The sequence below is a fragment of the Capra hircus genome, chromosome 3 (assembly GCF_001704415.2).
Source record: "Capra hircus breed San Clemente chromosome 3, ASM170441v1, whole genome shotgun sequence".
NCBI classification, from domain to species: Eukaryota; Metazoa; Chordata; class Mammalia; order Artiodactyla; family Bovidae; genus Capra; species Capra hircus.
Window position 1 is genome coordinate 14,731,007 of NC_030810.1, and position 71,435 is coordinate 14,802,441.

Sequence of the window (71,435 nt, forward strand, 5' to 3'; positions counted from 1 at the left end):
TGAGCGCCAAAGAATTGAACTGTGGTGTTGGAGAAGACTCTTGAGAGTCCCTTGGACTGCAAGGAGATCCAGCCAGTCCATCCTAAAGGAGATCAGTCCTGGGTGTTCATTGGAAAGACTGATGTTGGAGCTGAGACTCCAATACTTTGGTCACCTGATGCGAAGAGCTGAAGAGCTTCTCGTTTGAAAAGACCCTGATGCTGGGAAAGATTGAGGGCAGGAGGAGAAAGGGATGACAGAGGATGAGATGGTTGGATGGCATCACCAACTCAACGGACATGAGTTGGGTGAACTCCAGGAGTTGGTGATAGACAGGGAGTATTGTCGTTCATGGGGTCACAAAGAGTCAGACACGACTGAGCGACTGAACTGAACCGAACTGATGACTGACTAATATTCCACTGTACATATGTACCACGCCTTCTGTATCCATTCCTCTGTTGATGGACATTTCCGTTGTTTGATGTTCTGGCTATTGTAAGCAATAAATGTTGGAGAGGGTGTGGAGAAAAGGGAACCCTCCTTGTTGACAGGAATGGAAACTGGTACACCTATGATAGAGAGCAGTATGGAAGTTCCTTAAAAAACTTGGAAAAGAGCTACCATATGATCCAGCAATTGGTACTCCTGGGTATATACCCTGAGACAACCAGAATCAAAAAGACACATGCACCCCAGTACTCACTGCAGTACTAATTAAAATAGCTGGAACATGGAAGCAACCCATTTTCTTTTTATTTGGTCGCTCTGCTGCATTTAGTGCAGATACACTGCCTTTTTGAAGTATTTTCTTCCCTTGGCTCTCTTGAGCCAGGTACTTCTGATTTTCTGGTACCCCTCTGGTTGCCCCTTCTCATTTTCCTCTTCTGGATTCTTTTCTAAACCAACACCTCCTGCCCAGACTTGTCTTCTGAGCTCCAGTTCTATATGTCTACCCATATTCAAGAATCCAACAGATAAATCAAACTGAACGTGTGAGTGTAGGAGTCAGCACTTTCCCCAACAAACTTACTCTTCCTCCAGTGTCTGCAGTCTCTATAAGGAAATACCACCTACCCAACTGCTCAAGCCAGAAAGCTAATAGTCTTGGCTACTCACCCTCTCTTACACATATACAATCAATCACTAGTTCCTGTAATTCTGCGTCTTGGATCACTCACTCTCAAATCTGTCCGTTTCTTTTTATCTACTGCTGCCAAGCAAGATGTAGGCCCAGCCATCATCATCCCTTGCCTGGACTTTTGTATCAGCCCCCTGCCTCTATCCAGCAGCCTCCTTGTATTCACTTTAGCTCTCCATGCCATTTGCTTGTTTAGGCACAAACAGGACGGTGCATTCCCTCAGTTTAAAGTGTGTCAATGATCCCCTACATCCTTGGAATTTACTACAAGTTGCTTAAGATAGCTCATAAGACTTTGCATAATCTGGATTGTGCTGTCTCTTTCACCTCAACCTCATATCATTTTCCTTTCTTTTCTGGAGCCCATCACAATGATCTCCTCTCAATCCCTTGAACATGCCAAGACTTTCTCACTTTTGGACCTTCACACTTTTCCTCTGCTTAAACAGCTCTTCTCCATTCTCTGTCTGGCTCTCACTCATCCTTCAAGCCTCAGATTAATAACACTTCCTCAGGGCAGTTGACCCTAGGCCCCAGATTACGTCAGCTCACTCTGTTGTGTGTTTTCTTAACCTTTTGAACTTCTGCTTGGCAACAATTTGCTTGTGATTCTTCTAATCAGTTAGTAGAGTATCTGTTTCATGTCCGCTTTCCCCACAAGAGTATTAGCTCTGTTACAACAGACCCTGTTTATTTTATTCACCATCGTAGATAAGCATGTAGTTAGATACTCACTGAGTATTTCTGGACTGGCTGACAGTTGGGGGGCCCAAGTATCACTGGTCTTGGGCACAGACTGGACTTGCCTGAGGCTATAACCCCCACCCTTTCCTCTCTTAAGGGAAGTTATAAGGACCAGAGGAAGTACTGGGTGACTTCATGCACTGTCTAGTACAATATGAAAGAGTATTCATCACAATTATACTTACTAGAGTGAAAAATTTTTTAAAAGCAAATAGCTCTTAAATGTCCAGCATTATGGGAATGGCTTCATACATTAACCAGTGGTTTAAAATGACTGCCTAATATATCTAAGCCTTGTTTTTCAAATAGAACCTCACATAGGACCCCAAAGTAAGATGTATTAAAATTTGGCTATTCTGGTGAACATGGGAGGGGGCAGAGCTTCATCTTTTCGGCCTCCCCAGTTTTCCCTTTCTCTCCCTTCCCCCACTTTTCATCCTTTCTCCTACAGGTCCTGAAGGTGTTCCAGTTCCTGGCTCCATTCTCTCTTTTCAAGTCAGGACATCATTTTCTGTTTGGGTTTCCATGAGACACTCCCAAATACTTTGTTGTGTCGTTGTTATGCTGACTCAAGTTGGTTTTCTGTTACTTGTAATTTTCAAAAACAAAAACATCTTAAATAATACTGTTGCAGCTTGAAATTCTTTTATGTAATGGAAAGAGAACTGCGTTTGGAGTCAGAAAACTGGTTTTAAATCCATGTCCTGACTTCAGGCAAATAATCATTTTCAACTCAGTTTTCTCCTCTGCAAATGGAGCTGAACTTTTGCAAGTATTAAAAAAACAATATTAATATATTAAAAGGGTCAGTATTAAGCAGGCTTTCAACAAATGCGTAACAATTAAGAGTAAAGTCTTGTTAGAAGTCCCTCCTACCCACTATAACTTGAAGGAGCATATTTAGTGCAGCCAAAGTTAGCAAGGCTGCCATCTTGTGGCAATTTACTGACACACTGAACAGTGTCACTTGACACATTTACAGTAAAACATTCATGGTCACATTTCTCTCTTTTAAAAAAAAAAAAAAATTCTGTGGCAGCACCACGCGGCTTGTGGGATCTTAGTTCCCTGACCAGGGATGGAACCTACAACCTCTGCATTGGAAGCGCAGAGTCACAATTGCTGGACCACTAGGAAAGTCCCATATCTCTTTTTCTGACTGATTCTCCTGCTTCCTTCTTTCTCTTATAAGGCTCCATGTGATTGTATTTGGCCTACCCGAATAACCCAGGATCAACTCGCCATCTCAAGATCCTTAATTTAATCACATCTTCAAAATCCCCTTTGCCATGTAAGGTAGCATATTCACAGGTTCCAAAGATTTGAACGTGGACATCTTTGGATGTCCATTATCCCACATATTACAGAGCATTTTTCTTCAGTAATATAAAATTGGTAGCTTAAAACTGGCCACGATAGGAGTATTTACAATACAGAAATTGGCAAATGCTACAAATCAGGTATTTCCCCAGTGGAGCACATACTGCTAAAGTCTTACTGCATACCTCTGGTCCTGATGGTTTGTTGAGGTGAAGAGCCATTAGAATTATGATATAATCCAGAGGACACCTAGGGTACCTCCTAGTTATGCCATGTTTAGTGCCAAAAATTGTGGGAATTTTATATAGGCAGGAGCACCAAGGTCTTCCTTCAATCCCTTAAGAAAAAAGTTTTGGGTGACCTACAGAAAATCAGTTATGGCTCCATCTAGAGGCTATATGATTAAGTTAAAGTTAATGCAGTATATGTGGAAGTGATATCTGCCATTTCTGGATCAGGACTTTTCCTTCATGCCCTATCTCTTTTTCCATCACTATGATCCTGATGAACGTAGGTGTTGGTTGAAAACAAAGAGAATATGGAATGTGTAGTGGATATGTGAAGTCAAAATTATCAACTAAGGCCTTGTGATCAGTTCCAGAAAGATTGTGTCATGTCAGCTCAATAGGTATGTGTGTGTGCAAGCTAAGTGGCTTCTGTCTTATCTGACTCTTTGTGACCCTATGAACTGTAGCCTGGAAGGCTCCTCTGTCCATGGGATCCTTTAGGCAAGAATACTGGAGTGGGTTGCCATGCCCTCCTCCAGGGGATCTTCCCGACCCAAGGATCAAACCCACATCTCTCATGTCTCCTGCATTGGCAGGCAGATTCTTTACCACTTGTGTCCCTTGGGAAACTCTCAGTAGCTACATAATGCATCTAATTTTCTTATCCCCATCTTCCAACAGATATAGGGTGTGGCATGTTGTGGTGGTTGCTCTTTGAAGTTCAGTTCATAGGCTGATAAACATTGATGAAAAACACTGTGGAAATGGAGGAAGATGAATATTATTCCAAAATTCTGGACTTGGAGCTGGATGAAGTAATTGATGAGACTTGGATTGATTCCTTTGTGGGGCGGGGGGTAGTAGGAGGATATGTATAGTGATGACAATTTGGTTATAAAAGGGAGGGTTGTTTTAGTTAGGAGTTTTTGTTTGTTTCATTTATTAAAGGGTTAATATAGAAAGAAGAGGGTATATTGCTCTTGGGCCATCCAGGGCTTATTATCATGACATCTATCACTTAACAGGCACTCAGCATCGGCCTGCCCTTCATATATCTGGGCAATACTATCCCAAACAAAGAGAGTGCACCTTTTATCATCAAAGCTGACAGAGCTCACTGTCCTTGTATAGCTGACCCAGCCAACTCCATTCTCTTTAGTTTGAGTTCCCTGAGACAAGTGATTTGGGGAAAGGAGAAAAGCCATTAAAAGTTCATTAATGAGTGGGTTCCTACTGTGGACAGCTGGAGCTCAGTCCCTCTGCTGCTGCCGCTGCTGCTAAGTCGCTTCAGTCGTGTCCAACTGGGGACCCTTAAAAACACTGTGAAACACACACCTGAAAATGTCCCTCCAAGGGACAAGGAAGCTGCAATATTTGTTGATTGTTGTTCTGGCTTTGAGACAAAAAGCAGAGTAGGCACTGTGGAGTTGTTTAGGAAATTCTAGCTTTCCAGTCTCAGACGCTGCAACTTCCCTTTTCTCTTGACTTACACATGACGTGATGGCTTGGGCTACAGCAGCGAACTTGCAACTTTAAAAGTAAGTCAAACTGAATCACAGAGATATCAGCTCGGACACTAGCGAGCCAGTAAAAGTGCCCACCGACATTATTCTTGTGAGCAAAACATACTTAAAAAAAAAAAATGTTACCCTAGTCAATTTTTCTCTTATCCGCAGTCAAAAGCGTTCATATTCCTGGCTTATCTAGTCTTGCAGCCAAGGGCACACAGGCCCAGACTTTGGATCAAAAGTTAGTGATATAAAGGAAATTTACTGGTGGTCCACTGTTTAGGACTTGGCACTCTCATGGCCTGAGCTCATTCCCTGATTGGAGAACTAAGATTCCACAAGCTGCAGGGTGAGGTTAAAAAAAAAAGTGATATAAAGAAGCAGATGCTTGGGACTTTCCTGGTGGTTCAGTGGTTAAGAATCTACCTGCCACGAATTCAATCCCTGGTCTGAGAAGATCCCACAAGCCTCAGAGCAACTAAGCCAGTGAGCCACAACTACTGAGCCCACATGCTCTAAAACCCGTGCTCCGCAACAAGAGAAGCCACCGCTATGAGAAGCCTGCACACTGCAACTAGAGAAAAGCGTGTGTGCAACAATGAAGACCCAGTGCAGCCAAATATAAAATAATAAAAATTTTAAAAAGCAGATGCTCTTTGATGATGGGCCAGTAGTGGCAGTGCTTCCAATGGCACCATCCAGAATGTTGACCCTTCAGATCTTATTTTTCCTCCTAGTTACCTTCACCAGGGACAGAGACAATGGACTTTCAGAATCAAATAATAATTATTACTACTCATTGAATATTTAGTGAGCCAAATGTTTTTATAAATTTTTTCTAATTGTCATATCAATGATTCAAGATGAATTTTAACATACATGTTAAAATTTTTTGGCTGCAGCATGTGGGATCTTAGATGAATTTTAACATACATATATATTTTTTAAAGTTTTTGGCTACAGCATGTGGGATCTTAGATTCCTGACCAGAGACCAAACCTACTTCCCCTGAAGTAGAAGCACAAAGTCTTAATCACTGGGCCAAAAGGGAAGTTCCTGGATTTTAATATCTTTTCCTGAGGTTAACTACCTTGACCAAGATTACACATTAAGTAGCAGTGTTGTGGTTCAGGTTCAGATGAGAGCGGTGCCAAAGTCAGATCTTAACCACTGTACTGTCATATCGCCAATATCTCTTGCCAACTTGTAATGTTTGGACTTGAGAGATTAACTCAGGGACTCTATCCTAGGAGGAGAAGAAAGATGGGCTCACATAGATTGTTGTCTGTCAGCCCCTTCTGGCAGGAGGATGCAGGATCTGCCCAAACACAGACAGGCTCAGGGCCAGGCAGCACAGATGCAGACACTCCTCTGAGCCAGGCTGGGAAACACTCCAGATGAACCAGCAGGCTCTGTGTCTGAAACTCTGAGTGATAAGGAAGAATCTTGTGTGGCACCCTCTGAGACAAAGCAATCCTGCAGGTTTAGAATTTTGCTGAAATCCAGGCGAAATAAGGGGCATATGTGAGAATCAACCAACTCTCTGCTGACAATTCTTGCTTGAGAAATAACTGCGCTCCTTTCTCCCTTTCTCTTCCCAGGCTAGATTTTGAAGCTCTGAGGCTGAAATCCCCCAAATCCAGTCTTCCACTCACCTCCTATTTACCCATCTCCAAGTCTCAGAGCCACCTTGACCCCTCTCACCCTTTTCGTTTAGTCACACTCTCCATAAATATCTACTGAGTATAAATTTTGCGCCAGAGAAGCAAGGACTCTAACCTCAAGGTACTTACAAGATACTAAAAGATAATAGCACAAATAATTATTTAATTAAGACTGTTCTATCTGCCAAGAAGGAAAAGTAACATTCAATGGGAGTGGACCCCTGAGGAGGGGTCCTGTTCCAACAGGGAAGGTTCCTGTTCCAATCATCCTCTTTCTTCCTGTCTGCCTCCTCTTCACCGACCCCTTTGTACAAATGCTGTCTCCTGCACTGTCTTCTTTGCTGTATCCCCATGCTAAAGCCTTGACTCAGACCTCACTACATCTTTATAGCTGTTTTCTAACAGGTCTCCCTTCCTTTTTTTTCACTCACTCATGCCCATGCTCTACACCATAGAGGTGTATTTCTAAAATGCAATCTAACCTGCTCTCTCTCGCTTTCACATTAGGGTTTCACATCTCCTGCCTGGTACAACTTACTCAACCTCTTTTTTCAGACTTATCTCCTATCCCTCTCCTCCAGGAAACTCTCACCTCATCCAGGCACAGATTCCCATCTCCCCTACTGTTTATTCATGCTTGCCCTGCAATGAATTCATCTCAGCCCAGGGAAAGATTATTCTGAATTCAAGGGGCTCACTGAATATGGACTTGATGAGAGTCCAGCATGGATGAGGTACTGAGTACTGGGCAATGAACAAGATCAGTGAGGAGGAAAAGCTGGAACCAGTAGTTAGCGCATCTGCTGATAATATCCCCCATTGGTGATACTGGTTTCCACAATACATTGTGAAAGGTCCATGAGGGCAGTGACAGGGTCTGACTTGTCTGCTGCTGTACTCCTAGTTGTGCGTGGTACAAAGTAGTGTGGAGCTTAGCACAGAACTCAATAATTTTTTTCAGTGTATAAATAAATGAAAAAAATAAAAGTCACAGATTTTTAAAAATTCTTAAACTGTCTTGCACTGGAGTCACAAGTGCCTATGTTCAGACTCCTTAAAAGATTAGAAGTTCCTGAAGGGCAGGCATGGTGATATACTCATGTGTACACTCTTTACAAAGAATCACTTTACCAAATGGTTTTACATGGGTTATTGGTTCTGTTTCTCATTACAACCACATGAATTACTATCCCCAATTTATATTTGGGGAAGATTTGTTCCTTATTTTCTTCCTTCTCCTTTCTGTTTCCTCCTTTCTCTCCCCTTCCTTTAGGATGCATGTATAGTTTAAGCATTTCCTGTCTCTAATCCAGAAAGAGACTTAGAAGAGCTAAATGTAGAGCTGATTACAATGAGGGCCAGGCAGGCTACTTGCCCTGGGCTACTCACACAGGCTTGTTTCCCTGTTGACTCACATGGTAAACAATCTGCCTGCAACGTGGGAAACCTGGGTTCCAATCCTGGGTCAGGAAGATCCCCTGGAGGAGGACGTGGCAACACACTCCAGTATTCTTGCCTGGAGAATCCCATGGACAGAGGAGCCTGGCAGGCTAGAGTCCAGAGGGTCTCAAAGAGTCTGAAGCAACTTAGCATGCATACATGCGTGTGCCCGTGCACGCACATGCACACACACACAAAGCACTCAAATATAATCTTTTGATGTTCAGTTCAGTTCAGTCACTCAGTCATGTTCGACTCTGCGACCCCATGTACTGCAGCATGCCAGGCCTCCCTGTCCATCACCAACTCCCAGAGTTTACTCAAACTCATATCCATTGAGTCCATGATGCCATCCAACCGTCTCATTCTCTGTTGTCCCCTTCTCCTCCTGCTTTCAATCATTCCCAGCACCAGGGTCTTTTCAAATGAGTCAGTTCTTCGAATCAGGTGGCCAAAGTATTGGAGTTTCAGTTTCAGCATCAGTCCTTCCGATAAATATTCAGGACTGATTTCCTTGAGGATGGACTGGTTGGATCTCCTTGCAGTCCAAGGGACTCGCAAGAGTCTCCTCCAACACCACAGTTCAAAAGCATCAGTTCTTCAGTGCTCAGCTTTCTTTATGGTCCAACTCTGACATCCATACCTGACTACTGGAAAAACCAAAGCTTTGGCTAGATGGACCTTTGTTGGCAAAGTAATGTCTCTACTTTTTAATATGCTGTCTAGGTTGGTCATAACTTTTCTTCCAAGGAGCAAGCGTCTTTTAATTTCACAGCTGCAATCATTGTCTGCGGTGATTTTGGAGCCCCCCAAATAAAGTCTGTCACTGTTTCCACTGTTTCCCCATCTATTTGCCATGAAGTGATGGGACCAGATTTCATGATCTTGGCTCTTTCAATGTTGAGCTTCAAGCCAGCTTTTTCACTCTCCTCTTTCACTTTCATCAAGAGGCTCTTTAGTTCTTCTTCATTTTCTGTCATAAGGGTGGTGTCATCTGCATATCTGAGGTTATTGATATTTCTTCTGGCAGTCTTGATTCAAGCTTGTGTTTATTCCAGCCCAGCATTTCTCATGATGTACTCTGCATATAAGTTAAGCAGGGTGACGATAGATAGCTTTGATATACTCCTTTCCGGATTTGGAAGCAGTCTGTTGTTCCATGTCCAGTTCTAACTGTTGCTTCCTGATCTGCATACAGATTTCTTAGGAGTCAGGTCAGGAGTTCTGGTATTCCCATCTCTTTAAGAATTGTCCACAGTTTGTGGTGATCCATACAGTCAAAGGCTTTGTCATAGTCAATAAAGCAGAAATAGATGTTTTTCTGGAACTCTCTTGCTTTTTCGATGATCCAGCAGATGTTGGCAGTTTATCTCTGGTTCCTCTACCTTTTCTAAATCCAGCTTGAACATCTACAAATTCGCAGTTCACGGACTGTTGAAGCCTGGCTTGGGAGAATTTTGAGCATTACTTTGCTAGCCTGTGAGATGAGTGCCGTTGTGTGGTAGTTTGAGCATTCTTTGGCATTGTCTTTCTTTGGGATTGGAATGAAAACTGACCTTTTCTAGTCCTGTGGCCACTGCTGTTTTCCAACTTTTGATGTTATGTCTGAATAAAGTTTATGTGTGAGACACTGTTCTTGTTAAATGTCAGTATTTAAAATATACTCCAATTTTTGTTCCATATTTTGTCATGTGATTTTTTTCTTTTAAATATTCCGAGAGTCATAAAATTGAGAAGAGGCCCAGGTTTAGAGAACTTAGATAACCTGACCAAATTCTGACCCCTGGTAAAGCACCTAAGCCATGACTGGAACCCCTGGTGTCTTCCCACCAGGGCCATCACTGCCTCCAAATTGCAGCAGGTGATTCCAGTATGGTCTATCACAGGAGTTAAGCTCTGGGGTTTAGTCACATAAATGTGTTTCCTCTAAAATTCTGACACTTTGTGAACTTGGCAAATAATTCAGTATCCTCGCTTGAAAACTGGAGGCAATAATGGTACCTACCGCGGAGAGTTCCTATTAGAAGTTAAGTGAAAATGAGCTTGAAGCTTTCAGCAGAGGCCTGGCATGTACTCAGCGCGCAGTAAATGGCAGTCGTTATTATAAGAATTGTATTTATTGAAAGAGTGACTCTGGCATATAACGCTTGCATTGAACTTGACGCTTGGAGCTGTCAGAGGCGTTCAACTGAAGGGGTGGCAACTTGCCAATTTTTTTCTGGAAATAAAATCTTTGTGGGAGGATAATCACTGGTTGGAAAGCGTGAGACTTTGAGAGAACAAAGCTCAGATCCCCGGGCCCAAGGAGCACGGAAGCGAAGTCTTCCTTGCGCTTAGCGGCCACCGTGCTGAACCTCCCCCGGACTGAGTGGCAGCCGGCTGGGAACGCCCAGCCCGGGGCAAAAATGCCTCAGAAGCCAGGTTTTAGCAAGGTGAAGAAGGATCTCTTCTAATTCTGCTCATCTTTTTTTCCCCTCTCGATCCTCTTATTCTCGGGGACCACACCCTGAGTGCGGGGAAGGACTCCTAAACCGCGGGGCGGAGGCTTCCGCGCGGCCCCAGACCTGACCATCTATGGTCACAGAGCGCACCGAACTAACAGGAAGTGAGTTGCGCTTCCACCTTCCCAGCCCCGGCCAGAGCAAGCAGGGTGGCGGCGGCGGGCACGCCCAGAAACCCTGGGCTATGCCTGAGCGCCCCCTCCGACCCCTCCCCACACGCAGCCTCCGCAGGTCCTCCCGAAACACTGCCCAGACCAATGGCCTCCCTACATCACAAACGGCGAAACCGAGGTATCCACGCCCAGAGGCAGGCGGAGCTTAGCTTGGTCTACTATCGTTGGAGGGCGTGGCCTAGCCTTAGACACGCCCCCGTCGCTCCCGCCTCGGGGGCGGGGCTCTTTTACCAAGCTAGAGGGGAATTCTTTCTCCCGGGCGTGGCGGATAAGGGGCGGAGTCACCAGCCGGGCGGCCCGACTTCCTCCCGGGTCCCTCCACTGGGCTGGCGTTTTAGCCGGCCCTTCATTTCCGGTGGGGGTGCCGCGCCCAGTGAGGGCCCGGAAGTGGGTCGCGCGAAGGTTGCTGGGCGGTTCTTGCCGGAAGTGGAGAGAGGCTGATCGCAGTCCGGAGGTGAGACAGAAGTCTGAGGTGAGTGTGCACGGTGGGGAGTGACTGGGGTCCACTCCTCGGCCCACTGGCCTTTGGCGTTATTAATGGCCTTTCTGACCTAGGTGCGTGCGGTGAGCCCTCCTGAGGGGGCCGGCGCGGTGGGGCCCTTACGCCGACCCCGGATCCTGGGCGCGGTCTCTTGAGGTGGGGCCGGGGTGACCAACTGAGCCGGACTCTCCTGTGGAGGCCCTCCCTCCGCTGGACCTAGCGGTTCTGGAGATCATTGTCAATAGAAGCCTGATTCCTAAGGAGCTCTGACTGAAAGATGCCTCCGAGACCTTAGAGTCTTCACTATTCCTGGTCTCGCCCCCATTGCTTGGATGGGTAAACTGATTCCAGAAGAGACGAGGCTTGTCTCAGGTCTTACTGCGAAACAATCGGAATCTAGACCTCAGTTCCTTAGTTTACCAGCCCCAGATCCTTCCCCCGTTTATTTCCCAGGAACCTTTCTGTACCTTGGGGTGGTCTTCCGGTAGGTGTTGCAGGTTTAAAGGCTACCCGCTGCGTGGAACTTTTATTTAAAAATACAGCATGTTTGGAATGCCTGGGGTTTTTTTTGTTTGTTTTTTAAGAGTGGAGCAGGTCTTTGTGTTTGCAATCTGAGAGCCTCCCCTTTCTCTTAGTCTGTAGTTCTTATCTTGAAAACCCAAGTTAACTTTATTGAAGGTGTCTCATACTTCCGGTCATAAAATCTGTTGGCTCAGGTTTGGTCTGGCTCCACTGCAAAGCCTCGGTAGCCATAGGTGCTTTATTGTTTGAGCCTCATTTTTACTCATCTTTTAAGTGAAAATCTCTGCTCACCTCACAAGATTAAGTTCAGTGTAACAAATTATGTTTATTCTTTGTTAGGGACTCTGCCATATCCAGGGGTTGCAGAAACAAAATAAGGTAGACCCTGCCTTCATGGATCTGACATTGGTCACAGGGAATTTAACAAATATTATAAATGTGATGCATGTTAGGAAAGAACAGGGTACTATGGCAGTATGTAACAAGGGGCTCAGGAAAATCACTTCTGCAGAAGCAGGGTTTAAGATGAGTGTTAAACAACGAAGAGCTCGATGAAGACAGGATGAGAAACTTAAAGCAGAGGTTAGTATCAGAACTGTGTCAGCTGAAGCTCTTTATAGGGATCCCTGTTCAAGTGAAAAACGGGGATGGGGAGCCCAACACATTAACCATTCACTAGTCATTTATTGAATATGTGTGAGGCACATATGAAATGAGGCACTTGGCCCTGGTGACCAAGAAGAATACAGTAGTTTTCTTGGAGTGGAGGAGGAAGCAGACAAGTAAATCGTGGGTAGCTTACAGTGTTGAGGTGCCCTGTGTGAGCGCAGGGTTCTGAGACGAAGACTACCTGAGCCAGGTTTTGGGGGGAAGTGGGAGAGTAAGTCTTGGAGGATTTATTTAGCCATATGGTGAATCTGAAAAAGGAATTTCCAGCCAGAGAGTCCAATGCAAGAAATGGAGACTGGATGTTGAAAGACCATGACTGGAATTCCAGTAAAGCTCAGAGAAGTGGAGGAAGTGGGCAGTGGTGGGATCAAATATGAAGGCCCTTGTAAACCCTGCTAAAGAATTTGGAGCTTACCCTGAAAGCTATGGGGAGGCTTTGAGCGCTGTTACGTAGGAAAATGATATGGTCAGATTGATGTTTTATTAATAATTTGTCTGTTGGGGGGAGGGGAAGGACTTTAGTGGGGAAGTAGACGGGTGTTCGGAAGGTTGAACAATGGCTTGAACTAAGACAGTGAGAATGGAAAGAAGAGGAGGGATCAAATTTGAGCAATATGAAAAAGATGGAATCCATAGATTTGGAGGCTGATTATTTATGGAAATGAAAAAATAGAAAGAACCTAGGACAATTGTCTGATTTTCTGGTTTAGGGAAGTGGCAGTACTATTTACCAAGATAGGTACTCTATGAAGAAGGTTAATTGGAGAGGTGACATGGAAAGAAAATAAATTTTGGACGTATTTAGTTTGAGGTGTTTGCAGTACATCTAGGCAAAAATGTCTAATAAGGTATCCTGGCTAGAAGAAACAGCACAAACAAAGATGTGGAGGCAGGGGGTTTATATTATTCAGTGAAGTACTGGGGCCTCGGGTTTGTAGGGGAAGATAAGACCAGAAAGAAAAGGTAGGTGCTGCCAGGTTGTCAGGGGCTTTTGATGCCTTGTTTGAATGCATTTGGATTTATTCTATGGTTGCCATTTTGCTTATTGTTTGAGTTACTGCTATTCAGTATAAAGAAATTTCAGTTGAATTTTCTTCCCCCTTCCCCAGAAATACTTCATCAGTCAGATGTTTTGGAGGAGTTTAAATAAAATGGTAGTAGTGAAAGTACTTTGTCAGGTACAACCTGTCATACAAATCAAAAGTGGTAGTATTGCTAAGCTTCAGTGTGTGTATTTTTGATTTGTAGAGGTTAGCTGTTTAGTTTGTAAAATGTTTCCAGCCTGAAGGATTGAAGCCTTTTTTTCAATCCCTTTTCTTCCTTATACATACCTTTGTTTAGTTGCAGTTATTTTTCAACTAGGAACTGAGCCTTTAAAAAGTGACTTCCTTCTTTCAGTTTTCTGTGAGGCGTGGTGAATCAAAGATGCATTTTACTTAAGCAAATGCAGTGTCATTGGAAGTTGAACCTTCTGGTTTGAAATTTAATCCTGAGATTTGAAATCTGAGGCTCCTCAAGCCATATCTTAGGCAGTCCTACTGATTATTTCTTTGCCTTACCCTCATCAGTTTCTTCATTTTCTATTAAGCTGGCTTTCATAACGATACTTAAGCTTTTCAACCAAACCAGACTGCTTTTTTGAAAAGAACCGTTTTCATCTTGTTACCCCTTCACTGGCTTCATTTTCCCAGAAAATCAAGTCTATACTCTTTTGTCCAATTTACAGAATTCTCCAGAGTCAGACCCTTAATTTAGTTTTCATTGGGTGGTACAGATTGACATTCTGATTTAGAGAGTTCCAAACTATTAGCATTTTATTTGTACCTTTTGCACTTACCTTTTGCTCATGATTACATTAGAACAGAGTTTCTCAACCTCAGCATAATTCACATTTTGGGCCAAATAATTCTTCATTTTGCAGGGTTGTGCTGTGCATTGTAGGATTTCAGCAGTATCCCTGGCCTCTACCTATAAGATGCTAGGGGCATTCCTTTATCTGTGATAACCAAAAATGTCTTCAGATATTGCCAGATGTCTCCTGGATGGAGAATAGTGTATGAGAAAATATCTCAGCTCTGATTGTGTGGTGTCTTATCTTCAATTCAGTTCTCCGAGAGCAGGCTCCATTGCCGTGATTAACACAGTGTATGGCACATGATAAGCGCAGGGTACTTTGCAAGAAATGGATCATGGGTTTCATTGAAGCGTCAAGAATTATTTATTCAAGGAATTTCTGGGTGGGCTTTGAAGGAGTGGCTGTTTTGTGGTTTCTTCCTCTCAGAGAATGTGATCTTAATGAAGAAAGCCATTGTTTAGGCACTCACTAGAAATGAGATTTGTATTAGTTGACAGCAAAAGTCAGCCGATTTATATTTCTCCTATATTGGAGGTATATAAATTTCCTGTTTTCTTTGCCTGCACTTAGGCAGCTTTCTTTGGCAAACAGGGATTCTCATTTTATTTGTTTATTTTTGGTTGTGCTGGATCTTCATTGCTGCGCACAGGCTTTCTCTAGTTGCGTCGACTGGGGGTTACCCTTGGTTGCAGTCCATGGGCTTCTCATTGAAGTGGCTTCTCTTGTTGCGGAGCATGGACTCTACGTGCATGGGCTTCAGCAGTTGCAGTACTCAGACTCAGTGGTTGTGGGCTCTAGATCTCAGACTCAGTAGTTGTGTTGAATGGCCTTAGTTGCTTTGAGGCATGTGGAATCTTCTGGACCACGGATGGAGCCAGTGTCCCCTGTATTGGCAGGTGGATTCTTATCCTGTGTATTATCTTCTTGATTCTTATCCACCAGGAAAGTCCCTATCATTTAGTTTAAATTACACGCAGTTTATGATGTTACTCAACATTTATTTTGACTGATAAAATTGTTATATAGTTGACCCTCGTACAACATGGATTTTCAAGAGTTCACTTACACCGATGGATATGGAGGGCTGGCTGTAAAGTTATTTGTGGAGTTCCTGCTGCACTGAGGGCCTGTGCTCATACCTCCAAGTAGTTCAAGGGTCGACTGTAGTTTCATGACCGTAAAGTTTATGCAGCTCTAGCATTCACCATGAAACTATTTGTTCTTGATATACCATCACGTAAACATAATAAAAACTATCAAAGCTCTAAAAGTACTCCTCAGCTACAGTGCAGCTTTGTTCGCCTTGTATTACCAGACCTGTTGTGTCACATTTTTCCATTCCCCTGCAAAACATAGTTGAAATATTTAGTGGAAAGAGTGAGCTTTGTTGTTGTTGTTGTCTTTTTCCCTCCAGGGGTCAGTAAAATTCCTGTACTTAAGTTAATTATAGAGGTACAGTCACAGATCTTTTCATATCTGTAGCTGTAGCTGAATCATGGCTAGGGACAAATGACATCCTTGAATCTATCTTTATGCATGAGAATGGGAAATGTTGTTCTGTTTAAAGCAACTACCAATTGAAATCAACCAATGTGGTTTTTCCTTATATAATGTAAAAGATGCCTACTGAATGCTTTTATGCTGTTAGTCTTCATAAAATGAATGAATGTTCATTGAATATAAGAGAGAAGGTAACCCATGACCACACAAAGTTATCTCTTTGCCCCAAAGCTTTGAAACAGCTAGTTCTTAAATCTGACTTCAGCTTGTGCAGTTACTAACTTGACTCACTCCTGGAGCTTTAGATAAGAGGACATGTTTATTGAGGGAATGGGTGACAAGTGCTGATATTAGGCAGAATTCTTTCCCTCCCTAGAAGACAGACCTTTCTTTCTGGGGTGGCAGTGACTTGGGCACTAAATGTCATTGGTTTCATCAGAGAAACCAAATGCTTGGGGAAGAACAGTGGCTCCTGATTTGGGTTAGATTTAGATAGCATCTTTACTGGGGCAAAGTGCTGTCTGTTCTTTGGTTTCTGAGTTACAAGCCAACTTGTAAGTAACCTGTTAGCATGTGTAGGTTTTGCTCTGTAACATGTTAGAGCCTTGTGATGAGAATTTCTACATTGTTAGGAATAGAACTAAACTAATGCCTTATGGTTTAGTGTAGCTTAGAAAAGATATCCAAGTGGAACTGCTTTGTTGTCTTTTGTTTAAAAGAAATTATATAACTGTGTTTTGGTTTTCTTTTTAAGCTTGGAAAACAGAAGGGGAAATTGTGCAAAAATCCATCACTCTAACTTGGCAAATATTGTAAATTTTGTGTTCTTTTCAAGTCTTTTTCCGCAGTGCATGTGGCTATTTCCCTGTAATTAGAAGTCTAAGCTAACACTGCAGTGAACATCTTCATGCCTATCACTTTTCCCACGTTAGTATTACTTCCTTAGGATAACATCCTGGGAACAGAATTCCAAAGTAAAGGCCAGCAGAAGCATTTTGAAGCAGATCGGCTGGGCTACAATAATATACAGGATGACTTGTATAGTTGCTTTATTTTCAATTCTACTGAAGGGTATGACCTACAGGAACAACTACCAGACAAAGCAGAAAACATTTTGACCATAGCAGCTTTTTGTAAGTAGAAATTCATTCCACTGCCTTAATTGCCTAGTGAAAAGAGGCAAGAACTGCAGGAGTAACCTGGTTCCATTTACTTCTGAATGACAGGTAGAAGGAATTGGGTTGTTTGAATTGTTAGAATGAGGAGAATATGGAGCAGCTTTGGCAGGAGTCACTGACCATTTCTGGTTTCACTTAGTTTAAAACCACAAAAGAAGTTGCTGGAGAATCAAGCTCCTCATTTCTTTTTGTTCCGCATAATATCCCTCCAAAAGCCTATGCATTCTCATTACTTAATGATGTTTCCTTGCTGATGACTTGTAAACATTGATCTCCAGCCTTGATCCTTCCCCAAGCTTATTTCTAACTATTTATTGGATATTCCTACTTGGAAACTTCATCTTCTGTTCAAACTGTGTATCCAAGATTGACCTCATGTTCTTGCCTTAGCTAGAACATGCCAGAAACGTGTTCTTGCCTATAGCATCATCATTCTCTTACTCCCTTGGATTTGCCACTCTGGAGTCATCTTTGACTTCCTTCTCTGAATGCTACTATACTCAACAGTACCAGACAGTTAATACTTGTTCTGTGTTTAATGCTCACTTGTTTCGTGTGACCTCAGCAGGCAGAACCAAGATCAGTGGGTGGAAGTTGCAGGGAGACTGGTTTTGCCTCCATATAAGGAAGAACTTTTAAATACTTTGAGCTGTGCGAATGGAGTAGGCTGCCTCCAGAAGTCTTGAGTTCTCTACACTGAGGACGTTTGAACAGAGGCTACCTGACTAATTGCTGAGGATGTTGAAAGATTTGTTCTTGCTTATGCTTTCTAGACTCTGATTATGCTTTCTAGACTCCTTCCCGATCCTGAAAGCCAGTGATTCAGTGAAAGATAGCTTTGTCACTCCTGCTAGACTCCCTCAGAGCAGAAAAACTATTTTACTGTTAATTCAGGTGCTGGTCACTTAGTGGCCTAAAAGTGATTTTTTTTTCCTTTGCAATATCAAAAATGTTTTTTGCAGTAGCGCTTTTATTTTACAGCTAGTTGAACAGCTTTCAACCTAACCTAAATCCTGATATCGTCCTTCTTTCCCCCCAAAACCGATTCTTTCAGTACTTATAAAAATTTTGCTTTCATCATATTACTCCTTCATTCAACATCCTTGAAAGGCTTCACATTTATCACAGCACAAAATTCAAATGCTGCCTGGCTCTTAGTGCCTCCATAACCGAGCCCGCCTTGCGTATCCCCGTAGTACTGTGTAGACTGTCTGCTCACGCTCTGTACTGAGCCTCCTTGGTCTCTATTTGCTTTTCATTGCTCTAGAATGTCTTCTCTTTTTTCTTTTACTTTTTCTGCCCCAATTCTCTCCTGAAACCCCTGAGACTAACTCTAGTCCTCATTGATTTCTTCTGAACTCCAAGCATATAGTCATTTATACTCTGTAATTTAGGACCATACAACATCTTACAAAGAAAAAGCTCCAGTGTATTGGCTGATACTTTAACTTTTCCCAATCCAAATGAAATTAGTTAATCTCTTAACAGAACTTTAAAAAATATAGTCTTCAGTATTTATTCCATTGGCATTTGTGTTGTCCTTCTCAATAAGAATGAAAGCTTCTAGATGGCAGAGACCGTGGGTCTGCCATTTCTTCAGTAGCCATGACAGTGCTGCACACTTTCCTGGTATGAGCATCTATGTGCCAGGTTTTCTAGATGCTGGACATTAGTTGGGGGAGGCCGTTAGGGGAGCAGAGGCAGGGAGAATGAAGAAATCTCCCATGTTTCTGGAGCCTGTGTTCCAGCACGTGGTAGGCAGTGAGGACGTTTCACATTTGAACCGCATTGTAAGGCTCCCAAAGAGACTGTGCTTGGTTGCTCAGTTGTGTCTGACTCCTTGCGACTGTAACCCGCCTTGCTCCTCTGTCCATGGGGATTCTCCAGGCAAGAATACTGGAGGGGGTTGCCATGCCCTCCCCCCGGGGGTCTTCCTAACTCAGGGATCAAACCCAGGTCTCCTGCATTGCAGGTGGGTTCTTTACAGTTTGAGCCACCAGGGAATCCCATAAATACTGAAGTGGATAGCCTTTCACTTCTCCAGGGGATCTTCCCCACCTACGAATCGAACTGGGATTTCCTACATTGCAGGCGGATTCTTTACTACCAGCTGAGCTACTCATCTATAAAACCAATTCCTTTGATCCTTACATCTCTGTGTGCTAGGTGCACGCATGCTAAGTCACTTCAGTCGTGTCTGACTCTGTGTGACCATACGGACTGAAGCCTGCCAGGTTCCTCTGTCCATGGGATTCTCCAGGCAAGGATACTGGAGTGGGTTTCCATTTTTCAACCCAGGGGTTGAATGCGTATCTCTTGGGTCTCCTGCATAGGCAGGCTTGTTCTTTACCACTGGCGCCGCCTGGGAAGCCCCAGGTGTGCTAGGTGATGGTCCATTAAATGACTGTCCTGAAGTTACGCAGCCAATACGTGACAGAGTTGGGACTCAAACCTTGGCCTCGAGAATCCTAGTTTTATTAAGACTTGAGTAATTAAGACTGCCTTGCCTTCTGAGGCTTTTATGATGAACGCTTTAATAGTTGGGAATCTGTATATTCATTTATAGACACTTACATACAGTTCTTGGCTACTGGCAACCAAAAATGGCAGGGAACAAGATTAGGCACAGCTATAGTTCTCTGCTTTGGCAATTCTGTATTGGGAAAAATCTTATTGTAAATATTTACCTTCCAAATATGTGTCATCTCTACTGAAGGTGAAAAAAAATATTGGCCTCCATGGAGGAAATTGAGAGCAGAGAAATTGAAGGCTGCTAATAATGTGACTCAGGATACCATAAAGAGACCTTGAAGCCACAGCGGGGGTTGGATGCTGTGATGAACCCGTTAGTCCCTTAAGCGCGTAAAAGCCATGTGGAGTGGTGGGAAGAGCCTGAGAATTTGTGTTCTCCTCACTTTAACTTCTGTCAGTTTCTTTCCTCTAAAGATGGGGATCAGTATCTTTGTAACATACATCATAGAATTACTAGACAAAAGAAGCAGTAGTTTGATGATGTAAAGCACAACTATAAGGGAGTTTTGTTTTGTTTTTTTCTTTATAAATTTTTTGTTTGTTTTGTTGGCTACACCTTGGGGCGTGTGGGATCTTAGTTCCCTGACCGAGGATTGAACTTGTGCCCCTTGCATTGGGATTGTGGAATCCTAACCACTGGACTGTCAGGGAAGTCAGGGAATTTTGTTTTTAATTGATATTATATCTAATAAGGTTATCTGCCTTAAGGTATTTGGTTTGACAATCTCCATATCAGTGTACTTTGTGCCCAAGAAGGCCGTGTTTATTTGAAAGACAGTGTTTGTTAGATCCTACAATTAGGGGGAAATTTTTTTTTAAGAAAGGGGGAGAAACACCCCACACTTCTCCTCAGACTTGACACAGAGAGGAGACAGCCAGACTTGTGTTGAGGGGAGAGAGGGTAAAGGCCCTTATTATTATCATTTTTTTCAAGGGCCTATATTAACCTATTGTGTTTATAGTGCCTACCACAGTTATAGTACTGGAATTACAAAGGCAAGACATGGTCTCTTCTGTAGGGTGACTAATTGCCTGTTGACTATTAAATGATTTTAAAGCTGTGTGTGAAATGTATGGTAGAAATAAGTACATAATGAAATATTGTGGGAGACATACTGGAAATGCTTCTTGGTGAGATTGATATCTTGGCTGAGATTTAATGGATGGTAAGAATTCTAGGGGCAGATTGACACGGGAAAGCATCAGTTCAGTTCAGTCGCTCAGTCGTGTCCGACTCTTTGCAACCCCGTGAATCGCAGCACGCCAGGCCTCCCTGTCCATCACCATCTCCCGGAGTTCACTCAGACTCGCGTCCCTCGAGTCAGTGATGCCATCCAGCCATCTCATCCTCTGTCATCCCCTTCTCTTCCTGCCCCCAATCCCTCCCAGCATCAGAGTCTTTTCCAATGAGTCAACTCTTCGCATGAGGTGGCCAAAGTACTGGAAAGCATACCAAACTGGAAGAAACCTCCTAGAGGAGGTGAAAGCATAGCTGAATTTGAAAAAGGCAGTAGGAGTTATGAGATAAGGAACAGGTTGGGATGGGAAAGCAACCAAGCAGAGTGGATAGCATTGAAAAGTCTTTAAAGTGAGAGAAAGCAGAACTCTTTCTGGAACATGCCAGTAGTTTGGGTTGCTGTGGAATGTTGAGTAAAGGTGTGGCAGGAGATAAAACTGGTGGAGTGGTGGGAAATAAAACAGGGCCAGATTGTGGAAACCCTTGTTTGGACGATACTCTGAGTCACTGTGGTAATAAGGAGAAGAATGGATAAGAGGGTGTGTTACTGAAATTAGAGGACTAGTGAAGAGGTTATTGCAGTAATCTAGGCAAAGTCATGATGGCTGAATTCTTATAAATCAGGATGAAGACAAGGGGCATCTATTTATGATACACAAAATAGAGCCTATGGATTTTGATGACTTGAGATTAGTAAGAAGACAATTTAGTTAATGTTTATGGAATCCTAGCCGTGTTTCAGGACTGAGCCAGTCAAGCAATTCCACGTGTATTTCCTCACGTATTCTTTCTACAGCCCTTTGGATTTTATGCTGTTCTTCCTGTTTTACAAATAAGGAAGCTGAGGTTCAAAAAGTTTGGTAACACTCAGACACAGAGACTCCCAACCTATCTGACTTCTCTAAAGAATAATGCTCTTAACCACTATACTGTACTGCTTAACAGTTTCCAGGTTACTGTCTTTTTTTTTTTTAATTGAAGTATGGCTACTTTACAATGTTGTATTAGTTTCTGCTGTACAGCAGAGTGAATCAGTTATATGTATACATATATCCCCTCTTTTTAGATTTCCTTCCCATTTAGGTCACCACAGAGCACTGAGTAGAGTTCCCTGTGCTACACAGTAGGTTCTCATCAGTTATCTATTTTATACATCAGTTTATACATCAGCTCAGTTGTGTCCGACTCTTTGCGACCCCGTGGACTGCAGTACACAGGGCTTCCCTGTCCATCACCAGCTCCCAGCGCTTGCTCAAACTCATGTCCATTGAGTCAGTGATGCCATCCAACCATCTCATCTTCTATCGTCCCCTTCTCCTCCTGCCTTCAATCATTCCCAGCATCAGAGTCTTTTCAAATGAGTCAGTTCTTCGAATCAGGTGGCCAAAGTACTGGAGTTTCAGCTTCAGCGTCAGTTCTTCCAATGAATATTTAGGACTGATTTGCTTTAGGATGGACTGGTTGGATCTCCTTGCAGTCCAAGGGACTCACAAGAGTCTCCTCCAACACCACAGTTCAAAAACATCAATTCTTCAGTGCTCGGCTTTCTTTATAGTCCAACTCTCACATCCATACATGATTACTGGAAAAACCAAAGCTTTGGCTAGACAGACCTTTGTTGACAAAGTAATGTCTCTGCTTTTTAATATGCTGTCTAGGTTGGTCATAACCTAGAGCAGGCGTCTTTTAATTTCATAGCTGCAGTCATTGTCTGCGGTGATTTTGGAGCCCCCCAAAATAAAGTCTGTCACTGTTGCCATTGTTTCCCCGTCTATTTGCCGTGAAATGATGGGACTAGATCCCATGATCTTGGCTTTCTCAATGTTGAGTTTCAAGCCAGCTTTTTCACTCTCCTCTTTCACTTTCATCAAGAGGCTCTTTAGTTCTTCTTCACTTTCTGTCATAAGGGTGGTGTCATCTGCATATCTGAGGTTATTGATATTTCTTCTGGCAATCTTGATTCCAACTTGTGCTTCATCCAGTCCAGCATTTCTCATGATGTACTTTGCATATAAGAAGCAGGTTAACAACATACAGCCTATGTATTTTATATATAGTAGTGTATGTATGTGAATCCCAATCTCGAAATTCATCCCATCCCCCTTCCTCCCCACCCCTGGTATCCATAAGTTTATTCTCTACATCTGTATCTCTATTTCTGCTTTGCAGATAAGTTCTTCTGTATGATTTTTCTAGATTCCACATATAAATGATACTGCATGATGCTTGTTTTTCTGACTTCACTCTATTACAGTCTCTAGGTCTGTCCGTGTCTCTTCATATGGCACTGTTTTGTTCCTTTTTATGGCTGAGTAATATTTCATTGTGTGTATGTTATATTTTCTTTATCCATTCCTCTATTGATGGACACATAGGTTGCGTCCATGTCCTGGCTGTTGTAAGTAGTGCTGCAGTGAGTATTGGGGTACAATACTCCTCTGAGAGATCAGAGCCTGTACACAGAAAAGAGTGGGCAGGGATGATCTTAGTTTATCTCGTGAGTTGCTTCTCTCCTCCACAGGGAAGACAATGTGTTAAATTGAGGTATTCTGTCATGTCGTCATCTTTGAGGAAATTGTGATTCTGTCGTCATCTTAGGTGGCTTCAAGGGAGTTGAGTTCATTCATCTTCAGTTACCTGACCAGATTAATGCTTTGAAATGAAATCTCTCCAAGTCTTTGGCTCAAATTTCACTTGACTGATTTTTACAAGATCACTTACAGTCTCAGCCACTTTATATTGATGTATATTGGTAACGTTAACACTTACTTATATGTGTTTGTGGGCAACTTTCAGAACCCTTGTTCCTCTGGAGTTCTGAGATTCTATACTTCAGGTTCATTGACTTCATAAATATTTATTGAACACTTTCTACCTACCAGGTAGTGGTCTAGATGGTAGAGGATAAACTTGTTTAGGAAACAAACCAGAAAAGGTCCCTTCTCTTTTGAGGAGAGAGGAGCTTCCTTTCTTTAGGATATTAGACATTGAATGAGGCTAGTTCAATAAGTTGGTATTTGTGAAAAGATCTATAACAAGCCCTTCTGGATATGTCTTGTTTTCCTTCCCTACTGCATGGCTAGATCCTGCCCCTCCTCCTCTGAAGCCTGGCTCAGTTGGCAGCTTCTCCTTGATAGCCTTATCTGACGCTTCCAGTTGATATATTCTTCTCTTCTCTGAAATCCTGTGTTATTTTGCCTGCAACTTATGTCACCTTAAATTTTTTTCTGTTTGTTTTTAATAGTTTTAGTGCACAGTGTATAGTTCTCTGTTAGACTATAAGTTATTGTGGGTACGATAAATATCCTGTTCATCTTGGCCTTGGGCATTCTGCATGCAGGCAGCAGGATGTAGGAAAAAACACTGAACTTAGAGCCAGAAGACTTGATTTGAGTACTGGCTTCCCAACTAACTAATTTTGTGACTATAGGCAAGTCATTTAACTTCACTGAAATTGTTTCCTATCTTTAAGAATGTAGTAATTATCTTTCCATTCATAAGTAGTTGTTGAGAGGCTTAATAAACTGAGAAAACATATGTGATTTTTCCTTGTAAATTCTAAATTCTTACACAAATACTTAGTTGATGATATCATAGTAAATATTCAGTAAGTATTTGGAAGAGTAAGTATTTGCTTTTCAGTTAACGCTGTTTCCTGGGTAGTTCTTTTGCTTAATGAGGTCTCTATGCTTCTGCAAATATGCTAGACTATCTTCCATCTTATTTTACTGTAAAATGATTCTGTTCCTCAGAATTGGCATCTTCTTCATCTCCAGGGCATTCTTTTTTCTTTTTCCTCCCTAGGTTCTGTGTCATATTAAAGCAACAAATAACATTTGGTCTATTTCAGCAGGTGGTACATTATGGCTGACATGCGAAATCTGGTAGAAAGATTGGAGAGAGTGGTGGGCCGCCTGGAGGCAGTCTCCCATGCCTCTGACACACATTGTGGGTATGGAGACAGTGCTGCAAAAGGTAAGCAGTATGCATGCCAGTAGAATGCTTTGAGTGAAACTTGGTGTCTTGGCCTGCAATTTTTCTGTCTTGGTATATTCTCTTCTTTGGAGCTAACTTGCTGAAACATTTAATCTAGAAAGTTCATCACCTGTAAGATAAGGGAGGAAGTGACTTCTATGCTGGGAGGCCTGTGGTAAAGTTATTTTAACATGAGAACTTCCTGCTTGTATGCTATTTCCTGTTCTTTCTTTAGCAAAATGACTGTAGTATAAGTCAAATGACAAGTGATATTAAAATTTCCTCTCTCCAAATTATTGGCAGATTGACCATTTTGCACATGTACCAGTTGAATTATAGAATGTTAGGCTAAAAGGAACTTTGATGGGGGGTAATTTTGTTTATTTTCATTCTGTTGATTAAAAAAATCAAGCTTAGTTAGGAAAGGGGACTTAGCTAGGATCACATAAGAAGTTAATGGTGATTTTGGAGCCAAGCTCCTGACTTATACCCCAAGCCTTCTGTTTACTGTGTTACCTTGCCTCTCCGCTTTGGAAGTGCCTTTAACAAACTCTATTTCTCGTGTGTGACCATTCTTGGTGGTGTGTCTGTCTTTAGCAGGAACAACTCCATATGTGCAAGCGTTTGACTCACTGCTGGCCGGTCCTGTGGCAGAGTACCTCAAGATCAGTAAAGAGATTGGGGGAGATGTGCAGAAACATGTAAGGAGGTTTGGCCCTTTTTCCGTCTTTTAAGGACTGGTGGCTTTCTTCAAATCCTAGTCATCCTTGGTTTAAGAGCCCCTTGAGAGGCTCCTGGCTGCTTCTACCTGCACTGAGGAACTCAGTCTATGCACTGAAACAGTTTTCCACATTTTTTTCCAGGACCTCTGCTTTTATCACATGCTCTGATAGGCTTCTTTTATATAGATAGCTTGCTTTGCTCATCTTGGTAGTGAGAATATGCTACCCCACCATGTTATATAACCAACCCTGGGGTGGCTTATTCAAAGGACTCATCATCATGACTTAGCATTTATGAAGCTGTGCTTGATAGTTATGCTAAAGCTATGCTAATGTGAGTTATTTTCACACTTAGCCCACAGTAAGAATATGAAGTAGGCAATGACAGGTGCTCTCCACCCGCCTCCCTTCCTGCTGCTACCCACGTGTCACCACCACTCCCACTCTGTCTTTCTCTTTGGGACCCGGAACCTTCCTGCTGGTCTTTCAGTGATCCTTTGTAAGCAGTAACCATGTTTAGGATCAGCCTGACCCTTCAGTAAAACTGTTTGCCTGATCTTTGGAAGATCTGTTTGAAGCCTCTTACATACCATCTGTTGGCAGTGGTATTAACTCTAGAGAGTGGGACTGGGACTTAGGAGTATGGGGCTTGCATTTTTACTTTATACAGTAGATAACGTTTGAAAAGTTTAAAACGTATCAGTTCTACATTTAAAAAATACAAACCCAGAAAAAAAAATATGACTTGACTTTGAAGTTTTATATGTGGTAGTGCTTATAGCTTCATGCTTCTTAAAATTCATTTGTCCATGGCCCTCAGTAAGAAATACATATTTGTAACCAATATGCATGTGTGCTAAGTCTCTTTAGTCGTGTCTGACTCTTTGCGACCCTATGGACTGTAGCCTGCCAGGCTCCTCTGTCCATGGAATTCTCCAGGCAAGGATACTGCAGTGGGTTGCCCATGCCCTCATCCAGAGATCTTCCTGACCCAGGGATCGAAACCGTGTCTCTTACGTCTCCTTCATTGGCAGGCAGGTTCTTTACCACTAGCGCCACCTGGGAAGACCAGTTAAGATAGATGTTTCACAAAATAGTGTTTATGCAACCTGTATTGCACCTTAAAAAATATATAATTTCTAACTGAAATTATTGCACTCATTGTTCTACTATACTTCACTTAAGTACTCATTATGTGTCACAAAGTTGACTAATTATCTGTGATAGGTCATAGTCCAATACTTGAAAATAGCTTTAACCTTATGGAGTAAATACCTTAAGAATTTGAGGCATAAGCTTAGGCTTTTGCTTTTACTCCTACCTCTGGTTTTTCAAAACAATTTTTTTTTGGTGATGAGAGGTAGGAGAGATTTTTCAGTGCCCTTCATACCACATGTGCAGCTGCAAACTTGACTTCTTTGAAAGCCCTAAGTATCTTCATTTCCAGCTCTGGATATACAACCCTGATTGGTTCCATCAGGAGCAATGGTATATGTAATTCTGCTATCAGTCCCTGAAATCTGGATTACTTAAAGAAATCAACATGAAGTGCCTGGGTTGCTGCCAGAATACATGAACGTGGAGGTTTTAGGCTATTCTTATCAGGACTCGTCCAGTTGTGAAGTGTCGCTGATAGCTGATTCTTTTCCTGTCCTCTTGTTTTCAGGCGGAGATGGTCCACACAGGTCTGAAGTTAGAGCGAGCTCTCTTGGTTACAGCCTCTCAGTGCCAGCAGCCAGCAGGCGTAAGTTCACTACTGGTTGGTTTTGTTATGGTTTGATGTGCAGGACAGCTTGAGGGCTTTCTGCTGAGCTATCACAACATGTTAAGATAGACCTACCAGGCACCAAGTCCCAGGAGAGTCCGATTTTAAGCCCCACTATGGGAATGTGCCATCTGACAGTCTTTTCTAGCCTCTTGGCTTAGCCCAGATTCATCATATTGTCTCCTAAGTTGATTAGGCCCTAGAAAGTGATTTTCTTGCTCCACTGGGGATGTGCTTTTATTAGTAAGACTGCTGGGGAGATCGTAAAAGAATTGCTTCTCCCCTCACCCTAAGTGGTTGGACATCTCTCTCTAACTTTATTCCTACCTCAATATTTTATGCTGCCAAAGTAGGAAAATAAATTAGAGAAAATTTAGATTTTTCTTAGAGCCACACATTTTAGTTTTGTTTTGTTTCTTCTTTTTTGCATTTGGCTCTCCTAGGTAGAGGGGTAATAAAATAAGTTTTCATGCTAATGCTGTATTAAAACCTGTGAACCCTCAACATGCCTAAACAATGTAAAAGTAGAAGAAGTAATGTTAAATATGTTAGATTCTAATTTTTAATCTTAAAAATTAAAAGACAAAAGGTTAAAGCATTTTGTCTAAACCTTTTTTTCCAACCCCACACTTTTCACAACAATTCAGGCAGCTGAGATATTATTGTATTTCCCTTACTTTAGATCAAGGATTGGCAGACTGTAGTCTGCAGGCCAAATCTGGCCCACCACCTATTTTAAGTGAAGTTTTTTTTGAAACACAGCTATGTCCATTCTTTTAAGTATTGTCTGTTGTTGCTCTATGCACTACAACAGCAGAGTTAAGAAATAGCAACAGAGCCCGTATGGCCTGCAAAGATTGAAATATTTACGGTCTGGCTCTTTACAGAAAGTTTACCAACTCCTGCTTTAGACTGTTCTCATACTGAGATCTGAGAATCGAGATGTTCAGGAAACCAAGCTTTGTGGGAAGGATGAAAACACAGAAACACAAGATTTGTCCATTATGCTAAGCTTCCTGCTCAAATGCCAAGTCCTCTAATTGCATTTGATTCAGCAGATCTCTTCTCAGCAGCTGCTATATGGCTAGCACTGTGTTGAGGGCTGTGCAGATTATAAAATACGGCTAAAACAAAGCCCTTGTGTTTGAAGAATTAATGAGAAAGAAAAACATGTTCACATGGATCCATTAATAAATGTTGCGTGGTAAGGTCAGAATTGGCTCTGCTGATGAGAGATGCTGTAGGAGGCCAGTGTGGCTGGGGTTGGAGGGCTGTTCCTCATGAAGCAGAGGATCGTGTGGATAGACGGAAAGAGAGGAGTCCATCATGAGTGAGGGCCCAGAAAGGAGCTAGTAGCTCCTGTTATTGGGACAGAAAAGACAAATGACAGAAATGGTAGAATTTTGTGGTACAGCTGGGATATGGGTCATGATCATAAAGAACCACAAAATCCTGCCTGAGGAGTTGGAACTCTGAGGAGGTGTTGAGTAGTAGTGTAGCCATATGAATCTTTGGAGATAATTACAGAGTTTATTTGCATGCTTGTTGTAGTTCATGAAGAATTCTTGCTTTACAAGATCAGAGTTGAGCAACATAAAACATAAAAGGACTCTAACCTCTGTCTTTTCTTGCCTCTTTTTTTCTAGAACAAGCTTTCTGACTTGTTGGCACCCATCTCCGAGCAGATCCAAGAAGTGGTGACCTTCCGGGAGAAGAACCGAGGCAGCAAGTTGTTCAATCACCTGTCAGCTGTCAGCGAAAGTATCCAGGCCCTGGGTTGGGTGGCTGTGGTGAGCTGCGCAGCTTCTATGGAAGGGAAGGGACAGAGGCCAGGAAATGTGACTGGAAAGGCCCTGAGTCACTGACAGCTTTTTCTTTTTCTAGGCCCCCAAGCCTGGTCCCTATGTGAAGGAAATGAATGATGCTGCCATGTTTTATACAAATCGAGTCCTCAAGGAGTACAAAGATGTGTAAGTCCAGCTTGTCCTCAAGGGGTCAAGAACAAACCCAGCTGGTTACTTGACTTGCTAGAGTAGGACTTTGGGTTAAGTTAAGGCTGGCTGTGGCTGCTGTGTTCTCTTCTCTCAGGGCTGCTTTTTGAAAAGTGTGATAGATGTTGACTCATAGAAGCTGCATTTGCAAGCAGGAAGTGTTTCTTCTTCCTCTTCTGCTTTTTCTCCAGGGTTTGTAGAGGGCTTTTGAGTTTTCTCATCCTTGCCCTTACAGGTTTAGGAGCTTTTGCTGAATATGAAAATGAACTAATGCCCCCCCCCCCTTTTTTTTGCCTGTGTGGATAAGATTTTGTTCCTTTGTTGAAAACTTCTAACCGGCTCAATGGCAAAAGTTACAAGATTTACTATAAAGTGACCCTGACTATTCTTATAGTCAGGTGAAGTGAGAGGAAGGCTGCCTGACCACTGCAGGTATTGGATAAGGGGAGTTATTCTATGTCCGACCACATGTGTCCACCAGTGTGAACTTCTCCCATCACTGGTTTTGAGCTGGAGTGACTACAGACACCTGTTACTTGGCTACGTAACTCTCCAAACCCTTCTTTTCTTCCCTCTGTTCATTCTCAGTAGTCAGCATATGTTGAGTGACTACTCTGAAGGAATGAGCCTTCATGTGGGTCTGAAATATCTCCCAGAACACCAGGCAGTTCCTTGATCCTTCCAGTAATCTGGAATTAAGCATCACAATGTTTTGATTATATCCCACTATTGTACTCCACAATTTACAGCTGAGGAAATTGGGTTTTATGCTCAGTTCAGTTTAGTCGCTCAGTCATGTCCGACTCTTTGCAACCCCATGGTCTGTAGCATGCCAGGCCTCCCTGTCCATCACCAACTCCCAGAGCTTACTCAAACTCATCTCCATTGGGTCAGTCGTGCCATCCAACCATCTCATCATCTGTCGTCCCCTTCTGCCTTCAATCTTTCCCAGTGTCAAGGTCTTTTCCAGTGAGTCAGTTCTTTCAATCAGGTGGATGGAGTATTGGAGCCTCATCATCAGACCTTCCATTGACTACTCAGGACTGATCTCCTTTAGGATGGACTGGGTTGATCTTGCAGTCCAAGGGACTCTCAAGAGTCTTCTCCAACACCACAGTTCAAAAGCATCAATTCTTTGGCACTCGGTAATCATAAAGTCTTCCAGCTAATAATACGTAAGAGAGGAGACTTGAACTACAACGCAGTGCTACTTGTGTAATTTAATACTGATGCAACTCAGTCGCTCAGTCGTGTCCGACTCTTTGTGACCCCATGAATCGCAGCATGCCAGGCCTGTCCATCACCAACTCCCGGAGTGTACTCAAACTCATGTCCATCGAGTTGGTGATGCTATCCAGCCATCTCATCCTCTGTCGTCCCCTTCTCCTCCTGCTCCCAATCCCTCCCAGCATCAGAGTCTTTTCCAATGAGTCAACTCTTCACATGAGGTGGCCAAAGTACTGGAGTTTCAGCTTTAGCATCATTCCTTCCAGAGAACACCGAGGACTAATCTCCTTGAGAATGGACTGGTTGGATCTCCTTGCAGTCCAAGGGACTCACAAGAGTCTTCAACACCACAGTTCAAAAGCATCAATTCTTCGGCGCTCAGCTTTCTTCACAGTCCAACTCTGACATCCATACATGACTACTGGAAAAACCATAGCCTTGACTAGATGGACCTTTGTTGACAAAGTAATGTCTCTGCCTTTGAATATGCTATCTAGGTTGGTCATAACTTTCCTTCCAAGGAGTAAGCGTCTTATAATTTCATGGCTGCAATCACCATCTGCAGTGATTCTGGAGCCCCAAAAAATAAAGTCTGACACTGTTTCCCCATGTATTTACCATGAAGTGATGGGACCAGATGCCATGATCTTCGTTTTCTGAATGTTGAGCTTTAAGCCAACTTTTTCACTCTCCTCTTTCACTTTCACTTTCAAGAGGCTCTTTAGTTCCTCTTCATTTTCTGCCATAAGGGTGGTGTCATCTGTATATCTGAGGTTATTGATATTTCTGCCGATGATCTTGATTCCAGCTTGTGCTTCTTCCAGCCCAGTGTTTCTCATGATGTACTCTGCCTATAAGTTAAATAAGCAGGCTGACAATATACAGCCTTGATGTACTCCTTTTCCTATTTGGAACCAGTCTGTTGTTCCATGTCCAGTTCTAACTGTTGCTTTCTGACCTGCATATAGGTTTCTCAAGAGGCAGGTCAGATGGTCTGATATTCCGATCTCTTTCATAATTTTCCACAGTTTATTGTGATCACACATTCAAAGGCTTTGGCATAGTCAATAAAGCAGAAATAGATGTTTTTCTGGAACTCTCTTGCTTTTTCCATGATCCAGCAGATGTTGGCAATTTGATCTCTGGTTCCTCTGCCTTATCTAAAACCAGCTTGAACATCAGGGAGTTCACTGTTCACGTATTGCTGAAGCCTGGCTTGGAGAATTTTGAGCATTACTTTACTAGCGTGTGAGATGAGTGCAATTGTGCGGTAGTTTGAGCATTCTTTGGCATTGCCTTTCTTTGGGATTGGAATGAAAGCGGACCTTTTCCAGTCCTGTGGCCACTGCTGAGTTTTCCAAATTTGCTGGCATATTGAGTGCAGCACTTTTACAGCATCATCTTTCCTCCTAAAGGGAAGTGTTTTATTTTTAATTTTCTGGAGGAAGGCATATTTTTGACCTAAGGCATTGTGTTACAAGGCAGTTGAGTTTCTTGGAGTCCTGAAGATCCAGAGTGATGCTTGAGAGCCCTCTTGACCATGGCTTCAGGCACAGAATATATGCTCTTTTTAGTTTTTTATATAAGATTATGCCTAAAGTCTTATGCTTTGAAAAAACAGTTTGTTACTTTAAAAAGTTTAAGGCATATTGCTATAAGAGGTAGAGATACAGAGTTCCTGTCGGTATGGACTTTGGTCTAATTAGGGTAAGAGAATAGGTTTAAAAAAGAAAAGAGAAGCTCAGTTATGATAGAAAAGCTGCCTTTGAGCAGAGCCTAAGGAGCATCACAGGCAAGAAAATGTGAGCTTATAGATAGGAAGGATCTGGAATCATTGTTGTAATGTACCTTGACTGCCTGCAGTGAGTTGTTGTTTAATTTTCCCAGGGATAAAAAGCACGTGGACTGGGTCAAAGCTTACTTGAGTATATGGACAGAGTTGCAGGCTTACATTAAGGAGTTCCATACCACCGGACTAGCCTGGAGCAGAACGGTGAGTTCTCATCCCCTCCTGTCATTCCTCCAGGAAGTAGGAGAGAAGGAAAAGGGGTAAATGAGTAAAGAAAGCAAAGGTAAGGGAAAGAATACTCAGTTCTATTCAGTGTCGGTAAACGTGAGTCAGGGACATGCTTGGGCTGGAGGGGAGATAGATGAATAAATAACATCCCAACCCTCAGGAAGCTTAAATATAGAGATACGAAACCCCAGTACCAATCACCAAGCCAAGTGCTATTACGCAGGTGCACACTACAGAGTATGAGAAAGTGATTCTCAACTGGGAGAGACTGTACTTGCAGGAGTCATATTCTCATCTGAGACTTGTCAGGTATAGGATGGAAGTGGGAGAGATAGGTAACAGCGAAGCTTAAAGTAAATGCAGAATAAATGTAGAGGTTGGTCATCTGCCTTCAGTAAGAAGAGAGAGTCAAATTTTTAGGAGGAGAGGCTGAAAAGGAAGTAGTTGAGACGTTTAGTCTTTGTAACAAGTGGTAAGGGGACTTCCTTGGTGGTTCAGTGGCTAAGACTCTGCGCTCCTAATGCAGGGGATCTGCGTTCAATCCCTGGTCAGGGAACTAGATCCCAACGTGCCACAACAAAGACCTGGCACAGCCAAATAAATATTTTTTTTAATTGATGATAAGAAACTATAATAGGTATTTGAGCAAAATAATGGTAATGATCAGATTTGTCTTTAAAAGAGTCTTAGTATATAGATTGGGGGCAAGGGCTTATGCTCAGACTATGTAAGTACTCATGGTGCAAAAGGCTGATACAAACAGACTTAGGGAGGTCCAACCAAGAGAACAGAATGAGTTAATGAGAAGATGATTAACAGCCAAGCTTGGACGGTGATACCTTTCGCTAAAATAGAAATGGGGTGGTTGTACAGGAAGGGGAGCAGGCAGGGGATGGTAAAATCAAACTTGGATTTTGTAAGTCTGAGGTATTGCTGATACACTAAGATTTTTAGAACTCTAGGTTTAGAGCTGGAAAAATGGAGCTGAGTTGGGTGTGGGTCGGGAGCATTAATCATTGCCTCAAGGACTACAGTGAAAATCCCATGTATCTTGGACACATGTAAGGTCCTGTTGGGGCAGGTACCGAGGGGAAGAAAAGTTGACAGTGTTCCCTGCACTTACTGTTCCAGGGGCCTGTGGCAAAAGAACTGAGTGGCTTGCCATCTGGACCCTCTGCTGGATCTGGTCCTCCTCCTCCCCCGCCAGGCCCACCTCCACCCCCAGTCCCCACCAGTTCAGGTTCAGATGACTCTGCTTCACGCTCAGCACTGTTTGCGCAGATTAATCAGGGGGAGAGCATCACACATGGTAAGTGAACGCTTTGGCAAGAGGAGTCAGTAAACAACTTGTTTTGGCAAGAACTTACCAGCTAGCAACCTGGCAGTCTGTAAACCAGAATCATGGTTTGTTTATGGGAGATTCATTTGGGGTGTTACATTCTTTCAGGTTGCCTAAAGGGACAGCAGAGCTGGCTTAAATGGAAATTGAAAATGGGTCATTATAGTTGTGGGAATCTCTCTTCCCATTGGAAAGTGATTTAAGGGGCACATATAGAGTACTTACTGTATTGTGCCAAGGCATGGTGCCAGTGGTTTTCCCTAGAGCTTTTTCCATATTACCACATGGTCTCTGGGAAGTCATCATGGAAGGGGGTGGTTAACTTCCTCCGAGGATGTATATTAGTCATAATGGAAAACTTGCATAAGAATGGCCGAATGTTGGCATAGAAAAGGTAGACACTCTCATATACAGTAGGTTGAAGTCTAAATTATACAACACTCTCCTAGGAATCTACCTATAAAAATATTCAAAGGACAAGTTTTAGGCATTATTATTTATAGTAGCTAAGAATGGTATAACAATCTATATATCCAACTTTAAGAGAAATGGTTAACTGTGGTATGTTCCTCATGATGGAATATTATGCAACTGTTAAGTCTTTTTTCTGCCATGAACCATGCAGTGTTTAAAGAAAAAAAACTAACCACATGGAGTGGTGATGCTAAAAAGCTAGCGTTGCTTATGTAGATTGGGCTCTGTTCATAAGCAAGGCATGTGTCAGCCTATTGAGGGTGATTATGGAATTTTTTTTCCCTTAAAAAAATAAAGATATTTTTAGAAACTGTAGGCTAACGAGAAAAATTTTACTGTTAATTGGTTAAACCAAATTTTTTGGGTCTAAGTGTCTATGCTTACATCTAAATAAAAAACAACTATGAATAGAAAAATTATCGGAAGGGAAGTTTCAAGTGCCAGCACTGATTGGGGGTGGGTGGTAAGTTAGCTGTGAATGAGGTTATTTTTCCTTTTACCAAATTTTTTTTATTATCACATAGTACTTTTTCTTCCTCTATTGCTTTAAAAACTATGTATGTATTTTGTGAGTATATACTTAGTGTCTTTCTAGATCTTTTTCTTGTGTTTTTATCCCCATCTCCCCCATATATACATATTCTGCATTTTACTTATTTTTTAGTGGAATTTTATAATTTAACCTGGAGGTAGAAGAGAATTATAAAAGTGCTTCTCCAGCGGTATGAGAGAGAACATCTCAGGGGCTCTGGGTTTTGGCTTTGAATTTTTGGTTAAGGATCAGTGTAACTTCTGATAGCAGAAGTTGGTTATTGCTTCAGCTCAAAGCCCTGGTATGAAGGACAGGAACAAAGCAGCTGTTGTTCTTACAGCCCTGAAACACGTATCCGATGACATGAAGACTCACAAGAACCCTGCCTTGAAGGCTCAGAGTGGTCTGATACGAAGTGGCCCCAAACCCTTCTCTGCATCTAAACCAGATCCCCCCAAACCAGTCACAAAGAAGGAGCCAGCTCTACTTGAACTGGAGGGCAAGAAGTGGAGAGTGGTGAGTTAAAAATACCCAGAGTTGGGGAACAAGAAGTGGGGGCAGAGACTAAACGGGCACAGCCAAACAAGTGCAGGCTTTTGATTATAAGAAAGAAAGTTTGGCATAGTCTGGTTTTTGGGGTGTGCTTAGTGATGAGGTTCCTAAAAGGGGATCTCTTTAACAGGAAAATCAGGAGAATGTTTCCAACCTGGTGATAGAGGATACAGAGCTGAAACAGGTGGCTTACATATTCAAGTGTGTGAACTCGACATTGCAAATCAAGGGCAAAATTAACTCCATTACAGTAGGTGAGTTCTTCTTGGCCAAGGCAGGCTCTGTCCTAGAGCTCAAGAAGGCTGGCACCCCCCTCCCCTATTTCTCGAGATTCTTAATAAAGTGCTTTCCTTTAAAGTTATACTATTAACCTGCTCCCTTTCTTCTCCTAGATAACTGTAAGAAACTTGGTCTGGTGTTTGATGACGTGGTAGGCATTGTGGAGATAATCAATAGTAAGGATGTCAAAGTTCAGGTAACTCGATACCTTGGCTCCTTCCTTTGGTCTCAGGGATTAATTGAAAGAGACACCGCCGACCCACAGATGTTGCTGTGGTAGAAATCTGACTCTCTGGGGTCTGTAAGCTGAGCTGCCCTGGATGTGGCAGGAAAGGAGTTGGCCCTTATTGTGAGCTGTTTGCAGCACCATCCCCACCCACCCCTAGTATCCAGTATCTGTTGTACACCTGTGAGTTGTTCCTGTGCTCCCGTGAAACAGGGAAAGCTTTTCCTACAGTTAACTGTTCTTCCAGAGGCCAGAACTCAGTGCTCTTGGTTTCCTCTGCAGGTAATGGGTAAAGTGCCAACCATTTCCATCAACAAAACAGATGGCTGCCACGTTTACCTGAGCAAGAACTCCCTGGACTGTGAGATAGTCAGTGCCAAATCTTCTGAGATGAATGTCCTCATTCCTACAGAAGGCGGTGACTTCGTAAGTTTCTTGATCCCTTTAGTAGTGTGATGTGAAAACAGAAGGGCCTAAAGGCTAGTGTTGGAGAAAGCTAGTTGATGGACATTCTGCACCAAGTGGGTCCAACCCAGCTGTGCACACCTCGAGCGCATGGAAGCCTGAGATGGTCCCACAAAGTAGACCCCCTAAGGAGAATGGTTTCTGGCTTTCTTAGGTTGAGCAGATGCTCAGGGTAGCAGAAAGGACTGGGGTTGAGTCAGAGCACGCTGCTGAGCCATTCACATTCCCATCTGTACCTCACAGGGTTAACAGCTGTCCAGGGTTACTGGTCAGTAGGAAATAGACTCCAACCTCCATCTGCCTAGCTATGGAGGCCCTGCTCTCATTCCTGCACTGCACGGCTCCTTCACTGTGGCAGTGGTGGGGGAGGTGGTCTCTGAGATGTGCTGCTGCCAGTTCCATAGCCCCCATAGCCAGGCTTTCACAAGAGGATTACATTTCTCTCATTACATCCTACTTGCTCTCACAGTTTAGTGCAAACAGGCATTGGGAGAAAAGTGTTAAGATTTAATTAACTCCATGTTGCCTAGCTCAGGTTTAAACTTGTTATTTCTCTATTTGCAGAATGAGTTCCCAGTCCCTGAGCAGTTCAAGACCCTATGGAATGGGCAGAAGTTGGTCACCACAGTGACAGAAATTGCTGGATAAGCGAAGTGCCACTGGGTTCCTTGCCTCTCCCTCACACCATGGGATAAATCTGTATCAAGATGGTTCTTTTTTAGATTTCCTCTACCTTTCTGCTCTTAAACTGCTTCTCTGCTTTGAGAAGCACAGCTACCTGCCTTCACTGAAATATACCTCAGGCTGAGATTTGGGGTGGAATAGCAGGTCAGTTGATCTTCCGCAGGAAGGTGCAGCTCTTTCATATCAGCTCAACCACACCGCCAGTCCATTCTTAAGCAACTGCAGACCAGGACAGGTGTGTTTTAGCTTTCAGCCTTTGGGGTTATTTGACCAACAAATAGTCTTTTGGGAAGACTATAGCAGTCCCAGGAATTAACAGGTCAGAATGTTCACACAAGTTAACCTTTTTCTAACAATGAGTGTGAAGGTAACAGCAGCTGATCCTAGTTAGTTCTTCTAACTTAAACTAATTTTCACTATTGACAAGTGAGGCAAGGGTTGCACGGGACCAAAGGCTGAAGCTTGGCCATCTAGCATTCCTAGCAAAATGATTTCCTACAAGCATTCCTTTTCTTCTGCATTCCATCCCGCACCTGCCCAAACCTGACCGTAGGTTGTCCTGTGTTAGCTGCTGTGGTGGTGCCCTGCACCCAGGCCAGCTAAAGGAGTCTTGGACCCTCTCTCTCGGGCCCCTGCCCAGCACCTTCCTACAGAGATGACTTAAAAAGAGAGAAAATAAAGGAAGACCGCACCATTCCCAGAAATGTGGCTTCCCTTTCCCCTTCCATTCTAGGTGCCCGTCATCCACCTTCACTGCTTCGTGGCAGTCATGCTCACAACTTTGGGCTTCTGTCTGGGCACCTGAACAAAGGACTAAAATCTCCACTGCAGGCTGTTTTTAGGTCTTGTGTAAAAATCTTGCACAGCCTTGCTAATGCAACTTTCAGTTTTTCCTCTAGGACAAACACTTTACCAAAATATGCAACTTTTTTTGGTGGGAAGAGAGATTGTCCTGTGATTTCTACCCATTTCCTGAGGCCTGTGGAAATAAACCTTTATGTACTTAAAGTTATACAGAAAATAGAATAAAATTAATACCAAACTCACTTAGTATTTATGTATGATATTTGCTGAACAAAAATGTAAGAACTTTGAAAAGAAAAATGACACCAAGGATAAGAAACTACTCTTTATTTTAGACAACTTCATAAAATTGTTTTCACCCGTCCCCACTTCTTGCCTTTCATCCCCTTGTTTTAGTTGAAAAGTCTTGAAAGATGAAGGAAAACCAGAAGGTAAACTTCGTAGCACTCAATAAAGTGCTTCCCTCAGACGCAGCTAATCGTTTCCACAGACAGAGCATTCTGCAGAAGTCTTCCAAAAGTGGTGCTAGGATTACATGGGGTAAGGGAGTCGGGCTAAGATGTCTTTAGCAGAAATTCTCAAGAGTCCTTAATATTCTAAGGTGGGTAGATCTCCAAGAGAAAAGGGTGATGGAATGTTCCCTAAGCTTTCTTGAGCAATCTTTTTTTCACACATGAGAAGCAGTTTGGAGTGTGCTGGTAATACACATTATTGAGGTGGAAGTTAGAAAGCCTGATCTGTTCACATTTTTTCCCCTCCCAGTCTTCGCTAATGCCAGCAATAGAGTAACTCTGGAATCCAGACCACTAGTCATATTCAGAAGGGATAGCTTTATCAAGGGTGGAATGGAAAGAACCAGCTACCGCCTCCTTTTTAAATTTTTACATTTTTCTTTAAACCTCCCTACCGTCCCCATCTCAGTTTAGCAATATGTATACTTCCTGCCTTAAGCAATCCAACTGGGTGCTACTTCCCTCCTTTTGTGACAGAGCAACTAATTCATCACTACCTAAGGAGACAGTGCTACCAAGGCAAGATCGTGGGCTGCCAGAATTTGTAAAATAATACCCAAGACACACAGAAAGTAACATACTCAGAGGAGGGCAGCCTTAAAGAAATTACATGGTTGCATTAGCCAAGCAATACTTTTCCGAGCACTGGTCATATCACCAGAACAGTTAAGAAAGCATTTTATGTGAATACCTCAGGCCTGGGTATTGGACCCTCGGCTTGAGATGCGGCTAGATTTTCCTGAGAAAGTCATTCATCTTAGACTATCTCATCGGTTTAGTTTGTTCAGTCTCTTCCAGGCCTGGGCAAAGCTCTGGCACTGACCTGCAGCAAACTCCTGATTCCTAAAAGAGTCTGACCATATCAAAGGTGGTAAGACAAGCTCCACGGCTGTTAGCTAATTAAACTGACATTCCACACCATCTGCTGATAGGATGAGGCAAAGGATAAGACTCGTATCTTGGATCTTTCCAAGCGGGGCATGTTCGATGATGACTAAAGAAAAGGATTAGTTGCTAGCTGGATCTGAGCTCAGGCTTGGGCATAGAGGGAACTGGTTGGAAGTGGGAGGGGTTCCTTGAGCTCTGGTTCAGACTACAAGGGTTTCACTCAAGGAAGGGTATGATGTGGGCGTAAAACCATTCTTCGGACAGTTGAAGGTGGTCACCTTCAAGAGCCAGGAACACCAGCTGTCCGGCCTTGTCCATTGCCTTGAGCCCCAGGCGGTCCTGCAGAGAAAAAGGCCATAATTAAGCTTAATGGTTTCACAGTAAAATCATAACAGTTAACGAGATATTCTGAAAAATGCAGTATTTTCTTGAGTATTAAAATTTAGGTAAATGAAATGCCAACAAGGATACTTCCCTCCCATTCTTTTCCCTAATATTAAAAACGTGTTTTTGATGGCTGTTCCTCTCACTGCTTGAAGCCTTAGGTAGTAGGATTTTAGTCCACCATGTATCTAAGCTGACTTGTCTTCTCTTAGGACACCATGGGGATGGGTTGGTGGTCCACTAGTGTCTTCTGATTTTTATGGAGTCAAACAATTGGGGGGAAAAAAAAAAGTTATGTGCCACTGAGGTGGTTCTATACAGGGTTTTATACTCTGCTTTCTGGAAAGTTTCCCAAAGCTTCTGGAGGACCACTTACAAGTGGGCAAGCCATGGACAAAACTGCCTCAAAATATCAAGTGGGACTGAGCCGAAGATGGGAGAACATTAGCTAGAGAACTTAAAACATACCCAACTCTTAGATAACAAAACTCAGACACTTTCACATTCTGTAGCTGAACAAGTCATGACAGCTGGGGTGCTGAAGAACAAGAGCTGGGAAGATGAGCAGTCAGGACGCTGCCAGGATGCTGCTCCTGCTCTTCAGTCGCTCAGTCATGTCCGACTCTGCGACCCCATGGGCTGCAGCACGCCAGGCCTCCCTGTTCATCACCAACTCCCGGAGTTCACCCAAACTCATGTCCATTGAGTCAGTGATGCCATCCAGCCATCTCATCCTCTGTCCCCTTCTCATCCTGCCTTCAACCTTTCCCAACATTAGGGTCTTTTCAAATGAGTCAGCTCTTCACATCAGGTGGCCAAAGGACTGCAGTTTCAGCTTCAACATCAGTCCTTCCAAAGAACATTCAGGACTGATCTCCTTTAGGATGGACTGGTTGGATCTCCTTGCTGTCCAAGGGACTCGCAAGAGTCTTCTCCAGCACCACAGTTCAAAAGCATCAAACCACCAATTTGAGTTTCATGACAAGTTCTTAATTCTGACTTGCAAAACTCTTAACAAACCCTAGCTTCCTTTTACCTCACCCGTGGTGGGGCACCAGAGGCAGGAGAAAAGTCAAGAGATGACAATTGGCCTCTGAAATTACTTGGGATCTGAATAGAAGGCAAGTGGTTTAGATGCATCATTTCTGCACTTTAGGAAGAGTATCTCCAAGATAAAAGCCTGAGAGTGTGGGAGACTCCAGAACTGGGAGTGGTGAAAAGCTGCTTGAAAAAAAGTCCTGCTGCTGCTGCTGAGTCGCTTCAGTCGTGTTCGACTCTGTGCGATCCCATAGATGGCAGCCCACCAGGCTCCCCCGTCCCTGGGATTCTCCAGGCAAGATCACTGGAGTGGGTTGCCACTGCTGAACAAAATTCATAGCTCTGTTCCTCCCAGTCTCCTGCAGGAGGAGCTTTCCCCTGTCAGTGCCTGGTTTAAAAACAGGACTTCAGCATCTATTGATATTAGTGTTTTGAAGTAACAGCCCTCCATATTTTTGTCATGTGAGGGCTCTTTGGATTTGTGATGGACTGCGCCTCAGCAAAGGAAGCCAGTTCTAACCCTGTTATCAGAAGGAGTTAGAGATATGTCCCTTGCCCAGGCCTGAAAACATGAGGAACAGGTCCTTCAACCTTCAGGATGGAGACCAGTAAACCAGTGCCTGATTAGCTGGTGCCACAATCAGTAATCTAACGAGCCTTGCCCACAGCACCTGCTGTGCCGGAGTATACAGGATCAGGAATATGTCACCAAAACACCTAGCAGCTCCCAGCGTCGGGCTGACAAGGACTACACCGCTCCTCCCCAGTTACCTGTGTGTAGAGGGTGCTCTCCTGTAAGGGAATGGTCTCCTTGGCTTGGCCACTTCTGTAAAATCCAAACCACTACAGGAGAGGAGGAAGAAAGGAGGTCAGATCAGACACGCGCACACTGCCAGACTATTTCAAGACTGGCTAGTAGCTAAGACTACTGACAACTCCCTAAGGCTGCAGCAAGGAGGGACAACAAAGCATGTCTTGAGTCATTTTTTCTTAAGGGTGGATCCTGAGGTATGAGTTAATCATTCCGAAGAGCTTTCCCATTCCCTAGAATTGCTGCTTCCTACAGTTACTGAGCACCTACTCTGAAAATCCTTGTGCTGTATAAACATTCAAAGATGAATTTATGTATACAGTCCCAACTTTTAAGCAGCTCTGGTCCAATGCACAGACACAACTAATTGTTTAGCATGGGGGTCAGCAAACTTTTCCATAATCAACAAACACAAAATAATTTAGGCTTTAAGGGGCCACGTGGTTGCAACTACTAAATACTGCCATTGTAATGCGAAAGAAGCCACGAGACAATATTTTTTAAATGAATATGGCTGCATTCTTTTTTTCCTCTGTCTTTCCCCACCAGCCCCCAGCTGTATCCCAGCATGGCATGTGGGATCCTGGCCAGGGATCAAACCCACGTCCCCTGCAGTGGAAGCTCAGAGTCTTAACCAGTGGACTGCCAGGGAAGTCTCAATATGGCTGCATTCTAATGAAACTATTTATACACATTGAAATTTGTAATTCATGTAATTTTTACATTATCAAAGTTTTTTACTTTTTTCTACCATTTAAAAAAAAAAAAAAACATTTTCCTTCGTGGGCCCTACAAAAGCAGGTGCAGGGTGGATTCAGTCCACAGGTTGTGGTGTGCTCTGACACAGTGTGATGAACACTGATAATTCTTAAGAGGGAGCAAATTCTGCCTAGAAGAAGCGTGGCTTTCTGGATGGAGGAAATGACATTTGAGCTGAACAGGAGCTTGTCAGGTGGAGAAGGCCAGGGAAGGGCATTTTAGAGACTAAAGCATGAACAAAGGAACACAAAAGAAGAAACATGTGCCAGGAGCAGGGCATTTCAAGCAGCGCAATATGACTTGGTCAGAGAGGGGATGAAGTGATCAATGAAGTAAGATTAGGTTGGAAAGAAATCAAAGCCAAGTCAAGGCTGAACGTGAATGTGAACCTCAGGGAGGTACAGATTTTGGACTGGTGCTGCTGAACCTTTTCTGGATCACAGATCTCTGAAAATCTGATAAAAAATTTCTAGGCCCTTCCTCAGAGAATGCAACTTCAGCTTACCCTTGAACAACATGGGTGTGAACTGCTTGGGTCCACTTATATGTGGGTTTTGTTCAGTACTGTGGATGCTGAGGGACAACTATAAGTTATATGTAGATTTTTGACTGTGCAAAGCACCAGCGTCCCTAACCCCTATGTTGTTCAAGGGTCAACTGTATATAAGTTTGCAAACAGTTTTGGGTTGTAGGGGGTTATAACCCTGAGTGTCCCATTTATAGACCTCAGAACCCCTGCTCTACACAAATGTGGGTGGAAGGGACTGACAATTCTTCCCAGCAGGCAGCTGTGGGTTGTTGTTTTTTTTTTTTTTTTTCATTTTTTTAAAATTGATTTATTTATTCGGCTACATTGGGTCTTGGTTGCAGCATGTGGGATCGTAGTTCCCTGACCAGGGACTGAACCTGCATCCCCTGCATTGGGAGAACAGAGTTTTAACCACTGAACCACCAGGGGAGTCCCCAGGCAGCTGTGTTTTAATGCCATTTTCTCTGCCAGTCTCCTGGCATGTTGTGGCCTAAGAAGCGTCTCACCTCAGAATCCACAGGGTCCACGATGGAATCATTGAGGAATTTCACCATCACAAACTTCTTGAGGGCCATCAGGTTTTTCTTGTAGGACTCATTGACACCCTGGAGGAAAAGTCAATAGTAAGAACCATCAGATTACCATCATTACCATCAGATTCTAGCCAGGGAATTAAAACCTTACAGTGCTCTGGTCTGCCTGACCCTGGGTTTCTTCTCCATGGTAGTGGGCTGCTTTTCTCGCTTCCTGCCCAGAATACACCAGGTACAGCCTTTTTCTTAACATGCCATCTGATTGACAATGCTCCCAGCAACCATGGCGTACAGATGGCAACCATGAATGGCCACCATGAATCTGTCACTGCGCTCTACAGGTCTCCATCACATAGGTCAAAGACTGCTAGCCAGAGAAAGCCAAGGCAAAATAAGAAACTGCAAACTCTGAGTGGTTCTGCCATACTATTCTGTTCCCATCGCTCCCCTCTTCAAATTCTGGTTTTGTTTGTTTTTTAAACCTCCAGATAAGCCAATAAAAATTGAGCCAGAATCTCCCATGTTCATCTCTGGGACACACTCAGTCCCCTGTGCAGTCTCTCTTCTTAAGTAAATCACTCTTCTGAAAAAATATGACCCCAAAGCGATCCAGTGGAAAGGCTTCCCTCAGTAAGGCGGCAGTTGAGGTTCCTGTCAGCCAGCACCTATTGAGTTCACCCCGCTGCTTCAACATTAGGCAAGAGGAAGAATCCACAGGAAGAAAGCCAAGTGAATTTCAGCCTCCCTAGAAGGAACTGAACCTCATAAGCACCGCCTCCCCCAACACAGAACTTCTGGTTTCCTGGGTTCTGCCTGGGATATTTTGGACAGTCACTGCTCATCTGTTTATAATGCCCCTAACAGGAAAGGGAATGCGCAATTATGGTAGCCTGGGTTGGGTACTTACTCTCTCTTGATTAATATCTGCCAGGAAGATGCTGTGGTTGCGGTATATGTCCTCCTTGATGGGGTCATGCCAGTATTCTGCTTGCACCAGGCTGTGGGAGAAAAAGTAGGAAAGGTGACCAAGCGGCACATTAGTCAGTATGCCCGAGGCATGGCCCTGGGCACAGGCCCCCAAGAGATCGAAGGGACAAAAGACAAGAGCCTTCTGTTCCTGCTGCCTGATCCCTTTTTCCTTAGCATCTCCTATGCTCCTTCCTTCTTGTCCTTGAGACCTAGCTTAAATATCATTTCTTCAAAGACCATTCTGGCCAAACTAGGCACCTCCTCCATTACTGTTCATCACTGCACCTTGTTTCTTTCTGCCACAGCCTTAGCTGGTACTAAGAGGGATCTAGTACCCTGATCAGGGATCGAACCCAGGCTCCCCTGCAATGGGAACTCAGAGTCTTAACCACTGGATCAGGAAAGTCCCCGGGCTATCTTATTTTGAACTTCCAGGATCTCTCTCTTACTCTTTAATGATTGGTTTTATTTGAATTCTTTTCTAGAGTCATGGATGATCTCTTTATCTCTGAAGATAATAATACGGGCTTTTTTTTGTTTAAGGTTTCCTTCAGCTTCTTGAATTGCCATCTGTTTCTTCCAAGTCCCTTTTTACTTTTTGTTGTTTTGATCTGTCTTCTATTTTGGAAGCTTTCCTCAGATGTCTGATGGAGGGGCGGGGTGGCGGTCCTTGGCTCACTGTTCATATTTAAACAAGAGCTTCCCTGATAGCTCAGTTGGTAAAGAATCTGCCTGCAACGCAGGAGACCCTGGTTCAATTCCTGGGTGGGGAAGATCGCCTGGAGAAGGGATAGACTACCCACTCCAGATTTCTTGGGCTTCCCTTGTGGTCCAGCTGGTTAAGAATCCACCTGCAATGCGGGAGACCTAGGTTCAATCCCTGGGCTGGGAAGATCCCCTGGAGACAGAAAAGGCTACCCACTCCAATATTCTGGCCTGGAGAATTCCATGGACTGTATTGTTCATGGGGTCGCAAAGAGTCGGACACAACTGAGCCACTTTCACTTTCACTGAGCTGAATGGAAGTTCTTCACACAGTTCAGTTCAGTTGCTCAGTCGTGTCCGACTCTTTGCGACCCCATGAACCAACGCATGCCAGGCCTCCCTGTCCATCACCAACTCCCGGAGTCTACCCAAACCCACGTCCATTGAGTCGGTGATGCCATCCAACCATTCCATCCTCTGTCGTCCTCTTCTCCTCCTGCCCTCAACCCATCCCAGCATCAGGGTCTTTTCAAATGAGTCAGCTTTTTGCATGAGGTAGCCAAAGTATTGGAGTTTCAGCTTCAACATCAGTCCTTCCTGAGAACACCCAGGACTGATCTCCTTTAGAATGGACTGGTTGGATCTCCTTGCAGTCCAAGGGACTCTCAAGAGTCTTCTCCAACACCACAGTTCAAAAGCATCAATTCTTCTGCGCTCAGCTTTCTTTATACTCCAACTCTCACATCCATACATGACTACTGGAAAAACTATAGCCTTGACTAGATGGACCTTTGTTGACAAAGTAATGTCTCTGCTTTTAATATGCTGTCTAGGTTGGTCGTAACTTTCCTTTCAAGGAGTAAGCATCTTTTAATTTAGACAGCTATCTACTGGTGGTTTCACTATGTGGTAGTCAAAGGAGTCCTGATTTGTTGGAGGATTGTGAAATATCAACCTGCAGATCTCTCTGGGACCAGTTTTTTCAGGGAGGGATCCATCAAACTTCTGCCAAGAAGATAATAACCTGGCTGCTATCATTCTGGGAATCAAACAGGAGGAGGTGGGTTTTCAATATGGTGTCTTATCACCATCCTGTGTTTATTATCCCAAAGTCTGGTACTTCTTGAGTTAAACTGCTCCAGAAAATAAATTTGGCTTCTCTTGTCAGGGTTGGGGATGAGCAGTCACTTGGACATACACTCAAGGGATTCAGGGAGTCTGATCATTGTTTCTACAGATTTTCAACGAAGAGTCTCATTCACTTACTCCACCAAAGTATCTTAGATGTTAAACTCCTGACTCTTTCTGAGATTATAAAAAGTGAACTGGTCCCTTCTTGTCAGTGTTTCCTTCAACAGACATAAAGGTTTCAGAATTTTCTGCTCTGCTAAAACAATTATCACTCATTCATCTGCTTTCTTTCAAAAAACATACTGACATCTTTTTTATCATCTCTTCTCTTCTCTCCTGTTTTCTTTGCCCTTGTGAGTTTATCACAGTTTATTCTTTTGTTTTGTTGTTGTTTAGTCGCTAAGTTATGTCTGATTCCTTTGGGACCCCATGAACTATAGCCTACCAGGCTCCCCTGTCCAAGGGATTCCCCAGGCAAGAATACTCGGGAGGGTTGCCATGCCCTCCTCCAGGGGATTTCCCTGACCCTGGGGTCAAACCCAGTTTCTTACGTCTCCTGCATTGGCAGGCAGGCTCTTTACCACTAGCTCCACCTGGGAAGCCCCATAACCATACGAGTTGATCCCGAATCTCAGCTATCACCCAGAATACTCCAGACCTACTAAATCCAAATTTCTAGGGATGAAGCTCTGGAGTTCATTTTTAATGAATCTCCCAGGGGGTCTGACATATAATTTAGGTTTGGGAACAACTGAAGGACAACCTACTCCAAAAGTAATTCTGAATATTTTGAAATACCCAAACATAGGTAGTTGAGGACACTGATGTAAGAGGTTAAGCCTTTGCTGCTGACAATATAAAGAATCTGTCCTTCAAATATTAACAGTAGCTTCTTAGCCTGAGTAATTTCTATAGGCTTGTTTTTTTTAAAGATGAAAATGTAATTACATTCTTCTTATATAGAAAAATGTCCTCCCTTTCTTTAAATTTACTATTAGAGCAGTTTTAGATTTACAATAAAATGAAGCAGATAGTATATTCACAGTCATCTGAATATCATTTAAATATCACTAGCAGCTACTCCTAGCATCACGGTTAGCATGAGAGTCCGCATGACGTTATCACGCAGTGACAGTTCCGCATCCTTTTCGGCTAACCGTACATACCGTTCCTGTATAGCTTTGTTGTAAGCCCCAGCGTTCAGTGTTTTTCTGATGAAGTCACAGATGTGTGAGCTTTCTCCTGGGCACCGAGGGAGTCCAAAAACACCTACAGCAGTAGAAGACAGATACTCATGCCTTTCATAATCATGTTCTGAATACCTACTATGTGCAGGGCATTGAGAGAAACAAAAACCAGAAATAGATCCTGATTTCATTCATTCATTTCTTAGGGAAATAATGTATTTGGAATTGATACTTTAACCAGCTTCCTCCTGGTGTTCCCTCTCCTTTCTGCCTCAGGCCCTTTGCACCTACTCCCCTCCAGAGGATGCGCTTCTCTTACTGTTTCATTGGGGGGCCTCATTCTCATCTCTTGGGTCTTGGCTTAGAGAAGTCATATCTGAGAAGCCCAGGTCTCAAGCAGTGCTCAATCCCTGTTCCTCCCCCAACCCAGTTATACCTGTGTCCTCATCAATAACATTTTGGGGGGTACCAGACATACCAATTCTAAGCATATATTGGCAATAATTAATTTAATCCTTACAACCATCCTGTGGAGTAGAAATCATGATTTAGAGCATATTATAGATAGGAAACTTTTAAATAGAGAGGTTAGATACTTTGTCTGAGGTTAGACAGTAAGTGATGGAGCCAAGATATGAACATGAGCAGTTTGGTTCCAGTGCCCAGGCCTTCACAAATATAACCACTATTCTTCCATTATTGTATTTTTCTTTATCACAGTTACTACTATCTATATTTATTTTGTTTGCTTACTTGTTTCGTGTCTAGTCTCCCCACACTAGGATGGAAGTTTCATGAAGGCAGAAACCTTATCTGTCTTGTTTTGAGGTTTTCAATAAATATTCATGGAATCAACGAATGAATGATAAAGCTGTTTCTACCAATTTGCATCTGAATAAAACATATACTTTTAAAAAGTAATTTCCTACCTGTTATTTTATTTCATCCTCTGAAAAATTCCCATAAGATGGGCAGTCTCTTGTTTTAGCTTCTCTCTGTGAAAGGGACCCTACGATACCAAATTACTTGCCCAATTAACACTTAATTGGATGAATCCAATCTCCTGATTATAAGGGGAATCCTGCTCCTACACTCAACCAACTTAACAGCTAAATCCATCAGAACAGAAATAAAGTTCTACCCCAAGACACATCTGCCCCAAAAGTTTATTAACTCTGTCTAAATAGCAAACCTGTTGAGGTTTTTTTTTTTTGAAAGATTTAATCTCTGCTGTTAATTTTACAGACAAAAAAAGCCTAGACACTATTCATTGCCTAAGTCCCAATTCAACAGGACACCACTCATGTCAGAAAACAGGAAAGATTGTTGGACTTTCCAAATTCCTCAACCACTGCCTGCTACACGGCTGCAACCATCTCAACTGCAGGAAATCATGTCAATTATATTAGAGAAAAGTAGGTGGTAATGTAATGACTCCCCTGTGTTCCAGGTGTCTGGAATCCTGTTTTGTCATCATTGCTGGCTAGTCTGTTATAACTTAGAAAAACAGGATTTGGGGGAGGATGGCTGACTTCTTGTACAAACAGAGATGCTAGAATATTTTAGGTAAAAAGGACAAAGTTACCTTGATGTTGTCCCCCAACTGAGATGAGATTGACCATGGGAGGTGATGGGCATCTCTGAGCCACTGCCCGCCTGGAGGAAAAAAAAAGGTTATCAGTTTCCACTGTCAGATGGAAATAGATCATCAATAATCAACTTCCCAGGGGAGTCTGGGGGAGAATGGGTACCTATATATGTATGGCTGAGTCCCTTCACTGTTCACCTGAAACAACATTATCTGCTAATCAACTACACCTCAATACAAAATTAAGTTAAAAAAAAAAAAAACTTCCCAGATTAAGTTACTTAATCTGTGGTTCCCCAAAGCCACAAAGTTTCAGGATTTAGTTTCCTCTGATACAGCCAAACACAAATCTTTATTCCTTCATAGAGAATAAATTAAGTTCCACAGAGCTTCTTTCAAGGGGCTATTTTAGAAGAGCTTCCCATCCAAGGAAGATGAAGATTCCAAAAACACTAAACGGATAGATCTATCTGCATCAAAGGGCAAACAGTCAGTTTCATGTGATAACGATATATAAGTGGTATGATGTAACAGAAAGGGACTTACAGAAATTGGCCTCCCTGGGAGAACCCCATAGCATTGTAGCCTTGCTGCAATTTAGGATCCTTAGCAAGAATCTGACACACTGTTGTTACTTGGGAGTTGACATTCAAAAAGAAGCTGTTCTCCACATCCTAAAAGAGAAGCCACAGAGAAATCAAAGGACGGGGCTGAACACAAGCACTGGCACCTTCTCTAAGAGGCAAACTTGTTTAGGCTGGTACCCTCATAAGCCACTCAAGAACTTAAGTATCACTGTATGGTCTTCTGCTAAAAATGCAAGGTAAAGCATTTTAATGGTACATTCTACGAAATCAGTCAGCAAACCTTCAAAGGAACAGAACTGTGCAGCGCCTCACCTCTCTGAGAGTCTTCCCAATCTCTAAAGATAAGACGTGAATTCCAGGTATTTTCTTCTCAACCATTTTTTTAATAGCACCCATACTTAAGGGATTACAACAGCTGTCTCCTAGACAACAAAGACAATCATGGAAACTTATGAGTAAAAACAACATTATTTAACTTTTTAAAACTCTGTACTTCAAAGGCATTAATGAAAATACGCAAAGACAACACACAGAAGAAAATGTCTGCAAAACATACTTCATAAGAGTTTAACATCTGGAATATACAAAGAACTCTACGAGTCAGCAAGAAGATAATCTAATTAAAATAGGAAAAGGACTTGAACAGACATCTCTTCAAAGCAGACATACAAATGGCCAACAAGCACATGAAATTATGTTCACCACCACTGGTCATTAAGGAAATGCAAATCAAAATCACAATGAGGTACCAATGCAAACCTACTAAGATGCCTTTAAAGCCTTCAATTTTTTTTTAAATTAACTTATTTAAAAATGGAAAATAACAGACTTACCTGGTGGTCCAGTAGTTAAGAATCTGCCTACCAATGCAGGGGACGTGGTCCTAGAAGATTCCACATGCCACAGGGCAACTAAGCCTGTGTGCCACAACTACTGAGCCCCTCGCCCCAGAGCCCGTGCACCACCACAAGAGAAGCCCCCTCAATGAGAGGCCCACACACTGCAACTAGAGAAAGCCCTCACACAGCAACGAAGACCCAGTGCAGCCAAAAATAAATAAATAAATAAATAAATGTTTAAATAGAAAATAACAAGTGTTGGCAAAGATAGGGAGAAATAGGAACTCTTTACACTGCTGGTAGAAATGTAATATGGTACAGCCACTGTGAAAACAATTTGACGGTTCCTCAAAAAGTTAAAGACACAATGACCATCTGACCCATTAATTTCAACTCTAAATACACAACCAAGAAAAGTGAAAACATACGTCCCTACAGAGACTTGTACAAGAATATTTAAAGCAGCATTATCTGTAATAGCTAAAAGGTGGAAAACACTCAAAAGTCTATCAATGGATGACTGGATAAACAAATTATGGTAGATATATACAGGAAAATATTATTCTGCCATAAAAAGGAACAAAGTATTGAAACGTGCTACAACATGGATGAACCTCAGAAACGTTATTTTAAGTGAAATAAGCCAGAAATGAAAGGTCACATACTGTATAGTTCCTTTTATGTGACACGTCCAGAATAGGCAAATCCACTGAAACAGAAAGCAGACTGAACATTTCCTGGGGTGACGGGAAGACGGGGTGAAGAGTGATTCCTTAAAACGGGGCACACACATTTTCTGCAGTGATGAAAAAGTTTTGAAACTAGAGAGAAGCGGTGGTTGCACAACATGAATACACTAAGTGCCACTGAACTGTGTACTTTAACATGGGTAAGTGTATGTTACATGAGTTTCCCCTCAACAACAACAAAAAGAGCATTTTTTGCTCAGCTCACGTAATAGCTTCAAAAGCCCAATATGGTATCATGGGGACCCCAAATTCACAATTGAAAATAAGCAGAGGTGCATGGTCTCTTATCATCTAGCACATCTGTGGTTCACAGGCCCCAAAGCACCTTGAAATCTCTCTCTCTTTAGGGCCAGGACTAGACCAAGACAAGTAAAGAAAGCTCATGTTAAGTGCTGACACTGAACTTACATTCCGCACTTTTTTTTCTTCCTGTTTCAAGGAACCAAGAACTAAGAATAGGAGGCAAAGTGACTGACTGCTGAGTAGGATAAGTGGGCTAAGATCATTTTCCATTTTGAACTTAATCATTCCATTTTCAACCTGAGAGCTAAACTTAAAAATTCGTTTTTAAAGAAGGAAAAGAGCTCAAGCATGTTCTGTTTCTCACACTGAACTATAATCATGGGTTACTTAGGTGGCTTCCAAATAGACTGGCTGTGCTCTGGGAGGACACAGAGCTCTCATGTTCTCTTTTATCTCCACTGCAGTAGCCCGAGGCCCTGGCACAGACTCTTGAAAAACAGTCTCTACCTACTGACTCTAATTCCTCTCTGAATGTTTTTCTTTCACCTATTCCAATAAGGTTCTCACTCTTACCACTCCCCTAAAAGTGGTTTACTCAAGGTCGTTAGTGATCTTCCCATTGCTAAATCCAGTAACCAATTCTTTAGCCCTCATCTTAGTTGACCTATCACCAGCATTTCACAGTTTGCTATCCCTTCCTCTTGAAACATTTTCACGTGGTTTCAAGACATTGCTCTCTTCTGACTCCACCTTCTCCCTAGCTGTTCTGTCTCTGTCTCCTTTGCTAATTCCTCTCCATCCCTTTGGGGGCTTCCCTGGTGGCTTAAGGGTAAAGAATCTGGTTTGATCCCTGGGTTGGGAAGATCCCCTGGAGAAGGAAATGGCAATCCACTCCAGAATTCTTGCCTGGAGAATCCCATGGTCAGAGGAGCCTGTTGGGCTACAGTCCACAGGCTCAAAAGAGTCAGACATGACTGAAGCGACTTAGCACACATGCATTCCATCTCTTCATCCTCCAGGTGCTGGGAATGCCTCAGAACTCAGCCTTTAGACCTCTTTCCTCTTCTGAATATCGTCATTCCCTACATGATCCTGTCCAGTCTCACGGCTTTAAATACTAGCCATATGCCAAAGGTTCCCAACTTAATCCTCCAGCCTGTATCTGTCTCAAGACTTCACACTCCAAATGCCTCTATATCTCCTGAATATGTAACAAACATCTCAAATTTAGTAAGTCCCAAAGCACATTCTTGATTTTCACCCCAAATTTGTTCACCCTACAGGCTCCCCCATTTTGGTAAAATGACAACCTTATCCTTCTCGCTGTCCAGGCCAAAAACCATGGAACTATCCTTGACTCCTTTCTTATCTCATATATAACCTGTTAACAAATCCTACTGGTTCTATCTTCAAACTGTATCCAAATGTTGACTACTTCTCAACATCTCCCCTTTTACTGTACTTTTTCAAGTCACCGTCACCTCGTTTCAGTTCAGTTCAGTCGCTCAGGCATGTCTGACTCTTTGCAACCCCATGGACTGCAGTGCGCCAGGCCTCCCTGTCCATCACCAACTCCCAGAGTTTACTCAAACTCATGTCCATTGAGTCGGTGATGCTTTCCAACCATCTCAGCCTCTGTTGTCCCCTTCTTCTCCTGCCTTCAATCTTTCCCAGCACCTTGTTTAGATTATTGTAAAATCTTTCTAACTTTTTTCCCTGCAAAGGTCCATGACCTCCTACAATCTAGTCTCAATACAGCAACTTATCTTTGTTCAGTCACTCAGTTGTGTCCAACTCTTTTTGACCCCATGGACTGCAGCATGCCAGGCTTCCCTATCCCTCACCACCTCCCGGAGCTTGTTCAAACTCATGTCCATTGAGTCGGTGATGCCATCCAACCGTCTCATCCTCTGTCATCCCCTTCTCCTCCCGCCTTCAATCACTCCCAGCATCAGAAATATAGGAACTAGAGTGCTTTTAAAATGCAAATCAGATCATGTCACTTATCTGCTCAAAACTCACAATAATGTCCCATCTCTTCTAGCCAAAGTTCCTACAGTAGCCTTAGTAGCCCCAACAACATATGCAGGCCATCCTCCTACCCCTATTTTCTTCTGATTCACTGCGTTTCAGCTACACTGACCTGAGTGTTGCTCCCTGAACACACTAGACATACTAGATACTTCTGCCTCATGACTTTGCATTTGCTGATCTTTCCACCATATACTCACATGGCATCTTCTTTCATGCACTTCAGGCCTTTGCTCAGAAAATCACTTTTTCAGTAAATCCTGACTTTGCTCTATGAAACTGCAAGCCCCCACTTGCACTCTCTATCCTCCCCCTCCCCTGCTTTATTTTCCTCCATTGCACGAATCACCGTTTGACATATGTTTATTTATTTATCGTTTGTCTCTTCCACTGGGAAGTTCTAAAAGAGCAAAGAATTTAGTCTGTTTAGTTTACTGTATCCTCAGGATCCAGTAGGTAATCAATAGCTACGCGTCAAAAGTATAAACGAATTACAGGTGCCTAAGAAATCTCTGTTCAATGCATGAATGAACAAAAGGATGGAGATGCCGCGGTCACGCAGGCACAACCCTGCCTTCCCGAGCGAGAGTCGGATGCTGCACCCTGACGCCACTGCCCTGAGAGTAAACCAGGACACCGCGTAAAATCCTACCGCAGTGCACAGCCCGCTGTGAGCGCTTACCAAAAGACAGTTCCTTCCTCAGCATCTCCCTTTCCAATGCAGGGTAACCCCTAAATCCTAAAACGTGGAGCCGGTCCGGTGCTGTGTGACCACGGTCCTCGCCCTCCACACTTGCACTTTGCAGACGCGAACCCAGGCTTGGAGAGGGAAAGGGTCGCCAAACCTTTTTGACTCTCTTCTCACTCCCTCCTTCACTCACCCATCCCATGCCAGATCACCAGCGGCAGGGGAGCCGGCGGGTCGAGATCCCCCAGCGCCAGGGAAGTGCAGGAACCCAGCAGGAAAGCGAGAGCCAAGAGCCACAAGCAGCTGGACGACGCCATCTTGACTCTATCACGTGACCGCGCCCCCCTGCCCCGGCCTCTATGCGGGCGCGGGCGCGGGCGCGGGCTCGTCGCATCCGCCACGCCTCGGCCTGCGTGCCCCGGGGCCGACGAGCGTCTCTCCTGGCTAGTTGCCCCAGTGGACTGCTCGCCACCAGAAATCAAACGCGTGTCAACATATACTCAGTGATTCCTGTGCATCAAGCACTGTTCTCAGCGCTTTACATCTGGTAACTGCTTTAATCCCCATCACGCCCAAATACACTTCTCCCCATTTTACAGGTCAGACTCTTGAGGCACTGAGAATGTGGGTTAGCAACCAAGGTCACAGAGATAGTACGTAGGTGGATCCAAAGGCTTTGCTCTTACCCTTGCATCGCCCTGCCTTTGGAAGAAAAGTACTTTGTGGAAGAGAAGGAAGAGGGAAGGAGGAAGGAAAAAAGAGCTGAGTCAGCTCTTTATCAGAAATTGAAGGAGAGTTATAATTTCCAGGGCTAATCATGACAGTGTGGTGTTCACTATCGTGAAGGAAAGATAGAACTTCAAAAGGCAAAGATAAAATGCCAGAGAAGGACTGGTATAAGCTAAGATAGAGAGGGAAGGTACGTGTTTTCTAGAAGTGTCCAGCTTCCAGATTGACAAAAACGTCTGATGGATGTAAGCATGGTGGAAAAAGCCACTGCCACTTTCTGGTATAAACTCAAAGCTGAATTATGGTAGGAACCTTTCATCCACCATTTCCCGCTTTTTGCTTGCCTCCAGATTAATAATCTCAAGCCTTGCCCGCAAAAGAAGAAAATGATTTTTTTTCAGCAAAACATTGAAATTGTTTAAATGGAGAGTTTAAGTGAATTAAAGTGTATCCATTATATAATGGAAAATTGTGAGGTGGATTTTATTAAAGGATAGGTAAATTTGTATATGTGGTGGTGGTTGTTTAGTCTCTTAGGTCATGTCTGACTCTGTTGCAACCCTATGGACTGCAGCCTGCTAGCCTCCTCTGTCCATGGGGTTCTCCAGGCAGGAATAGGGCAGTGGGTTACCATACCCTCCTCAAGGGGATCTTCCCTACCCAGCGATCGAACCTGCCTCTCTTGCATTGGCAGGAGGGTTCTTTACAACTAGCACCGCCTGGGAAGCCCAAAGTTGTATATAGTGACATGGCAAAATGTTTTTGATTTATTTTAAAGGAAAAACTCATGAGAAGACTTGACTCATTGGAAAAGATTTTGATGCTGGGAGGGATTGGGGGCAGGAGGAGAAGGGGATGACAGAGGATGAGATGGCTGGATGGCATCGCTGACTCGATGCACGTGAGTTTGGGTGAACTCCGGGAGTTGGTGATGGACAGGGAGGCCTGGCGTGCTGCGATTCATGGGGTCGCAAAGAGTCGAACACAACTGAGCGACTGAACTGAACTGAACTGAACTGAAAGGAAAAACTAGGAAATGTATTTCTACAGGAAATATATATGTTGTTCTGAGGGGCAACTACTGAGTCCCACGCTCTGCAACCAGAGAAGCTGTGGCAACACTCAGGGCAAATAGAGAAAGCCACAAGCAGCAATGCAAAGACCCAATGCAGTCAAAAATAAATAAATAATAAGTTTTTTTGTTTAAAGAAGTATATATATTGTGATGGATATACCACTCTCCTGAAAATTATTGGGTTGTCCACAGGAAATTGGTGAATATTATGGTATGTAAAACCTAGCTGAATAAAGCTGTTCTTTCAACATCTGTATATTCACATATTTCTACTGATTTTGACTGAAAGGCTGAAGCACTGACAAGCAGAAAGAAAATAAATATATAACAAGATCAGGAAGCTGTTAAAAGTGACGTCTGGGGGACGGTGTTATTATGTCAACTGAAAAAAAGTGCACAACACGAGAGCTGGGATGTAAGTTTTATTTGGGGCAAAGTGAAGACTATAGCCTAGAGATAACTTCTCAGAGAGCTCCGAGGATCTGCTCCAAAGAGGTTAACGGGGATGTCAGTGTATAATGTGATTTCGGAGAAGCAAGAGACCTGCAGTCAAGCACTTACTTTGGCAGAGGGTGGCTGCTTTTCACTCTAAGGTAGCTGCTAGTCAGGAGGAGCAGATGCTTCATTAACGATTTCAGTGCTTTCCTGGGCATGAGAAGATGCAAAAATTGGGGCTCATAAAATCTTCTGAAAATCTCTGACTACCTGGAGACCTGTTCTGCCAGTTGTTTCCAGAGCCCACAGTGCTTCGTTCCTGATCTCCACCCTGAACTCCCTTCAGGGGATGCTGAAGGTCAAAGACTGCAGTGGCTAGCGACTTCATTCTTGTAGTACCGCATGACGAGTGACAGTTTTTAGTTGCCAATTATAAGGCACTTTCATTTTGTGTTTTATACACTTCTGTATGGTTTTAATTTTTACAGGAAGGATATATAACTTATTTTTCCCCCAGTTTTTTTGAAATATAGCTACAACATTGTATTAGTTTGAGGTATACAACACGATGAATATGTATAATAGATACATAACTTTTAAAATCAGTAAAAGATATATGTATGTTAAAAATTATTGTGTTTCTCGGTGAAGGCAATGAAATAAAGCTTTCTCATAGACTCTGTTTCCACCAATACCCAAGAAAGTTTTAAAAGTTAAAATTTCATCCGCAGCAAGCAAAGAGTAACAGCTTAATATCTTAAATATCAACAAGTGGCAGTCAAGGAAAGATACAGAAGATTCTGGTCTGGAGCATTCCATCAATACTCATACTGTTAAAACTCAAAATCCTAGAAATTAACACATACATATGCACATATATCCTGAGAGAAAAGTAAGTGGCTTCCTTATCTTTTATGTCTTCTCTCCGGAAATGTGAAAATGGCTGCTGGGGAGAAGGTGGAGTGAGAAGTGAAGAATAGACCAAGTCTTTAGGTAGCAGTGAAGACTCCAGGAAAGCCTAGTGAATCAGGGGAGGCTCTTTCCCATAGTAGAGTGAATTCTGAAATAGACCCTTGAAACCTCAGAAGTGACTGCAGAATATTTGTATTCTAACAAAAGGACTGCATCCTACCTCCCCTAAGTTCTGCCCCCTCCTCTCCTTCAAATTAGCTTATGCGTCATAGAAAAATAACAGCCTCAAGTTGCTGTTCCTTAGGAAAATCAAACCAGTGTCAGATCAAGTAGGAAGGAATTCAGGAGGCAAATAGAGAATCGGAAAAAATCACCCCAAGTGCTTTGAGCACTAAAATAATCTAAAAAGAAGATAAACTCAGTAGGCCAAATTCAAAAATGAGACAATAAAACAACTTACAGAGATGGACAGCGAAATTGCACCTATGAGAAAGCAGAGACCAAACCAGTGTCATTAAAGAACTAATAAATACATTAAAACAGCAAGGAACAGAATAGACATGGCTGGAAGTTGAATTATTGATGTGGAAAAGGCTTGAAATAATTACATTAAAGGCAAATGGAAAAACACCAAGAGATTAAAACAATCAGAAAGAAGCTACTAGATATGGAAGACAGAAGTTGGTGTCCTCAGAGTTAAGAACTCTTAATGGAATAAGAAGTATTAAAAAATATAAGAACGTAAGTTCCTCTAAAATGATGTTAGTCTGTAGCTTGAAAGGCCAAATATTCGATACAGAATATTTAACCCTGAGATGTATTTCAGTTATTTTATTGAAATTCAGACATCCAGGCAGAAAAAAAAGGCAGATCATCTCTAAGAAAAAAAGTCAGACTGTCCTCAGATATCTCAACAGCAACATTCAGAGACAGAAGACAGTGAAGCATTGTCTACAAGGTTCTGAAAGGACAAATCTGTGATCTAAGAATTGTAAACCCAGTCAAGATGTCATTCAAAAGTAAAGGTATTGGGCAGTTCCCACAAATATAAAAGAACTTATAGAAAAGAGAAATACCTAGAGTGAAATTCAGTCAGTTAAGAAATAGGGCAAAATCAATAACCTCCGATATACAGATGACACCACCCTTATGGCAGAAAGTGAAGAGGAACTGAAAAGCCTCTTGATGAAAGTGAAAGAGGAGAGTGAAAAAGTTGGCTTAAAGCTCAACATTCAGAAAACTAAGATCATGGCATTTGGTCCCATCACTTCATGGGAAATAGATGGGGAAACAGTGGAAACAGTGTCAGACTTTATTTTTCTGGGCTCCAAAATCACTGCAGATGGTGACTGCAGCCATGAAATTAAAAGACGCTTACTCCTTGGAAGGAAAGTTATGACCAAGCTAGATAGTATATTCAAAAGCAGAGACATTATTTTGCCAACAAAGGTCCGTCTAGTCAAGGCTATGATTTTTCCAGTGGTCATGTATGGATGTGAGAGTTAGACTGTGAAGAAAGCTGAGCACCAAAGAATTGATGCTTTTGAACTGTGGTGTTGGAGAAGACTCTTGAGAGTCCCTTGGACTGCAAGGAGATCCAACCAGTCCATTCTAAAGGAGATCAGTCCTGAGTGTTCATTGGAAGGACTGATGCTAAAGCTGAAACTCCAATACTTTGGCTACCTCATGCAAAGAGTTGACTCATTGGAAAAGACCCTGATGCTGGTAGGGATTGGGGGCAGGAGGAGAAGGGGACGACAGAGGATGAGATGGCTGGATGACATGACCGACTTGATGGACATGAGTTTGAGTAAACTCAGGGAGTTGGTGATGGACAGGGAGGCCTTGGTGTGTTGCGATTCTTGGGGTCGCAAAGAGTCGGACACGACTGAGCGACTATACTGAACTGAACTGAAGATTTTAAGAATTGAGGATCAACTGATTTTAATTTAAAACATGTTTTTTGAAAACAACAGGATAACAATATCAAAACCACTTTTTCTAACCTTAAATTGATATTTTAAGAAATGATAGCTCTTGTTGTGAATAAACCCTTATTTGATGTCTAGCTTTTCTTCTAGTTTTTTAAAATTCTGTTAAATTCAACTAAGTTTGAATTTAACACATGTTAATCTTTAAATATGGACTTCCCTGGTGGCTCAGACGGTAAAGCATCTGCCTGCAAAGAAATTTTTAAATAGCACATAAATTCTGATGCCATTTAAAAACATTAGATATATCATTTACATTCCTATTTATCTATCATTCTATATGTAATAGAGCATGTAAAGATATTTAGAATGAAGTTAGCCAAAGGTTAATAGTGGTTATTTTAGATGGTGAGTTTTGAGGGATTTAAAATATTTTTCCTTTGTGTGTATGTGTTTTGCATTGCTTAAATTCTTTATCATGAAAATGTATCTTTTACAAGAACAACAGCATAATTTTTCTTAAAGCAAATTGAAAAAATTTCAACACTTCTCCCTAGTCTTCAGGATATGGTTGATCCTTTTGCTCTCAAAAAACAAAAATCCCAAACTATCTTTCCAAACCTATCTCCCCCTCTAATCTTGAATTCACTGGTCTGATCTACTAGAGATGTTGCCTGAAATTCCCTTCTCTGCTCCTTCTCCAACATCATTCACACCATCTCGAATGGGCTCATCATCCTTATTCCAGGCAAATACCGTCCATCCCACAAAGCTCAACCTCTCGTCTGTCTCTTCCACTGATCTCTTCAGTTTATTCCCTGCCCAAGCAGTTTTTAATCAAATAGTTCAAAGTATCCGTGTAGAGAAGTACCAGCAGAGTTCTTTCTTCCTTTGGATTTGGTTTTAAGAGGAACCATTTAGTATGAGACAAAGTTCTTTCAATTTAAGTCAATTCCAGATTGTTATTCTAGTAAGTAGCTTCTGATGCTTATTAATATTATAATAGGAAGTGAGAGCTTGCAAAGTCTGAATTCCCATGTAGCTTCAAAGAATACTGAAAGTTAATAAGATACATATACATTCCCGGATTAGGCAGGGAACAATGAAAACTTGGAGAAGTATCTGAACACTCATAAGTTTCAGTTCTCTTTTTTTGCAGATGAGAAATGAAAACACTTTTTATAGATTATTAAAATTTGGTAAAGTTGCTTGCTATTAAAAAACATGATTATTAATGACCAAGACCTAGACACCCACTGATTTTTCAATAAAATTAACAGAGATTTCAAGTGACCACATATTATAATTCTATAAGTAATAGTTGTAGAACCAAGTAATGTGATTAGATCCTTAGTGATAGAAATATATCCATATATCATCAAAACTTTGTAGCTCAAACGGAAGCCTTCCATGTATCAGTATTTTATGGATCTTTAATTTTTTTTTTCCCAAGCCTTTTCACTTTGTCTAGTCTTATACTCTATCTTTTTTAATCCAATGTTATATAGATCTTTATTAGATTCGATTTTCATTTTGCGGAAGTGTATCTGTGAGTATTTTTTCACATAGAATATATGATGTTACACATTTTGCATTCTACTTGTTTCTTATTTTGCCCTCGCATTCAGCTGGCAGTTTGACTGTGTACAGAATTCTGACAATGACTCCTTGACCAAATTTTAGGCAGGCTACTCTGAGTCCTCTTTTTGACTTTTCTTCATCCTTGGGCTCTTGCCTAGCCCAGTTTTAGCAAGAATCCTGCCGAGTTAGTTTAGCAAGACTTGCCCCATTCTGAGTATCTCATCACCATTGATACCTCATGAAGTTACTGATTCCCTACCCTTAATATCTAAGTCCTTGGCCTGCTCTTAGCAAAAATCCTGTTGTGGGACTTCCCTGGCGGTCTGGTGGCTAGGACTCCGAGTTCCCTTTGCAGAAGGCCTGGGTTCAATCCCTAGTCAGGGAACTAGATCCCACATGTTGTAACTAAGATCCAGCACAGCCAAGTAAGTAAAACAAACAAACAAAAATTCTGTTGCGTGCTATGGATGCTATGTCGCTTCAGTCATGTCCAACTCTTTGCAACCATATGGACTGTAGCCCGCCAGGCTCCTCTGTCCATGGGATTCTCCAGGCAAGAATACTGGAGCAGGTTGCCATGGCCTTCTCCAGGGGATCTTCCTGATCCAGAGATTGAACTCACATCTCTTACATTACCTGCATTGGCAGGTGGGTTCTTTACCCGCTGAGCCATAGAATCTTGTTACACACGTTTATCAAGAATCCCTCTACGTTTCCGGTCTCTTCCCTTAGTAACTTCCATTCACTGACCCCCTCACTCTGCTCTTCCAGCTGTCTTTGTTGTATTCAAAAATGAGTTTTAGTTAAATTTAGTTTCACTGCCATGTTGCAATGGTACTAAATAAAATCTGTCTTTATACAGCCTTTAACTAGTATCTGGAGAAAGCAATGGCACCCCACTCCAGTACTCTAGCCTGGAAAATCCCATGGATGGAGGAGCCCGGTAGGCTGCAGTCCATGGGGTCGCTAAGAGTCGGACACGACTGAGCGTCTTCACTTTCACTTTCATGCACTGGAGAAGGAAATGGCAACCCACTCCAGTGTTCTTGCCTGGAGAATCCCAGGGACAGAGGAGCCTGGTGGGCTGCCGTCTGTGTGGCCGCACAGAGTCAGACATGACTGAAGCGACTTAGCAGTAGCAGTAACTAGTATCTGGCTCAATTTCTTAACAATTCTAGGTTCAAACAATTATTCCTTCATAATGACATTCATTGCTAATGATGACAAGTCTCATTTCTTTATACAATAACTTGTTTTGTTTGCTTGCTTCTATGCCTCTTTAGATACCTGGTTGCCCATGCACATTCTTATATAGGGAGTTAGCTTGAATTTCCTCTGCATGTGTGTGTGTTTTCCCAGGAGACCTATCCCTTAACTTTGGGCTCTAAGTGAACAAGAAGTGAAGATCAAATCATCATGCAGTCTTCTTCGCAGGTGCCTGGAATGTAGGTGATCTCTGATTCCCCCTTCAGATCAGATCCTTGTGGTGGAGAAGGGGCTTGCATAACTCAATGAAGCTATGAGCCACACCGTGCAGGGCCACTCAAGATGGGTGGGTCATAGGGAAGAGTTCTAACAAAACATGGTCCACTAGGGGAGGCAATATTAACCACTCCAGTAATCTTGCTGCAAGAACGCCATGCTCAGTATGAAAAGTCCAAAAGATATGACACCAGAAGATGAGCCACCCCAGCTCAGAAGGTGTCCAATATGCTACTGGGGAAGAACAGAGGGCAATTACGAATAACTCCAGAAAGAATGAAGTGGCTGCGCCGAAGTGGAAATGACCTCAGTTGTGGATGTGTCTGGTGGTGACAGTCCGATGCTATAAAGAACATTATTGCACAGGAACCTGGAAAGTTAGGTGCATGAATGAAGGTAAATTGGACAAGAATTTGAGCAAACTCTGGAAGACAGACAGTGAAGGACAGAGGAGCCTGGTGTGGGGCAGTCCACCAGGTCGCAAAGAGTCAGACATGACCTAGAGACTGAACAACAACAAAATAACAAAACTTACTGAATTGTTTCCAACTGAAGCTGCTTTCCCACTCCCCACCCCTTGGTTCCTTTCATACAAGATCTACTTTTTGTTGGGTAAACTATTATTTCTAGGAACCTGCTCCAGTCAAATCCCCACTGCCTTCAAAGAGCAGGTATACTGTGATTAGCAGACAATTCCTTAAAATAAAGTGGTTAGGTTCTTCCTTTGATGAATGGCTGTGTTGGACTGTCTGTTGGAAATTCACCAGTGGAGTTCAGGTTACTGCCAGCCAATGAGTCATTCAGATGAGATTTGGAAAGCAAACGAGAAGTGGAAGCTATATATTGTTGCTTCTTGACCAGCAGCAGGAAGACAAGAGGTTTTGCAGTAGTCTCCAAGTAGTTCCCCACGCCTCGGTGCCGCTTGCAGGAGTAATCATGGCAGTTCCTAAAACTTCTGACTCATTGAAAGCTAGTGACAGGTCTGAGAACAAAGGACGACTTACTCTGAGCTTCAACCCTCCAGCTCTTCTAATGGTTTGAGAAAAAAAACTATTTCCCCGAAATAAATTCCTTCCTGCTTGAAATATCTAAAATAGTTTCTGTTTCCCTGACTGACTTCCAACTGAAACAGTGACATGACAAGGAGGGCTGAGAAGACAAATATGCTTTAAGACAAAATTGGTTAGAGAAGATCCCATGTGGTGAAGGCAGGAGGTGTCAGCTCTGAGAAGAGAGAAGCAAGGATTGAATGTCAGGGGCTCATAGCAAAGAACAAAGGGCCCAACAATCCTCCAGAAGAAAGCGCCTGGGGGGTTGCTTTTAAATTGTGAAGACACATCCTTGTTTACTACTGTCTCCCTGGTGCATAGCACATGCTTGACACAGAACTAGTCTATGATAAACATGTCTAATAAATGTATAACCTAGTAGAGAACAGTGCCTTTCGTTGTGCTTCAGTTATAATGATTTGGCTGCAAATAATAGAAATCCCAACACAAACTGGCTTAAGCAATAAAGTGAAATCATTCAGTTGTGTCCAACTCTTTGTGACCCCATGGACTGTAGCCTACCAGGCTCCTCCGTGCATGGAATTTTCCAGGCAAGAATACTGGAGTAGGTTGCCGTTTCCTTCTCTAGGGGAATCTTCCCGACCCAGGGATTGAACCCAGGTCTCCTGCATTGCAGGCAGACGCTTTATTGTTGGGGGCACTAGGGAAGCCCTAAAGGGAATATATTCCATTTAAGCAATATTCCTATAAGCAATAAAGGGAAATATATTATTCGACATAATTGAAAAATTTTCAGAACTGTGCTAAAACTTGGTATCAGAACTTCAGGTAATACACTAATCCAACAGCTCAACAAGGATGTAATATATTTTCATCCCTTATCTCTGCCTTCTGAAATGTTGGCAAAAAGTCAGTCATAAAACTGACTTCTTTTTTTATGAGTTATATGTTTATTGAGTGACACAAGGAATTCATTATTCTATTTTACAATATCATTCCAGGTGTAATAATGAGGATACAGCAAACATAAACACTTTCTTACCTTGACCTTCATTTTACTGGTGAAATATATCATTCAATGTATCTGGCTGGCATGATTATCCAGTTGTATTAAAAAAAAATTTTTACTGGAGTATAGTTACTTTACAATGCTGTGTTAGTTTCTGCTGTGCAGCAAAGTGAATCAGCTAAATGTATTCATATAGCCCCTCTTTTTGGATTTCCTTCCCGTTTAGGTCACCACAGAGCACTGAGTTAAGTTCCCTGTGCTGTACAGTAGGTTCTCATTAGTTATCTATTTTATGCATAATAGAGTATGTATGTCAGTCCCAATCTCCCGTTTCACCCCATGCTCGTTCCCCTCCTGATGTCCCTGCGTTTTTTTCCCTACATCTGTAATATTGACTGCTTTTGTTAACTGATCAATGCCGAAAGCTCCAGGGTTTGGCATCAGGAATCTTTAGCCTAGGGTTTCTAAAAAAGGTACGATTGGATTGGATTAGATCATAAGTCCACCCCTGGACCTCTGACTGTGGTCACGTGTGCACTGATCCACTCCACCCCTGAGTTAGAGTCAGCTTCTCCAGACAAAATGAATAATATGAAGGGAGTTTTTTTTTAAGCTTTCTATTCTTAATATCTGCTCTACTCAACTTTATTGCTATTTATTGGAGGGAGTGATTCATATCTCTGTATAACTGGGACTGGGCTTGCTGTGGGAATCACTAGATCCATGGAGATTTGACAATGAGTAAGACACAACCAACTGATTCCACTTAGGGAGAGAGGATCCCATCTATCTTGATGACAAGCCCAATCATTCTTTGGACAAGGATGCTCATTCTCCAGAACTAGTGCTGATAAAGAAGGGTCTCTACCCTAAGACCTGACCTATAAGAGGCAAGGCCTGGGTCTTCAGAATTTCCTGTAGCTACTGAAATGAGTGATTTAAAACCCTAAATCCCACTTCCTCTTGCCTACTCCAGGAATTAGCTCATGAATTTATTCTGTCTCACTTTACATCATCAGAATTTCCCTATTTTATTGCTTCCATGAGCCTACCAATATGCTGTCATTTCTCCTCTCTTTAAAAGATGCCTCCCTTGAGCCTCACACCATCCTCTGGTAATGACTCCATTTCCCACCTTCTCTTTACGGGAAAAAAATAGATCCCTTTTAAAAGCTTTGTGTACTAGGAGTCTCTATTGCCTCTCCTCTCATTTTCTCTTAAATCCGTTTTAATCAAGCTCTTGTGCTAACCTGCTCTCATCGAGGTCACCAGTGATCACACTTCCTTAAATGCAAGGATTTTTTTTCAGTCCTCCTCTTTCTCAGCTTCTCAGCAGCATTCAGCACAATTGATCCTTCCCTCCTCCTCCTTCTTTTTTTTTTCCTAGTATTTTAATTCATGAATTAATTTTTTTGGCTCTACAGGGTCTTCATTGCTTTCTGTGGACTTGCTCTGGCTGTGGCGAGCGAGGGCTGCTCTTCGTTATGGTGCACAGGCTCCTCGTTGAAGTGGCGTCTCTTGTGGAGCGTGGGCTCTGGAGTGGGGCTTCAGTAGTTGCGGTGCATAGCTTTAGTTGCTCCACAGCATGTGAGATCTTCCTGGACCAGGGACTGAACCCGCGTCCCCTGCATTGGCAGGCGGATTCTTACCCACTGGACCACCAGAGAAGTCCAAATCCTCCCTCCTTCTTGAAACCCATTTTTCACATTGCTTTCAAGATCCCACATTCCCTACCCTTTCCCTCACTTGTTGTTCCTTCTCAGCCCCTTCAAGTGGTTCCTAATCCTAATCTCTAAGGCAGAGTCGTAGATCAAGTCTCTGACCTCGTCTCTATTTATACACATTCTGTGGGCAATGTCATTTGTTTAAAAACAATCCATTATATACTGAAATATTTATGGGGAAAGCAATAAATATCCAGAATTTGTTTTAAAATGCTCCAGCCCTGGGAGGAGCAGGGGAAGATGGGCCAAGACTAGCAAAATATTAGTAACTGGTGAAGCTAGGCGATGGGTATGTACATGATAGGTATGTTATTCTCTCTACTTTTGTATACACTTAAAAGTTGTTTCATAATACAAATAAATAAATAACATCTATATACTGAATTCTTCTGTATTTATGCCTCTAGCCCTGACTTTTTCCCCTTGAACTTCAGATAAATATTTTCAATTGCCTAGTCAGCATTTTTACTTGATTGTTTAACAGTTATCTCAAACTCAACATGTCTAAAATGAACTCTGGGCTACCCTTCCTCTTTACTGCAACCCTCCCTACACACCCCCGCCTCAAACCCTATTTCTCTTCCATGGTTTCCTGTCTCTGTACGTGACGCTATTTTCACCCAGTTGCTCAGATCAAAACCTCTGGAGTCACCCTTCACATTTCTCTTTCTCTTATAACCCCACCCAATCCTATCAGCAAAACATATTTGGGATCTGGCAACATCTCACTACCTCTACGGCTACCATTCTTGCCTGTTATTTCTCTCCTGAGCTCCTGCAAAGGCCCCGAAACTAGTCTCCTTGCTTCTACTTTGGCCCCTACAATTTGTTCTCCACAAGCAACCAGACTGATTCTTTGAAAATGTGAATCAGATGATGCTACTCCTCAACTTTCCAGTAAGGTCCAATCGCACTTAGAATAAAACCCAATATCCTTACGATGCCTGCAAGACCCTACATGACCTGTCCCTAGCCTCCAGCCTCACGTCCCTGGCTGCATCTCTTCCCCCATCATTATCATCCCTGAGCTCTAGCGCACGGGCCTTCAGCTACTCCATGAGCCCACCAAGCAGACTCTCACCTTAAGATGCCTGCTATTCTTTCTGCCTGAAATGCTCTTCCCCCGAGTATTTGCGTGGCTGACAACCTCACTTCGTCCTCATCTCCATTCAGTGGTCACCTGTGCAGAGAGGCAGCGGCGCTGAGTTACTTCAGTTGTGTCTGTGCAACCCTATGGACTGCGGTCTGTGAGGCTCCTCTGTCCCTGGGATTTTCCACGCAAGAATGCTGGAGTGGGTTGCCATTTCCTCCTCCATGGGATCTTCCCAGGAGGAAAGGGAACCGAACCCATTTCTCTTGTATCTAACTGCATCGCCAGGAAGGTTCTTTACCACTAGCGTCTTCTGGGAGTTTTCAGCAAATAATATATGTTAAATATACATATATAATTATTTATTTCCCTCTTCCTGTTTATTTTCCACCTGTTTTGTATCCATGATTTTATGACTTGCTTTGTGATCTACCTAAGAGCAAGAACTTTGTCTTGTTTACTACTATGTTCCTAACACACAAAATAGTTCATAGTCTACATAGTATAAGTCAATAACCAACACTGAGTGAATGAATGATTAAATGAGTGGGTCTTAGATAAGGGTTAAAGACAGCTCTGGTTTTGAACACTCTAGAATGAGAGGTAACTCTCCCTTCCTCACTCCCAGCTTCTCCCATGATCACTTGAACTGATAAAACTGTATCCCTTGAACATCCAAAGGTTTGTACTTCGAGTAAAAGTGTTTAAGTCAGATGGAGCCTGACTCCAGAGTCTAAGCCTTCATAAAGGAGTTGTGAAAATTCTGCTTATGATGGTGACACCCTGAGAAATGAGGAAAGGAGCACATGGGTTAGTCTGTTCACATAGGAAAGTGGGAGAGAGTGCAGTGGCAGAGAGGATTGGAAATGCTCTAAGAGGACTGAGTGTTCAGGGAATAGGCCTCCTGCTGGGGACAACCTGCTCACTCAGATGATATCCTGGGACCACAGAAAACTCAGTGGATTTCTCTTTCTGATTACATTCCTTACCCTTACTTAGCACAGGAATGGTCTTGGTTCAGGAGGGCCCATGAGCAGCCCTTCCAGATACCTCTGTCTCCAGAGAGAACATGGTTGGCAGAAAGAAGAGCAATTAGGGAGAATGAGGCTGTTGGTGCCATGCTTTCTTTTCTCTCTGTTTGTACCCAATAAACAAGTACCTTTCTCCTTTCTATTAATTTGTCACTGTTGTTGAGTTGTATCTGACACTCTACGTGAGCCCCATGGATTGCAGCACACCAGGTTCCTCTGTCCTTCACAATCTCCCAGAGTATTCTCAAATTCATGTCCATTAAATCGGTGATGCTATCTAACCATTTCATCTTTTGCTGCTTCATCTTGCCTTCCATCTTTCCCAGTATCAGGGTCTTTTCCGATGAGTCAACCTTTCGCATCAGGTGGCCAAAGTATTGGAGCTTCAGCTTCAGCATCAGTCTGTCCAGTGAATATTCAGGACTGATTTCCTTTTGGATTGACTGGCTTGATCTCTTTGCTGTCCAAGGGACTCTCAAGAGTGTTCTCCAGCAACACAGTTAAAAGCATCACTTCTTTGGCATTCAGCCTTCTTTTTGGTCCAATTCTCACATCCATACATGACTACTGGAAAAGAGCAAGAAGCTTTTAATCTCATGACTGCAGTCACCATACACAGTGATTTTGGAGCCCAAGGTCCACTTTCACTTTTTCCCCTTCTATTTGCTGTGAAGTAATGGGACCCTATGCCATGATCTTCATTTTTTGAACATTGAGTTTCAAGCCAGCTTTTTCACTCTCCTCTTTCACCCTTATCAAGAGGCTCTTTAGTTCCTCTTTACTTTCTCCCATTAGAGTGGTATCATTTGCATATCTGAGGTTGTTGGTATTTCTCCCGGCAATCTTGATTCTAGCTTGTGATTCATCTAGGCTGGAATTCCATAAGATGTACTCTGCATATAAGTTAAGTAAGTGGTGTGACAATATACAGCTTTGTCATACTCCTTTCCCAATTTGGAACCAGTCAGTTGTTCCATGTCTGGATTTAAGTATTGCTTCTTGACTTGCATACAGGTTTCTCAGGAGACAGATAAGGTGGTCTGGTACTCCCTTCTCTTTAAGAATTTTCCACAGTTTGCTGTGACCCACGCAATCAAAGGCTTTTGCATAGTCAATGAAGTAGTAGATATTTTTCTGGAATTCCTTTGCTTTTTCTATGATCCAATGAATGTTGGCAATTTGATCTCTGGTTCCTCTGTCTTTCCTAAACCCCCTTTGAACATCTGGAAATTCTTGGTTCACATACTGCTGAAGGATTTTGAGCATTACCTTGCTAGCATATGAAATGAGAACAATTGTAAAGTACATTGAACATTCTTTGTCATTGCCCTTCTTTGGGATTGAAATGAAAACTGACCCGAAAATGTCAGTCCTGTGGCCAGTCCTGTGGAAAACTGCTGAGTTTTCCAAATTTGCTGACATATTGAGTATAACACTTTAACAGCATCATCTTTTAGGATTTGAAATAGTTCAGCTGGAATTCCATCACTTCCACTAGCTTTGTTGGCAGTAATGCTTCCTAAGTAATGGTTCGTTGGTAAGTAATGCTTCCTAACTCCAGGATGTCTAACTCTAGATGAGTGACCCTACCATTGTGGTTATCTAGGTCATAAGACCTTTTTCGTACAGTTCTTCTGCGTGTTCTTGCTACCTCTTCTTAGTCTCATCTACTTCTGTTAGGTCCTTTCCGTTTCTGTCCTTTACTGTTCCCATTTTTACATGAAATGTTCCCTTGATATCTCCAATTTTCTTGAAGAGATCTCTAGCCTTTCCCATTCTATTGTTTTCCTCTATTTCTTTGCGTTGATCATTTAAGAAGGCCTTCTTATCTCTCCTTGCTATTCGTTCTTGCTTGCTCATTTGGGTATATCTCTGCCTTTCTATTTCTATTAATACCCTCCTATTAAGAGAGATCCTTTCAATTGCCTCTTGTGGAGGAAGAATTGGAATTTCTTCTACTCTCAACTCTCCTAGCTCACTTGAGAACCATTCAGAACAAAAGAGAGGCCCATTTATTCATATTTTCCTTGAGGAGGTGCTCTTTTCTGCTGAGAAACAAAATAAAAGGCAGCAGTTTAGCCCTGGAAAGCACTGGGATGCTTGAAACTCAGCTTTAATGGATATTAGCCAGAAACACTAAGCCAACAGGGTAGACAGGGTCTATTCAAGCGGACATGGTCATTTATTTGCTTAAAACAAAGAAAAATTCTTATCAAAGTGAAATTTTAAATGCACATATGATTATTTAATCATAAGAGCAATTACCAAAACTTGCAGACTATACAATGTTAATTGACCTATGCAGAGATCAGCAATCCCAGACTGCTGGTTAGCCTCAGAGCTTTTTGATACCATCTATCAAAATGTGATAACTCAACTGTTAGTAATAGTTGAATGGAAACTTGTAATAAATAGATAAACTGAGTTACAATGACCAATGGGCCTTAATAGAATAATATGATTGTGGCCATTAGGAAAACATCTACAGATAAGAATGAATTGGATGAGTGCACTGAGTTTTTAATCTTGCTAGTAGAAACAGTGGCTGACTTTATTTTTCTGGGCTCCAAAATCACTGCAGATGGTGATTGCAGCCATGAAATTAAAAGACGCTTACTCCTTGGAAGAAAAGTTATGATCAACCTAGACAGCATATTAAAAAGCAGAGACATTAGTTTGCTAACAAAGGTCCATCTAGTCAAGGCTACGGTTTTTTCAGTGGTCGTGTATGGATGTGAGAGTTGGACTAGAAAGAAAGCTGCTGCTGCTACTGCTGCTAAGTCACTTCAGTCGTGTCCGACTCTGTGCAACCGCAGAGACGGCAGCTCACCAGGCTCCCCCGTCCCTGGGATTCTCTAGGCAAGAACACTGGAGTGGGTTGCCATTTCCTTCTCCAATGCATGAAAGTGAAAAGTCAAAGTGAAGTCACTCAGTCATGTCCGACTCTTCGCAACCACACGGACTGCAGCCAACCAGGCTCCTCCATCCATGGGATTTTTCAGGCAAGAGTACTGGAGTGGGGTGCTATTGCCTTCTCCGAAAGAAAGCTGAGCGTCAAGGAATTGATGCTTTTGAACTGTGGTGTTGGAGAAGACTCTTGAGAGTCCCTTGGACTGCAAGGAGGTCCAACCAGTCCATTCTAAATGAGATCAGTTCTGGGTGTTCATTGGAAGGACTGATGTTGAAGATGAAACTCCAATACTTTGGCCACCTGATGCGAAGAGCTAACTCATTGGAAAAGTCCCTGATGCTGGGAGGGATTGGTGGCAGGAGGAGAAGGGGACGACAGAGGATGAGATGGCTGGATGGCATCACAGACTCAATGGACTTGGCAGGGAGGCCTGGCGTGCTGTGGTTCATGGGGTCCCAAAGAGTCGGACAAGACTGAGTGACTGAACTGAACTGAACTGATGCAGAAACACCACAGTACAAAAACTTTGGCGAATGTAGCTTGTCTTATATAGATCTTCTATTCGGAGCTTGTTTTAAGGGCACCTCTGCCAGCAAATCAGTGTGCCTGGATTTTACCAGA

The 71,435-nt window shown here is 42.7% G+C and overlaps 2 protein-coding genes across 4 annotated transcripts; one reads left to right on the forward strand and one right to left on the reverse strand.

Moving 5' to 3' along the window:
- Positions 11,037-37,965, forward strand: CAP1 (adenylate cyclase associated protein 1). Of its 3 annotated transcripts, none has more exons than XM_005678646.3 (13): positions 11,037-11,169; positions 24,522-24,646; positions 25,244-25,347; positions 27,035-27,112; positions 28,780-28,923; positions 29,018-29,103; positions 32,239-32,344; positions 33,500-33,677; positions 35,054-35,229; positions 35,396-35,519; positions 35,658-35,740; positions 36,053-36,196; positions 36,800-37,965. In XM_005678646.3, the coding sequence occupies exons 2-13, from the start codon at positions 24,535-24,537 to the stop codon at positions 36,881-36,883; spliced, it is 1,419 nt and encodes a 472-aa protein (XP_005678703.1). In that variant the 5' UTR covers positions 11,037-11,169; positions 24,522-24,534; the 3' UTR covers positions 36,884-37,965. The 3 variants fall into 3 exon arrangements, with proteins under 3 accessions (XP_005678703.1, XP_005678705.1, XP_005678704.1); XM_005678648.3 differs by having other exon boundaries at positions 25,247-25,347; XM_005678647.3 differs by having other exon boundaries at positions 11,043-11,169; positions 24,525-24,646.
- On the reverse strand, positions 38,036-54,229 carry PPT1 (palmitoyl-protein thioesterase 1). Its single transcript, XM_005678644.3, has 9 exons — positions 54,088-54,229; positions 49,657-49,766; positions 49,304-49,431; positions 48,755-48,825; positions 47,149-47,251; positions 44,085-44,175; positions 43,151-43,249; positions 41,317-41,388; positions 38,036-39,462 (listed from the first exon to the last, which is right to left on the reverse strand). Exons 1-9 carry the CDS (start codon positions 54,209-54,211, stop codon positions 39,340-39,342), a joined length of 921 nt encoding a protein of 306 aa, XP_005678701.1. The 5' UTR covers positions 54,212-54,229; the 3' UTR covers positions 38,036-39,339.

What these genes read in the sequence shown, in the direction of transcription:
- CAP1 (XM_005678646.3), top strand. Translation starts at nt 24,535, where the DNA reads ATGGCTGACATGCGAAATCTGGTAGAAAGATTGGAGAGAGTGGTGGGC. An exon ending in GGGGGAGAGCATCACACATG is followed by an intron (nt 33,678 to 35,053) that starts GTAAGTGAACGC and finishes TTGTTCTTACAG; the next exon opens with CCCTGAAACACGTATCCGAT. An exon ending in AGGGCAAGAAGTGGAGAGTG is followed by an intron (nt 35,230 to 35,395) that starts GTGAGTTAAAAA and finishes TCTCTTTAACAG; the next exon opens with GAAAATCAGGAGAATGTTTC.
- PPT1 (XM_005678644.3), bottom strand. Translation starts at nt 54,211, where the DNA reads ATGGCGTCGTCCAGCTGCTTGTGGCTCTTGGCTCTCGCTTTCCTGCTG. An exon ending in GGTGATCTGGCATGGGATGG is followed by an intron (nt 49,767 to 54,087) that starts GTGAGTGAAGGA and finishes TTTGTTGTCTAG; the next exon opens with GAGACAGCTGTTGTAATCCC. An exon ending in CAGATATTAATCAAGAGAGA is followed by an intron (nt 43,250 to 44,084) that starts GTAAGTACCCAA and finishes CTTTTCCTCCAG; the next exon opens with GGTGTCAATGAGTCCTACAA.